The sequence below is a fragment of the Gossypium hirsutum genome, chromosome D05 (genome assembly GCF_007990345.1).
Source record: "Gossypium hirsutum isolate 1008001.06 chromosome D05, Gossypium_hirsutum_v2.1, whole genome shotgun sequence".
Classification (NCBI taxonomy): domain Eukaryota; kingdom Viridiplantae; phylum Streptophyta; class Magnoliopsida; order Malvales; family Malvaceae; genus Gossypium; species Gossypium hirsutum.
This window is the reverse complement of record NC_053441.1, coordinates 39,510,257-39,582,345: the sequence shown is the minus strand read 5'-3', so window position 1 is coordinate 39,582,345 and position 72,089 is coordinate 39,510,257. Positions and strand designations below refer to the sequence as shown.

Genomic DNA, 72,089 nt, shown 5'->3' with positions numbered 1-72,089 from the left:
GCTTTAATTGCATTTTATTCTAATAACTTAACCACTTTCGTGCCTTAATCCGATCCTCATGGGAACGATACTAATTAATCATTTTATTACTTCATTCGATGTGTATATTTGCATAAATCGTATATCATTTCACACGTGATAGCACCTAAAGATTTGATTTAGTTTTTCCTTGTTTTGAAATCTATTTTAGGTGCACACGACTTGGGACATGGGTTGTCACACAACCGTGTGTCACACACGGTCATACCATACGGTCATGTGGACTATTTAATTTCAGAGCAGGTTTATCACACAAGGTCAAAAGTTGTTACACGGTCTAAAGACACAGCCGTATGACCCTACTTCGATTTACACACGGTCTGTGACATGGCCGTGTGACCCAAATTTCAAATTGTACATGGTTTGACCACATAGTCGTGTTCCTGGGCCACACGGCCTGGGCTCTGTCTCATGACAGCGTGACCCCTGTTTCCAAATTTCCAAATTTTTCCATATTTTCTGTTTTGTTTCAAATTAGTCCCTGTTGGTTTCCAAACTATTTTTTAAAGTCCCATAAGCTCTATTTCAATGGCATTGTTCTCTTTTAATGGCATTCGCAGAGTTGTCAATATAATTGAAAATTTCTTCCAACCATTCCATCTTTATTCTACTACCAAAAAACTTGTCTGACACATTGCCTAATAATTGCTCATAAATTGTGCTTCAATCGCCTACGATCACTGGCCCTGTAACTATTGGCTCATCCACTGGTAAATTGAGTTGTAAAGCTATGTCCTCAAGTGTGATTGTACACTCACCACATGGAAGATGAAATGTATGTGTCTCAGGTCTCCATCTTTCCACCAAAGCATTGATTCAATTTAGTCCCCCGAGCATACGAGACATGTGCAAGAATCCTGCCTCTTATAAGTGTTGTTCAATAACACGCGGTGCCCTCGCACTTAAATTGTGTATTTACGTCTCTAGCATCTGAGCTTCAGTCTGATTATGTAATTAAAAAATTATAAATTTAATAATGTTAACAACTTAATAATGAACTTAATTAAAATTAAAATATTTAGTAATATTTTCTTACCATTTGCAATTGGACGCCAAAAATGTGCTTGTCATCAAAACCAAATAAGCGAAATTGTCATTCCAAAACTAAACTAAAAACAAATAAATTTCAAAATATAAAATTAAAACAATAAGATTTTGAGAGAAATTGAATGAAAAATTAAAAACTAAAAAGTTGAGAGAATAGAAAGAATGGATGGATTGAGAGAATTAAGAGAATAAGATTTTAATGCAAAAAAAGAATAAAATGACTTGAGTTTATATAGCAAATAAACTAGTCATTGGAAAAAATTTACCCATTGAACTTTTTTACTGTTGGAAAAGTTACCGTTAGCTAAAAATGCGTCTACTAGGACACGTTTTCATCTGAGTTAATAGGAAAGCGCATACAACAAAATACATATTTTATTTTTCATTTCAAAATGAACCAATTTCCTTTAATATAAAAAAGGGCATCGTACAAATAAAGGCCCATTTCAAAATTATTTACGAAAATGGGCCGTTCAAAAATAATAATAACGGGTATGGATCGAAAGCACTAAAACGCACTGACGTGGATGCTTTTTCAAGGGATAACGCAGAAAAGTGCACTGACAAAGATGCATTTTTCCTCGTGTCAAGCAAAAGTGCGCTAACATGGACGCGCTTTAGTGAAAAGCGTTGATGGGGACGCACTTTTCCCCGTGTTTGATTAGGGTTTTTGGGTTATTTGCAAATTAAGGCTTAAGTTTAGGGTTTTGGGGTTTGTTTAGGTTTAAGAAAAAATAAATTAGAGTTTAGGGTCTAGGGCTTAGGGCTTAGGGTTTAGGGTTTAATTTTTTTTAATTGCTAAGTATTGTTCTGGAAAAAAAATTTCACAAGATGGGATATGAAAAAATAAATTTGAAGTGATGTGTTCTGAAAAAATTATTTTGATGAGATAAATTTTTTTTGGAAAAACGCTCTAAGTAAGAAGCACAATCAGTAATAGAATAGAAAAAGCTTCCATCTGAAAAAATAATATTGCGAAGATGGTTCTGAAAAATATTCTGGGATTCTCGAAAAATCTGATAGTTGGGTTGAAAAACGCTCCAAGCAAGATGCGCTGCCAGTAAAAGTACTGAAAAAGCTCTCAATTGGATGCCCTTTTCAGTAGTGCTAGTGACAGTGCATCCCACTATCCTTTATGCTATAAATGACCCAAATTTCATTTCTGGTTGCATAAGTTACAGCAAGAAAAATTGAAGAAGTTTAGCAGAATAGAAATTGAAGAAGTTTAGAAGGTATAAGTTGATTTATCGTGTTAATATTTATATGAATCATTATATTTTTGCATAATGTTTTTTGTTTTGAATTTCTTTCAACAGATAATTTGGTTGAAAATGAGTGGACGAATTAGTGTTGTTATTTACTATGACGGTGAGGCCCGTGACACTAAGAACGGTGTTGTTTTTTTATTGGAGAACACAGCGCGACTAGTTTTTAACCAGAACATAAAATTGACAGAACTTCGTAAAAGAATTAGGCGCAAAATCTTCAGAACGACGCCAATGAGAGTTTCGTCTATTAAGTATTAATTTTATGCTTCAACTGATCCGGTGACATATGACTCATTTGATATCAAAGGTGCTCGTGGCTTGGAGGCGATGGTGTAGATGCACCTCACTAGTGCATCACCCTATCTTGAGTTATATGTGGAATTTTCAAGGCCAAATGAAGTACTTGCGACTTCAACATCTACTACTATTTGAGAGGAATACACGACCCTTACTCGACACTCTGTTAGTGGGTGGCAGAACACATAATCGTCCATTTTTTGTGGCAGGATGAAATACACAACCCCTGCAGAACATTCCGATAGTGGATGAGACACGCACCTCGGTAGGTCGATGTTCAACTTCTAGTGGTTGGAAATCCACATCTGATTAGGGACATTCTGAAACGTACACGAGAAGGGATGATGTACTCCTTACAACATTCACTGATGAGGGGACCTCCTACATTGCAGATATCGGTGAGTCGAGTGATAAGTCCAATATGAATCCACCCCTGGAGCCCAATGTCGATGGTGCAGAAGTTGCATTATTTTCTAAACAGGAGACTGATTCCAACCAAACTTAAAGACAGTGAAGGAGGTTCAAATTAAGGAGAAGAAAATCCCCGATTCAGAGCATACTCGCCTCCAGCCCACGTGCATAATGTCGATCTATTGGCAGATGATGCGTTGGAGTTTCCAAATCTACTACACAAGAGACGTGGCCACACAAGTTCGTCATTGGATTCAAGTGAATTGGAAGTTGGTAAGGATTTTTCCAATAAGGATGGCTTTCTCGGTGCATTGAAGCAATATAGCATCATGAACAGGGTTAACTACCTCGTGATTAAATCCAAATCCGAGAAGTTCAAGGCCAAGTGTGCAGTGCAAGACGGTACACGTTCATGGAAAATCATGGTTCGGTTAAGAAAAAGATAGGGTTGTGGGAGATAAAGAAGTTCACCAGTTCGCATATGAGTGTTGTCTCTAGTACAGTATCACTGGGTATTTAGGGTTTTTGAATATTACTGTTATTATTTAATGTTCATTATTTAACGTACTCATGGGTTGACAGGTGTTTCAGAAGATCATCCCAAGCTGGATTCAGAGATGATAGTGGGCTTAATACTACCGATGGTGAAAGCGAATTCCAAGACTACTGTGTCGGTCTTAATTTCCAATATTCGTAGCTAATTCAAGTACACGCCTTCTTACTGCAAGGCCTGGATAGATAAGTAGAAGGTGTTCGAGAAGATGTATAGTGGGTGGGACGCTTCATTCAATGAGGTGTGTCAGTGGTGTTAGGTGCTGGAGAAGTACGTCCCAAGTTGTGTAATAGACCTTGAAATGGTTCCTATGTATTACAACGGTCGCTTGCTCCGTGAATGCCAAGCGTTCAATCATCTGTTTTAGAGCTTTAAACAATGTTAGGATGCATTTCAATACTACAAGCCATTGGTACAAATTGACGGTACCTTTATGTATAGTAGATATATCCATCAGCTATTGCTAGCCATGGCATAGGATGGTGATAGGAGGATTTTTCCAATTGCGTTTGCAATAACACCAGAGGAGTCAAGTGACAATTGGAATTTCTTTCTTTCTAGGTTGAGGAGGCATGTTTGCCCCAACCTGATATCTGCATTATATTGGATCGGGGCACTAGAATACTAGCCACAATTGAACGACAAGGAAGCCTCTAGGATCACACACACCATCGGTATTGTCTAAGGCACGTTGCGTCCAACTACTACGGGCAATATCAGTCTACTGCTGAATGACGACAAGTGACCAACACGGGTATTTAATCGTCACTAATATTATTTGGTTTGTAATATTCAATTTTTTCTGAATGGAATAGTGGTATGTAATTATTGCTATCCACTTATATTGACCGGGTACGAGATCAATAAGGACTGTTTTCATGAGATGTTGCTAATTTTACAGTCAATTAACGATCAAGGCACAAACTACCTCTGTAACATACCTTTTGATCAGTGGACACAATCATACGACGGTGGCTTACGATATGGTTAGATGACCTCAAACCTGGTTGAATGCATCAATTCTGATTTAAAAGGAACGTGTCATTTGTCGCTAACCTCAATTGTGTCAGAGACATACTTTTGTTTGACGGCATTGTTCCCAAAGCGAGTAGTGAGTTATAAAGGCTACATGCAAGGAAGCCATGTATGGTGCCGAAAGGTAGTGTAAGAAATTAATAAGGCCAAGACGCGGGTCAACTCCATGCATGCAGTATGTCATGATCGCAACAAGCTATGGTTTTGTGTGACGGAGTTTGACAGACTGAACCAATGCATTCCCGGCGAACAATATCATGTACACCTCAAAAATAGGACTTGCAACTTTGGGAGGTTTGACGCACTTCGTTATCCATGCACTCATGTAATTACAAATTGTCAGAATCTCCGTCTGGATCTCATGAGCTATGTTGACGAGGTGTACAAATTAGAATACATGTATAATCTGTGGAGACATGTATTCCCACCAATCTCAGATGAATGTAAGTGACTGTATATATCACTTGTTTCGTTTAAGTTCTTATCGTATAGAAAATTGAGTCGCAAACCAAAAAGTCGACTGTGCTCAACTAGAATATGTCATAATTTGGATATCCAGGACAGAACGAACCAATAGAAGTTATGCGGGTGGTGTAGGAACCCGAGTCATATAATGCCAACATGTCGACATCGAAATAACTTCTAATTTATTAAATAAAACAATATAAAAATAATTTGTACAAAAATATTCAAAAGAACATCTAATTTATTAAATGAAACAATATAAAAATAAATCAATGCATGTGCCGGTCGGAATCAGTGCCACATTGGAGTGGTTGACGATTACACACTAGATTCCTTCTTGGTTCAGCTTTCGGCCGGGGTTGTAGTTGTTCGAGATCAGATTCTAGTTGTGGATGTTGGGAAGATGACCCACCTTGGTAGAACAAAGATTGCGAAGGTGTTTACATCAACCACAGTGAATGAGCATAACCTTCTTGAATCATATAAGGCAATAGGGATTGGAAATGAGTTGAGCTCCACGATGGTGCCTCATGCGGTACCTCCTACGATGATAGCCTATATATCATCGGTTGACTCAGAGTCATTGGGAAATGTGATGCACTAGGCCATACATTCCAACCTTGCATAGAAGTCGAAAAAGGATATACATACGGGTTAGGATATGCAACTTGCATAATCTGAAGGGGCAGTGGCGTGGGCATCGTCGATTGCTCCGTTAGGGCTAGTGATTGCGTGGGCACTGTTGACGGGCTCGCCTCGCCCTCCCTTATCCTTGGATTTAAAGGGCCCTATTTTTCCCTTTCAACATGGATTTTCCAACGCCTCTCTTTTTCCAAGATCAAATATGGCTTGCCATGGATCCTAAACTATGAAACAGCCCGTTTTGTAGTGGTGTCGGAAACAGTGGTTTCGGGGCCACCAAATCCGATGAGTAAGTTTGTAAATATTATATATAAAATTTAAGAGTAAAATATGGTTTTTAAAACATTTTTGATGTGATAATATATGTTATATAAACGATTTATAAAGTTCAAGTGGTTTGACCCTAAGGTCAAGTGGTTTTAGCAAATGAGGTATAGAGACCTTATTTCAATAAATCAAGCCGTAAATATTTAAAATATTTAAATATTTATAGACTTCTATTAAGGTGGTATTAAAGTTTTCTTGAAAAACTTTAATGTTTCAATGGTTAATTAAATAAAATGACTAAATTATAAAAAATGTAAAATTTAATCACTATTTGATTTGAGTGATTAAATGGTTACTTGAATAAAGGAAAAGGGACTTAATTAGTAAATTGACCATTCAAAGGTTCGTGGACTTTAGTGGCGTTATAAATTGTTAATGTTTGGTTTTAATTACAAGGGTAAAAGAGTAAATTATTATTTATGTATATTATAATCAAAATATGACAAAATTAATTATCATCTTCGTTAACTTTGGTTCCACCAAAATTTGTTGAAGAAGGAAGCCGTAGCTAGGGCTTAACATTCGACCAACTTTGTCTTGTTGAATTGGTAAGCAAACTTTACCCGTTTCCGAAAATTTTTATGTTTTTGAAATCGTTACAACTAGGTCCAGCTAGCCCATACCTTTGATTTTGAAACTATTAAAGATTTTAAATGTTAATGTTGATTAATCTTCTGATTTTTTATCTTAGGTGATGAATTTGGAATGTTGATTGATATTTAAATGTATTTTTGTTAAGTAATTTTGATGAATTTTTCGATTAGGGACTAATTTGTTAACTTAATAAAAGTACAAGGATTTAATGTGAAATTGTTGCATAAATGGGATTTTTTAAATACTATGAACATTTTGCTAGCTTGGGTTTGTATTAAAAATGGTTAATTTGCATGTTTTGGGTTCAGGGACTAAATTGATAAAAGTAAAACTTTAAGGGCAATTTTGGAAAAAATTCAAAAATGACCAAATTGCATAAAATGGATTTTTTTTATTGTTTAAATTAATATATTGAATGAAAATATTAATTTAGATCAAGACCAGGGTGGAAAATCGAAGAAAATAGAAAATTACCAAAATACCCCTGAATCTTGGTATTTCCGCAATTTAGCCAGGTAAGTTCATATGAACTATATTCTGTATAATTTTGATTAAAGTGAATGTTAATAGGTGGTTATATTCTGATTAAATCAATATATATATGTTAGTATGCAATTTATCGTGTTATGAAACGACGTAAATCCAACAACGTACAACGAGTACCAAGTCTCGTTTGAACCATAAGAATTCATAGGATACCAATGACATGTCATTAAGGTTACCAATTCTTAGCACGAGAGAGCTTATTGTTATTCAGCTTGTATGAGGTTACCGTTACTCAGCTCGTATGAGCTTACCGATTACAGCTCGTAAGAGTGTACCGATTCAGAGCTCGTATGAGCATACATGTATAGGAATTAACGGATTATATTTTAGCACACCATGTGTGAGCTACTCGAGTATCCAATGTTACGAGATGATATGAGGTCGATACAAACTAATACAGGTATATATATGAAATACATAGAAATGATGGTACATGATATATTGAAATATTGAAATGGATTATATATGTATATGAAGCAACGGTAAAAGAATTATATGCATCATGACATGTATATATATGAATATCTTTAATATGTTGATACATGGAAATTATGTAAGTTTAGACGAGTAATAAACTCAAGCGTGACATGTTAAGAAAATAAGGTTATTAATGTTGAATTTATATAAAGTATGTTCAAGTATGCTAACAAGTGTTGTTGTTTAATGCTTAGGCAAGTGCCAAGCTGTTGGTTGAATGGTATTATGTTTACTTATAAGTTGCATTGAAATGGTAAGTGCTCAAATGAAAATATACGTGTACTCATGAAAAAGTGGTAAGGTTTAAATTATGCAATTTCTTGTGAAATGGCTTATCATGTGATTAATTCGAAACGGGCTATGTTTAAATGCACTAGCTTGTGGCTATGGTTGAAAGATATGCTTATGACTTGTGTGTTATGCATATGGAACGAGTGTGGAAAGTAATGAAATACAAATGAAAACAAAAAAATTTGAAAGGGTTTAAAGTTTTATAAATCCTACTCTGCTAGGGATGATTTGTATATGTGATGCTGTGAAATTATTCACTTTGTGAGTTGTTGAATATGGTTTTATGAATCTTGCGGTATTGGTATAGGATTATTTTTTATATGTATAAATTTCATATTTCAATTAGATTGATATGACTAATGTTTATACGAGCTTACTAAACATTCATTACTTACTTAGCTATTTTTCGTTACTTTTTAGATTATTGGAAGCTCGATCGGGTTGAAAGCTTGTCGGAGTTATATCACGCTATCCATCAGTTCTATCGGTACTTTCGAATGTTTTGATTTTGGTTATAATGGCATGTATAGGTATTCTGGTTAATGTTGGCCCATGTGTTTGAATGTTGAAATGGCCATTTGACTTAGTTGAGTTTTGGTATCTTGATGGTGTAATGGCAAAGTTTGGTATTTATGTGAGTAGCCTTATTATGGTTAATGTTTGGCTTGTTTGTTTGAATGATAGAAGATGAAATGATAGTTGAATATGCATATGGTATATGTGCTTTATGATATGTGGTATATGTGGTGATTTGGTACCTTGTTATGTATAGGTATTTTGGTTAATTGATATTAGTTAAAGAATGGTATTTTGGTACAAAATGGTTTGTGTTTTGGTAAGTAAGATTTATGGTATGTATGGATGCAAATCAAATTGGAAGTTAGTTGTTTATTTTGACCAAATGGAGTACTTTGTTACATGTTTATAAGTTGTTATTTGAGATGCCTATGTGCATATTGGTTGAGTGTGGTTATATTATCTATATAAAGCTAGAATATGCATGATTTTGATGCCTTGCTATGGCTAGTATACATATGCATTTTTACTATAGGTACATGCCTTGTTGGTCTAGAAAAATGGCTTGTAAAATAGCCTATTTTTGTCCACACGGACATGTGTCTCAGCCGTGTGTAACACACGGCCAGGTGACACAACCATGTGTCCCTTATAGCTTGTAAAGGTTTGTAAGTCAGTATGTTCACACGACCTAGCACATAGGGGTGTGGCTTGGCTATGTGACCTAAGTCAGTATACTCACACGAGCACAGGCTAGGACACGACCGTGTGTCCCTATTTCAAATTCCCACACGGCCTAAGACATGGACGTGTCTCTTGGCCGTGTGAGTCACACAACCTAGCCATACGGTCGTGTGACCCCTACAGTTTTAAAAATTTTAAGTGTTTCTGAAAAATTCTCTGAGTTTTCGATTTAGTCCTGATTTTTTTCTAATGTGTATTTTGGGCCTCGAGGGCTCGTATAAAGGACAATATGTATGATTTGACTTGCATATAATGTGTTTATTGATATGATATGAAATATTTTAAATTTTTGTCTGTTTGATTTGTAAAAGCTGGTAATGCTCCGTAACCTTGTTCCGGCGACGGATACGGGTTAGTGGTGTTATATTTAGTGGTATCAAAGCTACGATTTAGTTGGTTCTTAGACTGAACGTTGTATGTGTGAAGTCTAGAAATACATTCCATTATATAACCTGTGATAGTGTGATATCTCCCGATGCTGATGTGATTTGTTTCATTTTTAGACAGATATGTTTTCTAACCGAGCTAATTCTGATAATGCTTAATGCGACACTCTAATATCAGATTAAAAAAATTGTTGCTTATGATGAGACAGAACTCATAAATGTATGAATAAATGTTTATAATGATTATGTTGATGATAAATGTTATGTTATACGTGTGTATATATGAGAGTTAAATTTTAAGGGTTTACGACATTCACCCCCTCACCTATAAAGTCTTATACAACGGAATTTACAAGATTTATATTTATTAAGCTTATAAGTGTGAAACTGAAGAGTTCAATAGCTGAATGAATAATAATACGGCCAGAGCCGAGGATAGGTTAGCAAGTAAAGAGGGTTCTAGAAGAGATATCATATTTTTCAAAAGATTATTCGGGATACGCAATGTTGTTGTTAAGGAAAAAGTTATTCACGACTAATTGACTTATTCAGGTATGGTATTTAAAGAACGAGCTAACCGGAATTTCTTCTGAATTGATTTCTTTAGTGATTGGGATAATGTAGGATCATTGATGACTGTAGTAGTCAGTGGGATAGTATTGAAATTACAAAGATATCTGAATGCAGCTATTATAGTCGAGTATCTTACAATGATCTCTTCTGGGTATTCTATATGTTCATTTGTTCTCAGTGGTATATGTAATAATTCATCTTCAGAGATGATTCTTATCATAAGATTACATTAGCTAATCATAATGTTAGACAGAAGTATTGTTAGGCTGGTTGATTTTTTATCAGCATTACTCTATCTTTCTTTGGCATTCTATTCCATTATGTTTCGTAGAAAATTGGATGATAAAACTCATATGATGTTATTATTCTATTTCTACCGGTTATTGCTTTACTTTATATATACGCAAATTATGTTGTTTCTATTACAATTGATTCCAGAGCATATGAATGGTGTTCTTCTTCTGAATTTTCTCTGAAGAATCATCAAGCTCTTTATCATTCAATATGTGTTGTGTTCTCAGAAATTCAGTATAGCTTCACATCTTGGATTTCATTATCTCGGTTTTCTTATCATTCTTATAGTTTAATTTATCAAACATGGCTCATCTGTAAAGGATATTAATTGGCCGAAGATAATTATATCTATTACGGTTATAATTTCTAGTTTAATCATGGAGCATGGTGATACAGATCTCAGGTTTTTAGAGATTCTATTCCTGTACTGATTGTTATTGGAACTATATTCGATTTTCCTATTTTATTTCGAAGTACATTATTGATGTTGAAATATTGTTCTATCTATACGGTTGAAACATCGTCGATCTTATTATAGTACTATGGTTTTTAATCTATTTGATGGTTGTGGTTTCGGTATAGTTCAAAGCTTCGATGTTAATAATTAAAATAGTTTTATTATATATAATCCCTTTCTAGCTTTCGTGAAAGGGTTGACACCGGCAAAAGTGTAGATGGTGGAAGATCGAGCTCAAACTTGTATATTGGTTTGCATTCCTCATGTAATCTTGATTAATGTCAGCGAGTTAAAACAGGATGTTATGTTTCTTCTGAGTTAATGCAGTTTTTAAATATCTTTAATTAGTATTCTGAGAGAATTGTGATAGATTGTATGTTTGGGTTGTCTTGACAACAAGAAGAAGGGATTATTCTGAAATGTTATTATTTGATAGATAAAATCGACTCAGTTTTTTTAATCAGAGTGGGTTATTCATTTGAAAAGTTAATTATGTTATACGCATTTGAGTCTATCCTTAGGTTCGGGAATAAATTTTGTGCATTCACGGGTAAATAGACGGACAGTCAGAATGAGAAATTCAGATTCTAGAAGACATGATACAAAAATATATCTATCAGGTCAGTTCTAATCGAGAAATGTTATTAGGGGTTAAAGTCATCCCGATTGTTGAAGTTATCGCACATGTGTAAAATGATATTGTTGGACGTTTTCCAATAAAAGGGGAACAAATATTAGTTGAAAGTTACAGATGCAAACATGTTAGAAGCACTAATTAGAGTTTGATAATCCGGGTTTCTTGGTTACATTTCAGCAGACGACACTGGGAATTTCTTGGTTGTTATATTGCTAATGATAAAGTTGTGACAGGAGAACATCATAGTTGTTCAGTTAATTTAGATATAGTATCAAGTTCTGATATGACTTCCGATACGAGTTCTGAATCAAAATGAAATTATGATTGACTTATCTATGAATTATCATTAAGAAGATGATAGAAAGACTCGACTTGATAGCTTGTGTCAAATGAGAAATTTCGAAGATGAAATTTTCGTAAGAGGGGAGAGTTATAACAGTCAGTTTTGCAGTGGTGTCGGAAACAATGGTTTCGAAGCCACCAAATTCGATGAGTAAGTTTGTAAATTTTATATTTAAAATTTACGAGTAAAATATGGGTTTTAAAAGGTTTTTGATATGATAATATATGTTATATAAACGATTTATTAAGTTCAAGTAGTTTGACCCTAAGGTCAAGTGGTTTTAGAAAATGAGGTATTGGGACCTCGTTTCTATAAACCGAGCCGTAAATATTTTTATAAATATTTACATAGTGTCATTAAGGTGGTATTAAAGTTTCGTTGAAAAATTTTAACGTTTCGATGGTTAATTAATTAAAAAAGACTAAATTGTAAATGATGTAATTAAATGGTTATTTGAATAAAGGAAAATGGAATTAAATAGTAAATTGACCATTCAAAGGTTGGTGGACGTTAGTGGCCTTATAAATTGTTAATGTTTGGTTTTAATTACAAGGGTAAAAGAGTAAATTATTAATTATGTATATTATAATCAAAACATGACAAAATTAATTATCATTTTCTTTTAACTTTGGTTCCACCGAAATTTGTTGAAGAAGGAAGCCATTGCTAGGGCTTAACATTCGGCCAACCTTGGCTTGTTGAATTGGTAAACAAACTTTACCCGTTTTCAATAATTTTTATGTTTTTAAGATCGTTGCAATTAGGTCCACCTAGTTCGTACCTTCGATTTTGAAACTGTTAAAGATTTTGAATGTTTCCATTAATGATTCTTCTGATTTTTTATGTTAGATGATGAATTTAGAATGTTGATTGATATTTAAAAGTATATTGTTAAGTAATTTTGATGAATTTTTTATTAGGGACTAATTTGTTAAATTAATAAAAGTACAAGGATTTAATGTGAAATTGTTGCATAAATGGGGTGTTTTGAATACTATGAACATTTTGCTAGCTTGGATTTGAATTAAAAATGGTTAATTTGCATGTTTTGGGTTTAAGGACTAAATTGAATAAAAGTAAAACTTTAGGGGCAATTTTGTAAAAATGTCAAAATAACCAAATTGCATGAAATGAATTGTTTTATTGTGCAAATTAATATATTAAATAAAATTATTAATTTAGACCAAGACCGGGTGGAAAATCGGTGAACTGAATCTTGGTATTTCTGCAATTTAGCAGGTAAGTTCGTATGAACTGTATTTTGTATAATTTTGATTACAGTGAACGTTAATAGGTGATTATATTCTGATTAAATCAATATATATGTTAATATGCAATTTATCGTGTTATGAAACGACTTAAATCCAACGACGTACAATGATTATCGACTCCTATTTGAACCTTAAGAATTCGTAGATACAAATGACATGTCATTAGGGTTACTGATTCTCAGCTTGAGAGAGCTTATCGTTACTCAGCTCATATGAGCTTACCGTTACTCAGCTCGTATGAGCTTACCGATTACAGCTCGTAAAAACATACCGATTCAGAGCTCGTATGAGCATACATATATATGATTAATGGATTACAATTTAGCACACCATGTGTGAGATACTCGAGTATCCAACGATATTCTAAATGATTCAATGGGAAATGTTCTATTATGAGACGATATGGGGTCGATACGAACTAATACAGATATATATATGAAATACATGGAAATAATGATACATGATATATTGATATATTGAAATGGATGATATATGTATGTGAAGAAACGGTAAGAGAATGATATGTATCATGACATGTACATATATGAATATCATTGATATATTGATACATGGAAATTATTTAAGTTGAGACGAATAATAAACTCAAGTGTGACATGTTGAGAAAATAAGGTTATCAAAGTTGAATTTATATGAAATATGTTCAAGCATACTAACATGTGTTGTTGTTTGATGCCTAGGCAAGTGCCAAGCTGTTGGTGGAATGGTATTATGTTTACTTATAAGCCAAATTGAAATGGTAAGTGCTCAAATGAAAATATTCTTGTACACATGAAAAAGTGCTAAGGTTTAAATTATGCAATTTTTTATGAAACGGCTTATCACGTGATTAATTTAAAAAGGGCTATGTTAAAATGCACTAGCTTGTGGCTATGGTTGAAAGTTATGCTTATGACTTGTGTGTTATGCATATCGAACGAGTGTGGAAAGTAATGAAATACAAATGAAAATAAGAAAATTTAAATGGGTTTAAAGTTTTATAAATCCTACTATGCTAGGGATTATCTGTATATGTGATGCTGTGAATTTATTCACTTTCCGAGTTGTTGAATATGGTTACATGAATCTTGAGGTATTGGTATAGGATTATTTTTTATATGTATAAATTTCATATTTCTAATAGATTGATATGACTAAAGTTTATACAAGCTTACTAAGTATTCATTACTTACGTAGTTGTTTTCCATTACTTTTTAGATTATCGGAAGCTCAATCGGGTTGGAAGCTTGTCGGAGTTATATCACGCTATCTATCGATTCTATTAGTACTTTCGAATGTTTTGATTTTGTTTATAATGGCATGTATAGGTATTCAGTATTCTGGTTAATGTTGGCCCATGTGTTTGAATGTTGAAATGGCTATTTGACTTGGTTGAGTTTTGGTATCTTGATGATATAATGGAAAAGTTTGGCATTTATGTGAGTAGCCTTATTATGGTTAATGTTTGGCTTGTTTGTTTGAATGATAGAAGATGAAATGATAGTTGAATATGCATATGGTATATGTGACTTATGATATGTGGTATATGTGGTGATTTGGTACCTTGTTATGTATAGGTATTTTGGTTAATTATTATTAGTTAAAGAATGGTATTTTTGTACCAAATGGTTTGTGTTTTGGTAAGTAAGATTTATGGTATGTATGGATGCAAATCAAATTGGAAGTTAGTTGTTTATTTTGACCAAATGGAGTACTTGGTTATACATGTTTATAAGTTGTTATTTGAGTGTGGTTATACTATATGTATAAAGCTAGACTATGCTATGATTTTGGTTGAGTGTGGTTATACTATATGTATAAAGGTATACTATATGTATAAAGCATGTTTTTGGTGCCTTGCTATGGCTGGTATACATGTGCATTTTTAGTGTAGGTACAGCCTATCAAACGGGTGTGTGGCTTGGCCGTATGACCCAAGTCAATATACTCACATAGGCACGAGCACGGGCTGGGACACGGCTGTGTGTCCCTATTTCGAATTCCCACACGGCCTAAGACACGGGTGTGTCTCTTGGTCGTGTAAGTCACACAGCCGTGTGACCCCTGTAGTTTTGAAAATTTTAAGTGTTTCCAAAAAATTCTCTGAGTTTTCGATTTAGTCCCGATTTGTTTCTAATGTGTATTTTGGGCCTCGAGGCCTTGTATAAGGGACAATATGCATAATTTGACTTGGATATAGTATTTTATTGATATGATATGAAATATTTTAAATTTTTATCCGTTTGATTTGTAAATGCCGGTAATGCTCTGCAACCCTGTTCTGGCGATGGATACGGGTTAGGGGTGTTACAAACCATAGCATGTAATCTGGATCGCATGCTAACTCCAGAACGATAATCGGTTCACGAGTAGGTATATTATCATATCGATTTTCTCACATTTCGATATATTCCAAGTGGAAGACCAGCCAATGTGTATTGGGTTGCCGTAAGTCAATTTTGTGCTCATCATCGAGCACCTCAAGTGCAATGGGAATCAGTTTTCAGAATCTGAATTGCCACAACACTTTATCCGTCTGGTGCATCTTGACGGTAGCATAGTTGACCAATGAGACCCTAACGTGCCAGATGTTCAGATTCTATAGGAATTCATCTGGAATTACTGTCCGAATTGTTGGATCCTCGTATGGTGTCCATTGAAACTATATAAATGTGATAAAAATATTACTTATATACATAATTCTAAAAACTAAATACAAAATCGATTATGTTATGTATATATAGTTCAAAATGAAATAAATACTTACATGCACTTTCAATCGTTGGTATTCATCCGTAACTCAGCGAATGGTTCCACCTATTTAAATAAAATTTTAGCATAATATTTTATTTTAAATTTATTTAATAATTGTAAAATCTAATATAAATTTTACCTTGTTAAGAGTGGGAATGTATACGAGTGGTCCACTTGAGGACGTAAAAATGGAAAGCGAAACCTAGCCCATGATTGTAGTAGTGAGAGGTTACCTCCGATTTTAGTTTTATTTGGTTGCGTCGCCCGACACATATTTCGGTACAATGTCGACAACATGACAAACCCCAACTGAGTTTGCCAACTACTCTAAAATCGATGAGTTTCAGCAACCACCTCAGATGTACGAGGTTTCATAACTTGTCCGACATCAGATAACCTCCGAGGATTTGAAGGATGTACATCCGAGCATATCGTACTCTTTGCACTTCAATTTAATCATACCCTAGCATCAAGAATGTCTCTCATAACCAACCCATATCGATCCTACCTCCGTAAATAATATCTGAAATCGCACCCATAAGATCGTAACATATGACTCCCCAATCAGCAGATTGAGCAGACCCGGTGAGTACGGACCCATCCATCGGTAACCCTAACTGTAACTGAACATCCTCCAAAGTGATGGTATTCCCCACATGAAAGATGGAGTGTGTGTCTCGGATCTCCACCTCTCCACAAACGCGCTGATGAGTTTCGGGTCCAACTTGCACCCCTAGCCTATATTGGCCACGTGCCAAAAACCCGCTTCCCTCAAGTAATTTTCAATCAACGGTGATGGGGGACCAGGTATATTACGAATAAAACATTGTAACACTCGATTTACCGACTGTTATAAAAAATTATAAACAAATATTAATTAAATTACAAAAATAAAATAAAAATATTAAAAAATAAAATTAACCCTTACCATTTTCATTTGGTCGACGGAGATATGTTTATCATCGAGACGAATTAATTGTCGGGTCATTGCTAACATTATCAAATTTCTTAGAAATTATAAAAATTAATACTACAGACAAAAATTAAAAATTTATAGAGCTTTGGAAGCTTTTTTGAGAAATTTAGAGAGAAATTTGGAAGAATTATAATTTGGAAGAAATTTGGTGTTAAAAAAATGGGTGGGGATATATTTTTTTTCCTTACCGTTGGGACCAATGATCAAATTTTTAAACGATCGTTAGGGGAAAACACAGGGAAAAGTGTGTCTATGTCAACACGCTTTTGCCTGACACAAGGAAAAATACGTCCTTATCAATGTACTTTTATGCGTTACCCCCTAAAAATACGTCCACGTCAACACATTTTAGTATTTCTATAAATAATTTCAAAAATAGACTTTTTTTTTTTGGTACTATGCCCTATAAAAAAACTCAAAACTCTAAATCATTTTCTAAAAATTGCATGTACTTAAAATTTAACTACGAGGCGTTACGAAAATGGAAAGCCTATATATGAGGAGTTGTAACGGAAATATCTAAACGTCGGTTACGAAGTGCCACGTCTCGAGCTGTTCCATAAGCATTTGCTCCCCATTTTTTCATTTATGATTTTACTTTTAAGTAACCAACAAATAAATAAATGCGGCGAATGACGCTTTCAGTGTGAGATCGGCACCTAGAAATCGACGGCCGCGACATGAAGCAAAAAACATGGCCGGATCGATCCGACGGCGTCCGCTTCACTGCTTTTCCCTTGTCGAAACCCAACGACAATGAAGAAAATATCATATTATCGAGGCGTTCCAAGATCGGTTCAAAACCTTCATTATCGCCGACCGACGGCCCTGATTTCTCGGCTCTCCCTTTTGACATCTTGACGAAAATCGCGGCGTCGTTTAATTTTCCGAACCTTCTAGCGGCTTCGCTGGTTTGCCGGTCATGGAGGGACGCGCTCCGGCCGTTGAGGGAAGCGATGATGCTGCTGCGTTACGGGAAGCGATTCAAGCATGGCCGTGGCGGTGTTCGGCGTAATTTGGATAAAGCTCTCGACTCTTTCTTGAAAGGCGCTGCGCGTGGATCTACGCTTGCTATGGTCGATGCGGGGCTTATCTACTGGGAAAGGGGTCTAAAAGAAGAAGCAATTGCTCTTTACCAGAAAGCCGCCGCCCTTGGCGACCCTGCCGGCCAGTGTAATCTCGGAATTTCATACTTGCACGGTATTTTTCGCCAAAATTACTAAACATTTTCCCTCAAATCTTAGCTCCTTATTCAGTTTCATATTATCTTACAAAAATTGACCTTTTCAGCTCAACCTCAAAATCATAAGGAAGCTGTAAAATGGTTGCATCAAGCTTCAATTGGGGGCTATACACGAGCTCAGTACCAGTTGGCGCTTTGCTTGCATCAAGGTCTTGGAGTTCATCGAAATCTTTACGAAGCAGTATGAACTTCTTTGCTTACCCATTTTAATTTTATTCATAAAGTGAACCTTTCTATTTAAGAAGATTTAGGTGATTACTGGCCAAGTAGTAAGGAGCTCGGTGCCCTTATAAGCTTCCCCATTTCGAGTATTATGAATGGAGAAAATAGGTGTCAGGAGAACTTTTCCTGTTCTGGTCTGACCTTGAGGCCCAATGTGGTTACCAGATGGTGAGGGTTTTAGACCCAAATTTTTGGGTGATTAAGATGTGCTCTGTTGCTTATTGATTATCAGGCAAAATGGTATCTAAAAGCTGCTGAAGGTGGATATGTTCGTGCAATGTACAATGCTTCACTTTGTTATTCATCTGTGGTAGGTTTGTCGCAAAGTCGTCGACAAGCAAGGAAATGGATGAGGAGGGCAGCTGATCGTGGTCATAGCAAAGCTTAATTTGAACATGGACTTGCTTTATTTTCTGTACGTCACATTCTTAGTTCTTTGTTTCCTAGTATATACAATAATGGAATCATGTTCTGATGCACCTAGGATTCTCTAGAAACAAATGACTTCTAAAAGGACTCATTTTTCTTGAAATACCTATATCAAACAGTATATGGTTATGACCTCCAAATGCGTGGAAACTTGGAAAAAAACTTTAATACATCCATGTTGAATACGTACTTATATCTAACACTCACACTTGAGTCCAACTAATATAGCAACAACTATGAATTTCTGCTCAAGACTCTTTGAGATAGAATGCAGAAATATGAATGCATGAAAACAGTGGCGTGTCTTTTAGTTGGTTAAGAGAAAGATAAATGTATGCAAGCTTGCCTCGTGATCTGAGTCTGTTTTTCTGTCTGGTCATTATTTCTCTTCTCTTAGGCATCAATGCTCGCTAATAATGTTGTACATTCAAGTCTAAGTAATAGCAAATAACTATGAATTTATGCTCCAAACATTTTGAAGTAAAATGGAGAAATATGCATGAATAAAAAAAATGGGATTTTGTAGTTGGTTAAGAGAAGACAAATGCATGCAAGCTTGCTTCATGGTGAATATTAATTTTTCACATCTGGCCATCTGATCATTTCTATTGAAGTATTCGTGTCTGACACATGAATGTGGGGATATGACTCATAGTCCAATGATATCTGTTGTTATGCAATCTAAGCTAATGCTGATTTTGATGATAATATTTGGACAGGAAGGGGAAATGATGAAAGCTGTAGTGTACCTTGAACTTGCCACACGTTCTGGTGAAACAGCTGCAACTCATGTAAAAAATGTCATCCTTCAGCAACTCTCAGCAACTTCTCGTGAACGGGCGCTCCTTCTTGCCGACAATTGGCGTGCTTTGCCTTCATCTCGCTAAGTATATCAAGAATACTTACTTTGTCGTATACTCCTGTAATTGCCTCATTCCCTTTTGATTGTCTTTATGCTTGATGACAGCTCTAAGTATATAGATGCCCTAACTGTTTTCCTTTTGCTTCCAGCGTCTTTAATCCTGTCTCAACATCCTATATGATTTATCTTATTTCTTTTTGCCGCGAGGAAGTGAAATTCCTCTAAACCTACTACTTTTAGGAAGGTGCAGCTACGTTAGGTCACAGCCTATGTTACTTAAAACTCAGGTGTGATTGTTAGATATCAAATACAGATGTGATCAGCTTTTTCTAAGGTTTTTATCTTAGGTATGGTTATATCCGCACACTTGTGATAGACATAATTGTAGAACACGAGTTCTTAAGAAAAAAAAGTCAAGTCGGTACAATATAGGTCACAACCATTAAGTTATTGCCTCAACCGTATCTTATAGTTCATCAGGTTATCTGTTTCAACTGTTTGTATTTCTTTATGTTTTGCTGTTCTGTTTTTCCTTAATGGGGGTAGAGACTGAAGATAAAAGAAATTGGCTTCTGACGTTTCAAGTGCTTGGTTGTATATTTGAATGAGCAATGGGAAAACGTGTTACGAGTTTTAACATTCTTTCTTCTCACGCATGGATTGACAATTCCACATAGAGAGATGGCAACGCGGCATTTTTTTGCCCGTCCAACCCCAACTCTGACCCGATGTATCATCCGAACCCGATCCAAAATTAAATATTAGTATATTTGACCCGAATCTAATCCGACTGTTTCTTATCAAAATAGCATAATAATTTTTATTCATTTTATTACTTTTGATGATATTATTAATTGTTTTCTAGGTTTAATTATGTAAGAGCAAATATTAATATAAATTTTTTATCATATGTTTTAAACTAATATTAGATACGAAGGGTATTTTGTTAAGTATATTGGAGCAGAGTGTTTTTTTGTTTGTTTGTTTGTTTGTAAATTTGGCACCGATTTGACTCAAGTCTTTGAAATTTAAGCTCATCCAGGAACTCATTTTAAAAAAAAAAAAAAAACCTATCCTATCAGATGACTCGTCGAGTTCAGGTATTTCGGCATATATCAATTCACGTATGATTATCATTTTATTTCAATAAACCTCTATACTTTTTCTAAATAAAGCTTTTATCATTTTATATGTATCTATATGAATTCTTATTTCATGAAATAAAAATGTTCTTTTATCTTAATAAATTTGTTTAGATATGAGAAAAATATAATTTTTAATTGATTTAATTGTAAATTAAAAGTTAGGAGTACAATACAAGATATTACGAATAGTAGAAAAGATATTTAAATGAAGTTTGAAGTTTTTATTGTTACTAGCACCGAAGCCCTGGTTACGCTTATTGTTGTTGATTGGATTGGATGGATCAGGATAAGGAATGGTTGTTGATTGGATTGAATGGTTGATTAGGAATTAATTGGGGTATTGATTCAAAGTCTTAATTCAGTTGATTTGAGAATCGATACAAATTGATTGAATTAAGTTAATTCAGATATTTTTATTTTTGATTTAAGGGTGTAAAAAGCTTTTAAATTTTTTCAAAACTAACAAATATGTCTTTGCTTTTGTTTTTTACATTCAATTGAATACTTGAACTTTCAAAATACATAAATAAAAAAAAGTCTTCAATTAAAAAAAAAAAGCAATTAAGTTTGTTTTTATTTTTTTGGCACTCAATTAAGTACTTGAACAATTCAAATATATCAAAAAGGCTTTTAGACCACCTAATTTTTTTCAGTTAAAGCCGTACTATGTCATAACTACGATGCGACATGTGGCAAAACATACAAAAAATAAAAATCAATAAAAATTATAAAAACTATTAAATTTTAATAAAAATGTAAAAATATATTTAAAATTATTAAAAATTATAAAAAAATTTATAAAAATTGTAATATTTATAAAAATCATAAAAAATTATAAAATGTCTCAAAAAATCCTTTTAACCATTAACTTTAATCATTGACCGTTAACAACTTCTAGTTTTTTTTTTAGTTAAGGTCATCACGTGTCGCAACACAAAGTGACATGTGGTGAAAAATGATAAAAAGAAAGTTAAAATAAAAAAAATTTATAGAAAAATTATAAAAATGTTTCTTTCGATACGATAATTTTTATAAGTTTTTACAATTTTTATAAATTTTTCTAATTTTTAATAAAATTTAAATATTTTTTATTAAAATTTAATAATTTTTAGGTTGTGACATGTGGTGGCTTTAACTGAAAAAAATTAGGGGCAATTAACTTTAATGGTCAACTATTAAAGTTAACGGTCAAATGACATTTTTAATACATTTTGGCAGCAATTGAGCGCAATAAAAAAAAACAAGGGCTTATTTACTTTTTTTTTTGAAAAAATTGAGGGTTTTTTACACCCTTAAACCTTTTTTTTTAATTATGAATCTTTAACTATTTATTAAATTGAACCAAATAAACTGGTCAAACTGTTGGCTTGACTGATTCAATTATCAATTTAGTTCTAAAAACTTTGCTTAGTCTTGAACTTTTATTTTAATTTATATTTTTTTATAAAGTAATAGTAAATTGTAATTTTAAGTTAAAAGTTTTTGGATAACAATTTATTTAATTTCTACTTCTGAATGCTAATAATATACAAAATTAAGATACTATTCATGGTCTTAGATGCACGATTTAAATAATGAAATTAAAAGAATTTCGATTGAATTGGATATAGTATTAAATTGACTTATGAGTAAACTATAAACAAACTTTAATTATTTAAATCATTTTAAAAACAAAAATATGCACAACATTTAAAATTAAATCATCATAATAAAGACACAACATAATTATATAACACAAAAAAATATTTTTAAAAATTAAATCATGATATTATATTATACAAATTAATATATCATAATACAAAGGATAATTTTAAATGTATCATATATGAAAATTTCAAAGTATATATTTATACATTCATAATAATAAATTTTTAATACCCCAATTCCCTCTCTCTTCATTTTCCAGTCAAACATTGAAAAGAAGCAAATAAATATACTAAGCCACGTGTCAATATAAAAACCATTTTTTCAATATATTGTAATAGATTAGTAGGCTGGATTATTTTTTTAATAAAATTTAATAATTATTGATTTACAAAATTTGTTTGGAAACCTAATAATATTAATACATTTTATAAAAATTAAATTAATTATACATTTTTTAAATAAGTTAACTCTTCACTATTCAAATTAATCACTTAAATATGTTACTTTAAATAAAAATAAGAAAAATAAAATAACTTATTTTTCCATGCAAGTTGGATATTAGAGCTGCCGTTAAACACACATTCTTCAAATTCATCATTTAGCAAATAAAAAATAAAATAAAAAATTTGATTTTAGATTAGGTCGATAATCTCTCTATTGTTATATGGATCAAATCAGTTTTTATATTATTGAAAAGAATCAAATCAAATCAAATCAAATTAGAATAAAGTTAATTTTTCTCGTTTAATAGAATTAATATTTTTAAAGTTTTTAAAATTATATAAAGAAATTTTTGTTAGGAATTGAACTGCAATTGAAAAAAAATAATTTCTAGTCATTTTTCTACAATAAATATTAACTCTTTTACAATTTAAACTTATTTGATTCTTTTTAATAGGGACTAATTTGATTCAATCTCTATAATGCAAGGATCTCTCAAATATTTTAACCCTAAATTAGTGTATATATCAACGTGTGATCTGTCTTTTTAAATATATCATTTAAATTCAAAATGAAATAGTTAATAAAATTATTTTTAAATTTTTATTTATTTAGGGTGTGTTTGATAAACTAAAAATTTAAGTACTGAACAATTAAGTGCTTAATTTTTATTGCTAAAACTTTTAAGTGTTGAATTTATATTAGAAATTTGTTTGGTAAATTAGTAAATATAAGTGTCGAATATAATTATGTTATTTGATAAAAATAAATATTGATTTTAAAAATATTATTTATTATTTATTTTAACCTTATTAATATAATGTTTTATATTATTTTAGATAGTTTTGGATAAAAGATAATTACGGTGATTTAAATATCTCATTTTTTAAAAAAAATAATTTATTTTTATTTTTAATAAAATAAAATCAACTTAATATTTTCTAGGATAAGTAGCTACTTATTCAACACTTCTTTTGGTTAAAAAATTTATATTATGTAAAAAATTAAAATAATTATCAAACACATTTAAAATATTAAATATTTATTTTATTAATTTTTTTAATAATTTATCAAACACACCCTTAATTAATAAATAAACGTAACCTTAAACCATAAGAACAAACAAATTCTTTAAATTTATCATTTAAAAAAATAAAAATAAAAATATTTCAAACGAATCAAGTAATGTGTGAATCAATTTTTTAATTATATTGTTTGAAATAGAATAATTAATATAAATGTTTTCTTTGATATAAATTTATTTAATTAATAATAAATATAGCATAAAACGTTGACATAAATTTATAACGATAAAATTATAATTAACCTCGATCTATTGATCAAGAGTGTTTATTATATCTTTAAAGTTATGAGATTAATTTGTTGACAGTGCATACATAAATTTAAAATTTTATTTTATAAAGAAAACAATAGAATTATATTACTTTAAATATATTAAAAAATAATATAAAATCTAACCCACAACTGATCAAAGAAAAAAACCCACAAAAGACTTAAACAATATGTTCATAGATTGTAACGCCTCAAAATTTTTGATTTACCATATGGTACTTTTCTTATAAATTTGTTCATAGTTATTTAAAGTATATTTTGTTGTTAGAGCATTTTGCATATACTTATGATAGAATATTAATGATGAGATGAAACTTTAACCATTAAAGCCAAATTTGATATTGAAAATGAATTTTGGCCACACATTTAAAAATTAGTTGACTTTTTTGACCAAATTTTTGTTATTTTAAATGTCAAAAATATTGGAAAGGGGAACAAACGCCCACTTTCCCTTCATTTGGCCGACCGTAGCTAAGGAAACAAGAGAAAGCTCTTGTTTCTTCCTCCTTTCTTGTTTTAATTTTGTATCTTCTCGAAAGTCAATGATATCAGAAACGGTAATTTTAAAATTTTATTTTTCGATGATAGAATCAGTAAAAAAAATTATTTATTAATATTTACAAGGGTATTACAGTATTAAACTGAAGCTTGGTCTAATAGTTTTGATTAATTAGAAAGTTAGACAATGTGCAAGTGTATTGGTTCTAAAGTTATCGAGAACTCGTTTCTGTAAACGGGACTTGTAAATATTTTTATAAATATTTACAGAGTTTTATTAGGAACGAATTAAATTTCAGTTAAGTAATTCCATCAAATTAGTGTTTTATTTAGGTATAAAGACTAAATTGCATAAGTAATAAAAGTATGAATTGATATTAGTTTATAAGGTGAAACATGATTAAGGGGCTTTTTAAATAAATAGACCATTATATAAATGGTTATAATGATGGCCGGTCATGGTTTAGTATTATATGTGTTTTATATTATAGAACTTAAGTTAAAAAAAGTTATATTAGAATAAAATAAAATAAAAACAAAATGAAGACAAATAACAAAGTGGCGAGAAAGAGAAAAAGAAACTTATCATCTTCATTCTTTGCATGCCGAAATTGGGAATGAAGAAGAAATACCATTTTTACTAGTTCCTTGTAATTTTTATATTTTTGGGATCCTCGTAGCTCGATTTAGTTGAACAATGTTACAATTTTTAGTACTGTTAAATATTTATGATATTACCATTGTTGAAATTAGAGTTTGAGGTGTGATTTTGATGGGTTTTAAGTTTAGAATTGATAAATGACTAAATTGTAAAGTCAATGGTTGATTTTGTACAATAGGAATTAAATTGTGAAAATTTCAAAATTTAAGGTAAAAATAAGAAATAGAGAGTTAAATTAGGCTTAGAGTGAAATCAATATAAAAGTTTAGAATTAAATAGTAGATTACAAAGCTGGATAGTTAAATATAATTAGTTTGTAAAATGGGTTTTAATGATTTTGATGTTAATGATCAAATTGTGGAAATAATAAATTTGCATGGTAATTGATATGAAATTATGTTAGATGTGGACAGTAGAATGGTCATATGAAATTCGATTGTTTAAGATTTTTGTCTAAATGTGGATAAATTATGAGCTGTGAAAATTAAGGATTAAATTGCATAAAGGGGTAAATGATTGAGGAATTTTGTAAATATGTGATGAAAGAATTTATTAGCTTAAGTTTGACCAATTTAAGTGTTTAGTCGAGTTAACTAATAGAAGTTCAATTTGATCAAGAGAAAATTCAAACGGACTCGAACCGTGGAAAGGCGAAGTTGGCAGAATAGACGTCGGCCTCATTATTATAGTCGTTTTATTTAAGTAAGTTCGTATCTCTTTGACTTGAACTATTTAATTTGCATTACTTACAAACTTTGTAATATATATATATATTTGTGATAATTCTATATGAAATAGATGAAGAGTGAATTGGAATAATTGAATGATTGAGTAAATAGTTTTAAATGGTTGGTTATGGATAAATGATTTATGTGTATAATTATGGGTTGTATATTGAATTGAATAAGTTGACGATGAGTAATGTTGGTAAACTTGAGAAGTTTAGTTATGATATGATGGAATAGATATTATCTGATCTTGTGTTGGAAGTGTAGGACTTTTATACGCAAACCATTGTCAATTCATCCGACTAGCGCTGGGCGCAACTTTCGTCAGTTTACCTGACTAGTGATGGACACACCATTATATTTGTCAGTTTATCTGACTAGCGCTAAGCGCAACTTTCGTCAATTTATTTGACTTGTGCCCATTTATCTAACTAGTGTTAGGCACACCATTATATTTTTTGGTTTATCCGACTAGCGCTAGGCGTAACTTTTGTCAGTTTATCTGATTAGTGTTGGGCACATCATTATATCTGTCGGTTTATCCAACTAGCGGGGTGCAAAACTTGGTTACGGTTTAACCGTTAGGCACCAAGTGCCATTCATTAAATGACTTATATCGACAAGGTACAATTAATCTAGTGGAAAAGACATGTGAAAGATATCATGAAAGAGGTATTAAATGAATTATTGAGTAGTATGGTAAATTCCATGGAGATAAACTTATACATTATGGAATGTAAATTTAGGTCACTAGGTGTAAGTGTGATTCTTTGAAGGAATGAGTTTGCTTAATGTTTGAACCCTTCCTTCAATGCAGGTTAGTTACTTAATTTTGTTCAACGACTCAGCATCCACGACAAATCCCAAACTCAACATTGGTGACATATTTCTTTTTGTGTCATGGCATGTACCTAGGATAATGATATTTTGAGTAATAGTCTTCTGGTTTATGGTTGAATCTAGTATAAGTTATTTATATTGAAAGTCATATAAACTTTAAAATTATGTTATGTCTTGAATCAAATGTTTGTATATAGTTATGAATTAAATAAGTATGTTAATAAGCTTGACTCTTTTGGATGTGTATAATTGTTGATGTGAATTGGTAAATGTTTTGTGAAATGGCAACTTGGTGAGATTGTTTATATTTGGTCATTTTGGTGAATGTTAATTGAGGATGAGAAAGTGATTATTGTCATATGCTCTTTAACATGATTATGAAATAATTAGTCTTTGATTGAGGTACCTTTGAATGGCATATTGTTTAGGTAAAGGATGGATGAAATGTTGGCTTGTATTTAATGATTTAAATGTGGTGTTAATGAAGGCACATTGGTTAGGCACATGAATTATAGGTAATTGGTATGTTTTGACTTGTTTGAGAGTATTTTTGGTCATGGTTTTAATATGGTTTTAGGCTTGGATTGGTGGCCAAGTTAGGTGTAAAGTTTACCTTGTTTTTTAAGCAAAATTTGGTACACATGGCCTGGGACATAAGTTGTCACACGATCGAGTGTCACACATGGTCTACCCACACGGTCGTGTGTCTTAATGTTTTCATGTATAGGGTACATACGGTCTGGCACACGGCCTGCTACACGGCCGTGTGTTCCAAAACAATTTCAAACACGGTTTGGCACACTGCGTGCAACACGGTCGTGTGACCCAACATCGAATGCATACACGGGCTGGAACACAGTCGTGTGTCTGGACTTCGAATGTCCACACGGTCTGGACTGTGACACACGGCCTGGCTACACGGTCATGTGTCCCTTAAATTCAAAATTTTCAACTTTTTCCTAACTTTTTTGTTTTGTTTCAAATTGACCCCAGAATGTTTCCAAATTTCTTTTAGAGGCCCGTAAATGCATGTTTATTATAATTCAAATGTGATTTGTTTATTTATAAATATATTTGAATGATTGTTTCCATGCAATGTTAATTGTTTAAAATTTTATTGTAATACTCGTGACCCTCATCTGACGACGGAGACAGGTTTCGGGCGTTACAAATTTCTTTAAATCTCAACCATTTTCTTTTATTATTATTTTTTAAAAATTTACTCTATAAAATTGTATTTAAGTCAATTTTTTTATCATCTTCACCACCCAATCATCTAGGGTTTGTGTGGCTAAGTGAGAAAAATTATAAAATTCTCTACTCTATTGGTAATTGGTTATAAACCTTTAATCTTCATAATCGGTCTCTGTAAACTTGGTAGAAAAGTTAAGATACAGTTGACATGCCAATTAGGGTTTGTTGCGCACTTTTGTATAGGTTTTGTGTGGAGTTGGAGCATTGTTTTTGTTTCCATAGGTGGGCACTCTTGTATGGACCATTAGACTCATTCTCTTAAGATATCTCTAGTGTGTTATGGTTGAATGCATGTCTAGTGCAATGCTCTCGATGTGTCTGGTTGGAATGCACTTATAGTGCGATATTTATCTAGTGTGATTGGTAGATTCTTGTATGTCTGAGCCTTATTTTGCTAAAGTTACAATGGGCTAAAATCTACAATTCTGAATGTTTAATGTCAATAAGAATGAAAACTTATTTTATGTATGTTGAAATTTTGAACTAGTGGAAATTGAGGTTATCACAAATTTATTATCGTTTTGAATTGATTATAAGTTATGATTATGTACTTGGTGGCATGATGTTAATATGAAAAAGCTATAACTTGGTTGAATATGATGTTAACATGACATAAATTCCCTTATGCTTAGATTTATTCACTATATCTTAACTTTGTTATGTTATCACTTTTCCTCGTTATGTTTTAAATGTTGAGTTATGTACTTGATTTTCTCACCTCAGGGTAAGGTAAATATAGTGATTTCCATCTAAGCAATTATTTTTATGCGCTATATCTTTTCATGTATATTTCATTTTGGATTTGTAAAGCTAAGCTCAACCATCGAATCGTCACACTATCAACAAGTCTTTTGAAAGTATGAAATTAGCATATATGTAATTTGTGGCATGTACTTAGGGTGTCAATCATTTCTATAGATTCTAGATTTATATATCATCAAGTATTAGATATATCAAAATTTGATTTGTTGATGTGAGCTAGGAATTGAATGAAAATTTTACATATTTTGAAGGTGTTAATTAGGTCCTAACATGTTTCAAGAGTTGCATTAATGGTATGCAGATATGAGTTAAGTTAGTGTTTGTTTTGAGGTAGAATTTGCATGTTTTCAAGTGATCTTTGAGTATGCTTTTGATTAACTTGTTACGAAGAGTTTTGGGATGGTTTTAAGGTGTTTCCAACTTGAACTTTTGGTCCACCGCTTCAAGGTTTCAGTACCTTACTTTTAGGCATATAAAAAAAAAGGCAATGGCTCAATTTTGGCTCCAAGAGTCCAAGGTTTTGATACCTAGCTTGGGTGTATCGAAACATCCAAGTCAATGAGCAAAAATGAACAATACCATGGAGAGGTGTCTGTACTTCTTCCAGCATTATGTATCGATACCTCCGCTCCAGGTTGGGCCAATTACACTATTTTGTCCCATTTTGACTTCCCGAGGCTCACTTTGGATCCCAAGCACCACCAATTCCCTCCAAACCACTTTTAAATCATTTTAAAATGTTTCTAAAGCCCCTAAATTGTTCTAAATTTGATTCAATGATTTCCTTAAATTATTTTAAAGATTTACTACTTGGAGGATTATAAGTCATATATGTGCTTATTCGTATGGCAACATTTCTATTCGCACCGATTATCAAAACATGTAAGAGATGTTACACAAACAATCGTTGAAAATAGACCACAACAGTTTAGAGAGCAACTTCATATTCTTGTCAAAGAGCACTTTCCCTGTTAGGGGTTTATTAACTTCCCCATTAATATGTAATTCTAAAATGTCTAATGCTACAATAATATCCTCACGTAGCTCTTCACGAACCTTATTTACTCCCCTTACCACCATTATTCTTCAAAACAAATCCTCTACTCTCTTTAAACCTAGATATGGCTAAAATCTTAAGACTTTCTTATAAAAACACAACAAATATTCTAAATAAAATTGTCAAAACCCTTTTTTTGGAATCGACTGTTTATTTGAAGAAACGAAAATGGAGTCGCCACCAATCCTTTTTATGAGGTGTGATCGGATCACCTCGTAATTTGATCGTTTTAATAAAAGGTTTGATTTACTAAAACAATATTTTTCGGTTAACAAAAATCCAAAAAATGGGTTCGGGAGTCGGTTACGCACGATGAAGGATTAGCACCCTTGTTACGCCCAAAATTGGTACCTAATTGATTACTTGATGTCTTTAGTGTCAAAAATTGAGAATTTGAAGAGAATTTAAAATACGATCCCTTATTAAGACATTACTTAATTAAATTAATTTTCACGACAATGAGCTTATTTCAAGTTAATGGAGAAGAAAGGATCATGTCCCGTAAGTTAGGACATAATGCCTTAAATCCTCGAAAACGAGAATAAACGCTAAAATCTTATTTTTTATTTATTTTAAAATCGATATTTGACTATCTCAGTTTTAGAAAGAAGTCATATTTTGTAAGTTAGGAACACGACTCTTTTTAATTCCAAAAATAATGAATATTGTTTTGATTAAAAAATTTTCTTTTTTATGCATCGTGCAAAAACTAACATTACACTTAAAACGATATGCATTTAACTTATTCGGACATAATATACACCTAGATGAATACTTAAACTTAATGTATGATATAGTGATAATAAAATAATTTAAAATGGTTATGTGGGTAGAATGATAAATAATAAGTAAATAAAGGAATATTATAATAATGTAATTGTAACAATAATAATATTAATTCATGGCATTAATAACAAAATAATAAAGTAACTTTGAAATAAAAAAATAAAAAATAAAATGAAAGGGAAGTATAAGTAATATCAAATTTAAATATTTAAAAAAATAAAAGAATAATAAATAAATAGGCAAAACAAATAATATTAAATTTAAGTATTTAAAAAGTAAAAGAATAAATAAATAAATAATATTAAATTTTAAGTATATGAGAAATATGCTAAAAAATAAAAAATAATGATGACAATATAAACAAATAAAAGGAATATAAACAATAATTCTTTAAATATATGAGAAAGAATAAATAAATAAGTAGATAAATATAAAAGAAAACAGTTTAATAAAGGTTAAAAATAAATGGCATAAATTTTAAAAAATAAATAGACTAATAAGAACTAAAATGTAACACGCTAAAAGGGACAGGGACCGAGCAGGAAAATGTCCCAAACTCCCCTATGCACATCATTTAAAAGGACCAAAATAAAAAAAATTAAAAATAAATGGGATAAATTTAAAAAGAAAAAAAAATAGGACTATATTGAAAAATCTTAAAAAGTAAAAGGACCAAAGGCACAAATATCCTCCCTTTTAAAAAAAACATGTAGATCCTAGGTCGAGTGGTTTAGGTTGGATCGAGTTGGCCAAAACAATGTCGTTTTGGCATCTAAAACAGGTCGGATCGGGTCAGCCAAAACGACGTCGTTTTGGCATCTAAAACTTAAGCCCAAAACGGCACCATTTCACTAGGCTATATAAGTAAAAAAAATTTAAAAAAATCACTTTTGTCTGTTTTAAAAGAAAAACTCTTTCAACCTTTTTTTTTCTCTCAGCCTTCCCCACTTCGGCCTTGGCGCCGACAAACTTCCGCCGCGACGGCCACCGGTCGTCGACGACGGCTTCGCCGTTCACGGTGGCTAGAATCACAAAAGACCCATTTTTCAACCTTTCGACTCCCATAGCCCGGATCTAAAGGCCAAAAGCCTTAAAAGGTAAAAAAAAAGCTTCAATATTTTATTTTTCTATTCGTCTTCGTTTTATATATATATTTGTTTTTTTTGCTTTCAAAAAAATAAATAAACACAAAAAAATCACCTTTGAAGTTTTTTTTTATTTTTGTATTTCGATTGCTTTTAGGTTTTTTTATTATTTAGGTCATTTGTAATTGGTCTTGGGCCTGATAGACTGTTGTTATTTTATTTTTATATGGTTTGGTTTGTTTTTAGTCGGGCAGGATAAAATTAGCCCATTACAGCTGCCTCTTTTTGCGTATTGTCGTGTAACGGGAATGGAGTAAAGACTTTAAGAAAGGTCAATTTTGTCTAGTCTTGCCGAATCTCAACTTCTTTGGGTGTTTCTCTTCTTCAAGTAGTCTCATTCCAACCCACTACAACTTCAAGGGTATAGGAATTGTAATTTCAATCTACTCCACTGCAACTTCAGGGAGATAAGATTTGTTATCTTGTAGCTTTAGTCTATTCCATTGCAACTTCAGGGAGATAAGACTTGCTATGGTAGATTTAATCTGACCTACTGCAACTTCAGAGGTATTGGATTTGTTGTTTCCATTTGCTCCACTGCAACTTCAGAGAGATAAGATTTGTAACTTCAATCTGCTCCACTGCAATTTCAGGGAGATAAGGTTTGTAGCTTTAATATGCTCTACTGCAACTTCAGAGAGATAAGATTTGCTATCTTCAATCTACTCTACTACAACTTTAGGGAGATAAGATTTGTAGCTTCAATCTGCTTCACTGCAATTTCAGGGGGGATAAGGTTTGTAGCTTTAATCTGCTCTACTGCAACTTCAGAGAGATAAGATTTGCTATATTCAATCTGCTCCACTGCAACTTCAGGGAGATAAGATTTGTAGCTTCAATCTACTTCACTGCAATTTCAGGGGGATAAGATTTGCTATCTTCAATTTGTTCCACTACAACTTTAGGGAGATAAGGTTTGTGGCTTTAATCTGCTCCACTACAACTTCAGGGAGATAAGACTCACCATGATAACTTCAATCGGCCCTACTGCAACTTCAAGGGTATAGGATTTGTGGCTTCACTAATCTTTTACACTGTTCTCTAGGGAACATGACCTGTAGAATCCATTTTATGGGCCTATATTTAGGCCAAACGATTAGGATGTTATGATCATAATGAATCAAATGCTCCTAACTAGATGTGTATGAATGATATTTGCGTGAATACAAAATGTCATTTTTCGATAATGATCCCCTTTTAATGTTTAGGTTGACATTGCTCGTTGTTTGTCAAGGTTCCATCACTGATGTATTGTCATGCCTTCTTGTTCAGATCTGGTATCTTTGACAGGAAATTCGAAGAAATAATCGCAATTCAAACTATTCGTTCCCAAAAATTTCCAACCTTTAGATTTGGTTAGTTTTGACTATTGGTCCTGTTTCAAGTCCTTGTACTATTTAAAACCTTTCAGAGTAATATGCAAAAAATCCTTTTACTTGAATATTATTTGTCCATTAATCGTTATTTCAATGATAAATGCTTGAAAGGATCATAATAATGGAAAAGATTGAAAGTTATTGATAGTAGAGATCGAAATGAATAAATTAATCAAAATAGAAAACATTTCTAAAATACAAAATGAGTAAGATGAAAATAGGTGCCCTAGATATCATAGCATGAGCTTCTCCACACTAACTTCTCGAAGACCCTTTTGAGCTTGATATGTGTTTAGGAGATCCAGAGTACTTTGTTGATGTCCCAAGATGTAACGTTCTTCCTTTTGAGAAGACTTGACCATCACATGTTCAATCTTCAATCCAAATTTAGCAATGTTTGAAGTCCTTTTGTATGGGAAAGATCTTTTTCAATACCAGGTCTCCTTCATAGAATTCTCTAGGGTGAACCTTCTTGTCATAAGCTCGCATCATTTGTTTTTGTTACATCTGACCATGACGGTTAGCTTTCAACATCTTCTCTTCAATCAAGTTTAGTTGATCAAATTGGGATTAGATCCATTTTGCTTTATCTAACTTCAATTCTGAAAAAATTCAGAGAGAAGGAATCTCCACTTCAATGGGCAAGACCGCCTCTATTCCATAAACCAATGAGAAAAGCATTACCCCGGTGGAGGTCCTAACAGACGTTCAATAAGAATAGAGGGAAAATGGTAACTTCTTATGCCAATCTTTATAAGTCTCAGTCATTTTCCCCACGATCTTCTTGATGTTCTTATTGGCTGCCTCCACCGCACCATTCATTTTTGGGCAATATGGTGACAAGTTGTGGTGTTTGATCTTGAATTGACTACAGACCGCCGCTAATGTGCTGTTGTTCAAGTTCAATTTATTGTCGGATATAATTCTTTCTGGCATCCCATACCGACATATGATCTCTTTCTTCAAGAAATTGCTAACTGCTGACTTCGGGACATTGGCGTAAGAAGTGGCCTCTACCCACTTGGTGAAGTAATCAATGACTACGAAGATGAATCGATGCCCATTGGAAGCTTTTGGTGAGATCGGCCTAATGACATCCATGCCCCACATAGAGAAAGGTCATGGAGAAGTCATAACATGAAGAGGTGAAAAGGGCACATGAATTTTATCTGTATAGATTTGGCACATACGATATCTCTTGGCATAACTGATACAATCCCCTTCTATGGTGGACCAATAATACCTAAATTTCATGATTTCTCTGGCCATTGTAAACCAATTAGCATGTGTTCTGCAGACACCCTCATGGACTTCTTCTAAGATTTTCTTAGCCTCAACAGCGTCTACACATCTTAGTAGCACCTGATCCTTTCTTCTTTTGTATAGGATCTCCCCATCTAAGACATAGTCATTGGCCAGTCTCCTTAGCATCCTTTTATCATTCTCGATTGCCTGATCAGGGTATTCATGATTCTTTACATATCACAGTATATCGTGGTACCAAGGGTGGTCATCCTTTTCTTCTTCCTCGATGTTGTAAAAATAGGCTGGAGCCTCATAAATACTCATCTGGATAGGTTTTATATCCTCTTGTTTATTCACTTTGATCATGGAAGCTAGAGTAGCCAGGGCGTCAACCATCTAATTTTCATCTTATGGAAGGTAGCAAAAGGTGATGTCATCAAACTCTTTAATTAACTCCCGGACCAGCCTTCTATACTTGATCAGCTTGGGATCTCTTGTCTCTCATTCACCTTTGAGTTGATAGATCACTAGTGCAGAATCCCCATATACCTCTAGTACTTTGATCTTGCGTTCTATGGCTGCACGGATACCCATAATGCATGCTTCGTATTCTGTCATACTATTCGTGCAATTAAAATCCAATTTACTAGTAAAGGGATAATGATCTACATTTGGAGATACCAGGATTGTACCGATTCCATTACTCATAGCATTTGAAGCCCCATCAAAATTTAGTTTCCAAGGATGTTCTTCTTGAGCACCTTCTTCAATGGTTGTAACATACATCAGATCTTCATTTGAAAAATCAAAGTTTAGAGGCTCATAATCTTTTAGAGCTCTACTGGCTAGAAAATCTTCTATTGCACTCCCTTTTATTTCCTTCTGGTTCACATAGACTATATCAAATTCGAAAAGTAGAATTTGCCACTGAGCTGTTCTTCCATTTAAAGCAGTCGACTCCATCATGTACTTTAAAGGGTCCATTTTTTAGATAAGCCAAGTTGTGTGGTACAATATGTACTGTCTCAGTCTTCGGGTTGTCTAGATTAAGGCGTAACACAATTTCTCACTTGGTAAGTATCTTGTCTCACACTTAGTGAAATTTTTACTGAGATAATATATCGCTCTTTCTTTCTTTCCTGACTCATCATGTTGACCCAGCACGCATCCCATAGAATTCCTAAATACTGCCAAGTACAGTATCAGTAGCTTATCTGGATTAGGTGGTATCAACACTGAGGCATGGTAATGTTTGACCTTGTCAAAAGTTTTCTGGCACTCCTCATCCCATACACTTGGATTGTGTTTCTTAAGGAGACGGAATATGGGGTTGCATTTCTCAGTTAATTGTGAAATGAACCAGGCGATATAATTTAGTCTTCCTAGGAAACCTCGAACTTTTTTTTAAGTGTGTGGTAGAGGCAACTCCTATATAACCTTAACTTTATTTGGTTCGATCTCAATCCCCTTTTCGCTGGCTACGAATCCTAGCAATTTTCTCGACCTAGCCCCAAAGGTACATTTTGCTGGATTGAGCTTTAGCTGGAATTTTCTCAACCTCAAGAACAATTTCTTCAAGACTTGTACATGTTCTTTTTCTGTTTAGGATTTTGCAATCATATCATCAACGTAAACCTTGATCTTTTATGCATCATGTCATGAAATAAAATTACCATGACTCTTTGATACGTCGCTCTTGCATTTTTCAGTCCGAATGGCATCACTTTATAGCAAAATATTCCCACACGATTACAAATATGGTATTTTCCATATTTTTAAGATGCATCTTAATTTGGTTGTATCCAGAGAAACCATCCATGAAGGAGAATAGTGAGTAACCTACCATGTTGTCCACTAAGGTGTCAATGTAAGGCAACGGGAACTTGTCTTTCGGGCTGGCTTTGTTTAAATCCCTGTAGCCTATGCACATTCGTACTTTCCCATCTTTCTTAGGGACGGGGACTATATTGGCTACCCATTCCGAGTATCTAACCACTTGTAGAAAACCAGCATCAAATTGCTTCTTGACCACTTTTTTATTTTCAGCAGGATGTCAGGCCTCATCCTTCGAAATTTCTATTGAACTGGTTTGCATTCTTCCTTTATGGGGAGCTGGTGTACCATGATATCAGTACTTAGACCAGACATGTCTTGATACAACCATGCGAAGACATCTTTGAATTCTTGGAGTAACTCAATGAGGTCTCGCTTTGTCTCTACGGTGATGCAAGCTCCGATCTTCACCTCTTTCTTTTTTGGTCCGTCTCCTAAGCTCATAATTTCTATTGACTCTTTGTGAGGTAGAATCTGTTTCTCCTCTTGTTTTACCATCCTTAACAAATCAGGAGATATGTTACAATCTCGATCATCTTCAAAGTCCTGAGGTTCCTCTAGACACATATCTTGCTCAAAAGGAGATTCTGAGTCAATAGCAGCGTCGCTCATAGCATTGATATCTGGAGACCTATTATAGGAACGAAGGAAGACCTAAAGAACAAATGGCTCTAGGAATAATTATCTGTGTGGTATGAGTATGAATGAAATGAAAGAATAAAAGAATATTGGCCAAAATAAGACACAAAGATGCATTTTATTGGAATAAAAATAATGGACATGTCTTTTTCAAAAAAGGATTCTTATTGCTCTCAGCCTTAGAGCAATAAGTGTATTTTGAACATTACTCTGAATTCGTTCTAAAATTTATAGGGATCTCTTTCGCAGCCCAATTGTTCAGAACACTTTCAGAGATAAAAGGACGAATGCCTGACAGGTTTTCCCTAATTCTTTCTTCGGATATAGCATTGATGCTCAAATTTCCCAACATTCCTTCCGGGCCTTTGACATCTTCAAAGAATTCCAACTCTTTGTTATCCATTAGACTTTGCACCAAAGCTTTGAATTCAACGCACTCTTGGATTTCATGACCTTCTTCAACATGGAACTCACAGTGGCTCATCACTTTTTTAGGTTTCTCCTCTAAATTTTGCATGATTAATCCCACGTCTATAATTTTTTCCAAACCCATTTTAGTGGGGTTTTTACTTTTGCCACATCAATTTTGGTATTTTTTCCTCTACTATCAATTATCATATTTACCCCTAGGTTTGAATGACTGGGTAATAGATTTCATGCCACATTAGGTCCCGATGGATCGTCGAACCTTATGATCCCCATCTTGATGAACCTCTCAATCAACTTTTTGAATGTGGTGCAGTTCTCAATTGAGTGTCTCGTTATTCCTGCGTGGTACTCGCATTGAGCATTTACATCATACCATTTTGGGAATGGAGGTTGCATAGGCTTTAAGTAAAATGGGGATACCACATATACATCGAACAAATTTTGATATAACTCCCTATATGTCATCGGGATAGGTGTGAACTAGGGTTTTTCTGTGTTTGGTCTTGAGTTAGATTTTTGCCTTGAAGGCTGGTTGTTACGGTCATTGGTTGGCCTACAGTGACCAATTTTGAATAACCTTTATACATACTCGTAGTGTTCACTTTATTTTCCTTCTTTCTTGAGGCTGATCTTTTAGCGTTTTCCCCCGTATCGATTTTCCCACTTCTTACTGCATTTTCAATCATCTCTCCGGACATTACTATATCTGAGAAGCTCTTGGTAGCACTTCCCAACATATGGTTAATGAACGGGGCTTTTAGAGCGTTTATGAAAAACATTGTTGTCTTATTCTCCAGAAGAGGCGGTTAGACTTGCTTTGTCACCTCTCTCCATCTCTAAGCGTACTGCCTAAAACTTTCACTTTGCTTATTCTCCATGTTTTGCAGCGTAATTCTATCGGGTGTTATGTCAGTCACATGGCTGTGTTGTTTCATGAAAACTTGTGCTAGGTCTTTCCATGAGTTGATTTTAGCACGGCTTAGCTGGTTGTACCACTTGGCAGTCGACCCGGTCAAACTATCCTAAAAGTAGTGAATTAACAATTGGTCATTATTAACGTATCTCGTCATTCTTCGGTAGAACATTGTGATATGGGCTTCAGGACAACTAGTCCCATTATATTTTTCGAATTCTAGAGTTTTCAATTTTGGTGGGAGCACTAGATTTGGGACTAAGCTCAGCTTCTTAGCATCAACCCTGCATAGGTAGTCGACACTCTCCATAGCTCTGAATTTCTCTTCCAACCACTTGCACCGATCTTCTAGCTATTTCGACAATTCTACTCTTGCTCTATCCATTTCTGCCATGTCATCCAAATTGGGAACAACTAGGTTGGTCGGATTATCCTCAGGATTGGAACCTGAACTTGTAGGGCAATTCACTGATGCCGAGGTGCCGACTTGGTATTGTTGTGGTCTGATGGTAATGGGTACCCTTCGTGGATATGTATCTGATTGGGCTTGGACATTCACTGGGGTAAAGCTTGGGGGGTATATAGAGTCTTCATTATCATCCCTAGAGTTGTTTACAGTACTTTTCCCTTTTTCAGTCCCTCTGGCCAGATTTATCTATACACATATAAAGAAATACAGAGACACCAATTTATTTATATAATAGATAAATAGAATTATCTATGTATGCAATATGTAAAATAATTTTATAATGATAATTTTGTCAGTGACTTATGAAACAGGAGCGAAACTAGGGGGTTGGCACGGGTCCCGGCCCCCCTAAAATGAAAAATTTTTCATTTAGGCCCTTTGAAATTTTTAAAATTTTAAATTATCAAAGGTAAAATTACACTTTGGCCCCCTAAAAATGATAAAAAATTGATATAATCCTTTAAAAATTATAAAGATATAGACTATTAAAATGATAAAATTACATTTTTACTATTGTAAAAATTATAATTTAATTTCGTCCCTCCTAAAAAAATTTTCTGGCTTCGCCCCTATTGTAAAAGTTAAATTAAATGAAAATCTTATGTATAAAATTACATAATCAGAATTTATGTGTAACATTACATATTTTATCAAAGTTCATGTATAATTTTGATATTTATCCCTATAAAAAATCAACTTTTTTGTATACCATTTGAGCAACCCTAAATCGTGTTTTAACAAATTTGTTACCTCAAAAGTTCTAATAGCACAAGCATAATCATTCCAAACTAGAAATTCTATCACACACGTATACATGTGAACAGCAAGCATTTAAAACACAAATGTGTGTTTAAAAATAACATACAATAAATAATGAAATGTATGATTTAAAACTAATTATTAATAACACATGAATATGTACAATATTAAAATAGAAAAGAATTAGATTAAATTGTAAGTAAAATGAAATTTAAACACATAAATATATCAACTTAATAATACTAAATGGACACATCTATCCTAAGTTGGTGTCGAGTTAATTTGTGACACAAACTCAATCAACAATAGGGGTGTTCATAGTTCGGTTAAAACCGAATTAACCGACCAAACTGATCTAATTCGATTAATTGGTCAGTGACCAAATTTAGTTTGGTCGAAGGTCGGTTAATGATTTTCTGAAATTTTGATTATCGATTAATTCGGTTCAACATCAGGTAATTAACCGAATTAAATAATATATATAATATATTTTTATATTAGCAATATATTTTTTGAACTATTATTTTTTATATTAATCGAAATAAATATTATATATATTATATAATATATATTTTTAACTATTAAAAAGAATGAATATTAGCAATATATGATTATACTTATTTTAACCAAAAGATAAAAATATATAAATTTTGGTTAATTCGGTTAACTAACTGAATTAACCAAAATATTTCGGTTCGGTTAATGTATTTGAAAAAAAAAAGGTTTGGTTAATAGTTAAAGGTTTTTACATTTCGGGTAATTCAATTAATAATAATTCAGTTTGGTTAATAATCGAACCGATCGTTTGAACACACCTAATCAACAATATGCATATCTTTTTATGGTTTTTAAATAAAAAGACTGAAATACTCTCGAATAATATAATTTATTTTAAAAATGGAATGATTTTTTGTAATTTCCCTAACCGAGTTATATTCAATTGACTTGTAACACTAACTCAATTAAGAGCTTAAATAATAGTATTGAAGTATATATATGTAATTAATTAAGGTAATAAAGTGTACTTAATAAAATAAAAATGTAAAAAGGAAATTTAAAATAAACTTTAGTTGAGTGAATTTGAGATTTCACCAATGTAATTGATGTGAGTTTAAATATTACAAAATGTATATTTTTTATTTTTAAATGAAAGATTAACATACCCTTAAATAATAAACTTATTTTAAATATGAAAGAATATTTTTGTAATTTTTTAAATTGAGTTAGTGTCTAATTAACTCGTGACATCAATAATAATATAAATTATAAATACAGAAATAATAAATTAGAATACTGAATAAAAAATGAAATACAAGGGGATTATTTATAAAAATTAACGTAATTGAAATTATCAATGTTTAATGATTTTTGATCCGTTTAATGCAAGAAGACGCAGTTCGAAAAAGCCGACACACGCAAAGACCTGGCCCAAAGCGAAATGTGAAAGCCACGTGTCTCTAAGCAAACATGACAAACGGTTGCCCTTTTTAAATTCTTGTCGTGCAAAAACAACCAACCAGAAATTCAAAGCAAACAAGTGAGCCTGTCCGTTTCAACGAGTGGCCGACCCGGTCCAATGACCCATTTATCAGTTCGATTGCGTTTTACTTCTGCAAAATTTTTATTTCAGGTAAAAAAAACCATTTATTTTTTGGCAAAAAAAATTCATTTATTTAATAAAATAAGTTTAATTCGATCTTAAACAAATTAAATTCAAAATTCTGTAATAAAACTCTAATAACAATTTTATGAGTATATAATATGGTTTACACCGTAAACGTTTTGACTTTGACTTAGCCATGAAGGAAAATCCCCAAGGGTGAAATAGTAAACCCAGAGAAAATCAGAGTAAAGTTATTTATTTTTCATCTAATTTTCCTTTCGGTCCCTGTACGTTTTACACGTTTAAAATTTAATTCCTCTACTTTTAATCTTAAGAATTTAGTCTTTATTCTATTCTGATTAATAATTGATGTTTAATTTATAATTTCATCAAAGAATTTTTGTTAATGCAGATTATGTAACATTTTTTTGGGTACATGAATAAGGATAAAATCATATCTAGACTAAACGAGGCTAAATCATTCCAAAATAATTACCATGTAATTATTAAAAAATTTCATCTAGGGATTGCATATAGCTATACCTACCTAAAGGCCTTGAAAATACCATTACTATCATTCCATCGATAACTTTATTGCCTTCGAATACATGTAACATTTTTAAAATAAAAGAAATGTGCTCACATGACCAGCATTACATGTGCTCAAGACCAAATAAGCCAAAAAAAAGAAAAAAGAAAAAAAAGAGAAGAAAATGTTGAATATGGGGTTGTAGGATTTTCAATTATGAATCTATGAATGTTGTAAGGTTTTTATATAATGTTTTATAAAAGTAAAATAAAACTCCATAATTTTTTTTCTCATATGAATTTTATGTAATTTTAAATTGATTATGTGAGCAATTTTTTATTTTAAAATTGTTATATGCCTTAGTGTTTTTTAGAAGTAATTTTGACATGGAAAACATTTTTGAAGCAAAAGAATGCTAAATAAGTAAATTTTGATGGAAATTTTTAGTTTTTCAAAAGCATTTTTCCAAATGAAGAAGTTTAAATTTTTAGCTTTTTCTCTCTCCAAAATATTTTTGGCAGCTTAGTTACGTTTTCATCCGTCCAACACATGATACTTTCTCTTCTCTAACTAATTGCTTAAAAAATAATTAAAATTTATTTTTCATATATTAAAATATTAACAAAAAATTATAATAAATTATTTTTTATATTCTTATTAAAATATCATGATATTAATTAATTTAAATATTATTTAAATGCTTATTTTTTTATTTTTTTAACACCATGTCTTAAATGGACATTTTATTTCTCAAAAGTAATTTTTGAAAGTAATACTAAACACTTAAATCTTAAACCAAACTTTTCAAAAATACTTCTCAAAATCACTTTTCCAAAACACTCTTTAAAAACACTTCTCAACAGCAATATTAAACTAGCCGTTTAGAATTACTTTTTAAAAGTGCTTTTGGGCCAAAAAGTAATTTTGAGCAAAAATTAAAATTATCTGCTTCTACTTTTGACTAAAAAAATACTTTTGTAAAGAATTTTTGTTTGAAAAACACATTTGAAAAGCTCAAAAGTATATTGTTTAACAATATTTTTATCTCAAAAGTGTTTCTTAGAAGCAATGCTAAACTAACACTAATTTAAGGTCAGTTAGCATTGTTCCTAATAAGCACTTTTGGGACAAAAAATATTTTTGAGATAAAAAAATTACTAAATAAGTTACTTTTTGAGCTTTTTAAAAGTGCTCTTAAGACAAAAAAAAAACTTTGCGAAAGTGATTTTTCGCCTAAAACTAGAAGCAAAAAATTTTAATTTTTATTCAAAAATATTTTTTGAACTAAAGCTACTTTTGAGAAGCAATATTAAGCTAAGCCTAATGAAAGTGTTTTGATGGTGTTATCAATTGGAGTAAAATTATCAAATAAAAAAATAAAATAAAGAGGCTAAAATTTTTAAATTAAAACTATAAAGGCTAAAAAGTTCACACATGCGTAGAGTACAGGGACTTAGAGCAGAATTAAACCATTTGTTTTTGCTCATTCATTAGGTTTAGTATTTAAAATTGCCACCGATTAACAGAGAGGCACCAGCTCTTTATTCCTTATAATTTTATTTTTAAGATTCAATTTATTTTCTCCTTCTACCTTATTTTTCCATCAGTTTCTTTTTAATGTTTTGCATTAATCGATTTTCATTAGTTGATAAGAGGAGTCTCTCACTGTCTAAATTTCGGGGCTTTTTGTGTTTTTTTTCCTTGTGAAAAGGGATATTATAGTTAATAGGTAACCGTTGTAAGTGGAACAAGGTTGCTGAAGATCGAGCGAGATTTTCTGGAAGTTGAGCTTTCTGGGTTCTTCAGCACTGAATTACAATCATATTTTTTTTAATTTTTTTTATTACTAAAAGGAGTTATAAATTTCTAGAAAAAATGTGGTGGATGATGAATGAAGGAGGAGGGCATTGTCCTAAAAAATCTGATGATATCTATGGAGATGTTTGTGGTCAGGTACTTCAATATTTTGATCTCTTTTCCTTTACCTTTTGATGTTTCTGTTAATCTTTTCGTAGGAATTTGAGGGAAATTGATGCGTTTGAGATTATTATTATTAATAATCAATTTAGCTGCTAATTGTTGGCTGTTAATTTCAACGTTTTTTGGGGGTTCGGATTATGTTTTTTGAATCTTTCCTTTTAATTTAGGGTTTGAGAGTTTGATGGTTGATTTATCGTCGATCTGAAATTGTGTTTAAGTAACCAAAAGTCTTTAAAAAGCTAAAGAATAAGTAATTTGTGAACCTAATTTACATAAAAATATTGGTTTGCTTTTAACCTATTTTATTCGGATTCGAGATGAGTGCCGTCAATATCTGTATATGTATTCGGCATGAATGTCAATACGAGTATTTTAGAAAAGATGAAGAATCTAGGTTCGTAACTTTTAATCATGGAGGAACGTCTGGAAAGCTATTACTTTTCATAGAATCTTATTGGGCATTACACTTCGAATATGAGTTGCATGTATTCCATTGCTTTTCTGAACTTCCCCTTACAAATCATGATGTTAATCGGCAGGGGCGAAGTCAGGAATTTTATGTTGGGGATCGGGATAATAGAGAATCAAATTATAAAACGTATCCCCCTTTGCTTTTTATACTCAAATAAATTTGATTAGTGGTAATATCATATCTTCTCGATGTTATAGGGTTTGAGCCGGTTGAGCATGTCGAGAATCCGCTGCATACTGCGTGGCATTGATTTGAGAACTTGTATTTTGCTGTTTGTGCTGGTTCCGACGTGCATATTTGGTATATATATTCATGGACAGAAGATTTCATACTTCCTTCGACCACTCTGGGAATCGCCACCGAAACCTTTCCATGATATCCCACATTATTATCATGAGAATGTATCGATGGAAAAGCTCTGCAAACTTCATGGTTGGGGAATTCGTGAATTTCCAAGACGGGTTTATGATGCAGTTTTGTTTAGCAACGAGGTGGATATGCTAACAATACGGTGGCAAGAGTTGTACCCTTACATTACACAGTTTGTTCTTCTTGAGTCTAATTCAACATTTTCGGGAATTCCAAAGCCTATGGTTTTTGCTAGCCATCGAGATCAATTCAAATTTGTTGAGCCCCGGTTAACTTATGGCACAATCGGAGGAAGGTTTAAGAAAGGAGAAAACCCTTTTATTGAGGAGGCTATGCAACGAGTAGCATTAGACCAGCTTCTCAAAATAGCTGGAATTACTGATGATGACTTATTGATAATGTCAGATGTTGACGAAATACCGAGCGCACATACTATCAACCTCTTGAGATGGTGTGATGACATACCTCTAGTTCTTCATCTTCGGCTGAAGAATTATCTTTACTCGTTCGAGTTTCTCGTGGATAATAAAAGTTGGAGGGCATCAATCCATAGGTATCAGACAGGTAAAACAAGGTATGCGCATTATCGGCAGGCGGATGAAATTTTGGCCGATGCAGGTTGGCATTGCAGTTTTTGCTTCCGCCACATCAATGAGTTCCTATTTAAGATGAAAGCTTACAGCCATAATGATCGAGTGAGGTTCTCTCATTATTTAAACCCGAAACGAGTTCAGAGAGTAATCTGCAAGGGTGCAGATTTATTCGACATGATTCCTGAGGAGTACACATTCAAGGAAATAATCCGTAAAATGGGACCTATACCGCATTCCTACTCGGCTGTTCATCTTCCTTCGTATCTTTTAGAGAATGCGGACAAATATAAATTTCTACTACCCGGAAATTGTTTGAGAGAAAGTGGGTGATTCTTCTAACAAACTTCAGATGTTTGCATTTATAAAGGCTAGTCCGAGGTGCTACCGAACAACCTACGGGGAAAATGCTCGAAATCCCAGGTTTGTATAGAAGTTATTGTTGACCCGAGTTTTAGTTGGAGGGTATTTGGTTCACTGATCCATTCATTGTTCCTGAATCTGCGGTTGGATTCTCTAATACATTAGTTTGAGGTTCCTAAGGTCTGCCAATCTTGGAGAAATTTTGTTTTGTTGATATAATTTATTCATACATGTTCTATTCAATTCCTTAATCCCAATTCATTACCGTTGAGAGAATCCGTCTGATGGGTCAAACTCTATTTGAGCCGTTACAGGCTGTTCATGGGCCGCAGCTGTTTTTGAAAAATTGAATAGATTAATCATAGAATATAGGCTTAAGGGATGCTAACGAATAAAGACTAAAAAAGCTATTTTAAAATTTGGCAAAAAAAAATCAAACAAAATCACTTCCAACAATGTTTTCCATTTTTTATCATTATTTTGTTAACGTGGTCATAATGAGACAAATAGTTGTCCTGTCAACAACCGTTTTATCCATTCAAGAAGTAATTATTAGAAAATTAAAAATTGATAGAATACTATCAAAATTTATAATAACAAAAGTGAAATAAAAATTAAAATGTCCAACACCAAGAAGCATGAGAATCTTTTATCCCAGAAATCCAATTCATACATTTTCGAGCAGTAGCAAACTAATGAAAATAACCAATATTAGAATCCCACCAGTTTGAACGAGCCCGTTGCTCCCAATAAATTTCCTCACGATCAAGAAGAATCCCTGTAGCTAGTTTTGCACCTAAGATCTCAGAAAGAACTTCATTTGTTGCCTCTTGTTCAAGGGCATCGAGACTAGCTTATAAATGATGTTTAGGAGCTTGATTATGTGCATTTTGAGATTCCTTCCAATTAAGAAGGCCTCACCAAGCTCATACAAATATGAGATGACGAGCCCTGCGAAAGTCGAGCAACCTCCTATTCAGAAGATCGATCCAAAACCCAAGTTGCATCAAAATGAAAAGGAGTGGAACCCGGGTTTCCATTGATACTTCCCACCAATCCAATGTTTAAAAGTAAAAGGTAGTGATAAGATCCTAAAAATGACAAATGTGTCAAACAAAATCTTAAAAATAAAGACCATTAGGCTTCATTTGCATCACCTCTGTCAAGCTTTTCCCTAATCAAAGTGTTCGAGAAGCAACCATGTTCCCAAGTAAACCAATGTCACAAAGACCACAAGTATCGAGTGTATGACAAAATGCCTCCATACACTGAGAGCCTACCCCTTCATTTCAAAATACCACATTAATTCGTTGAAATCCCTGAGAACAAGGCAAGGTAAGTTACATATATGAGCAAGATGCGACAATGACTAAATTATCACAAGACTTAATCACTTCAACATCAATATGATTTTTACTATAGCTCAAACGAGTAACTTCGATACTTGGTTTCCAACCCAAAGAGTTAACTCCAATCAAACCATCAATACCAACATCAATACCATGAAAGTAACCCATTTTATGCCCAATCCTTTCCATCCCTTTAACATGTAGCTTAGTCATCATTAGAAATATTGCATGGGGAACTTTGGTCTTTAATAAAGATCGAAGATATCAGATTGCACGTGGGTTGCCAAGCCCCCAATAGTTCCAACTAAAACACTTGATGGATCTTTGCGTCACTGATCATTAGTGCTCATTGATAGAGTTTTTAAGAAATCAGTGGAGGTAACAAAACAAAGTGTTTTAGTTGTAGGACTCTCGACATCCACAACTAAGTCAACATCATCTACAAGATGCGTTCTATGCTTACCACAATTAGGAAGAGTCTAATCATTAAAAATACCACAAACCTTACACAACGCTTCCAGAATGAATTAGACTTATCTATATGAGGTTGCACTGAATCAGAGTGAACACAAGTTGACTTAATAACCTTTGAACCATAAGAAAGTGAACAAAACAAAAATTGCTGAGGGAATCTTTATATTTCCCAGGATAGTAGACAAAACACGTTACATAAGGATTCAAAGAACTATTATCAACTAAAGAGGAAGCCGAAATTTTACTTTAAAAAGCATCAGAAGGAGAAGTTGTGATAGCCCCAATCGGTGATAACCTTTCAAAGAAAGCACCAAAGTTTTTGAATCACCTCAAAATCTAAAGACACATCAAAAGGTGCAGAAGAAGTAGTGGAATGTATTCTATCCGAAAAGAAAGATGGGCCTGGTCCAAGTAATGAGCGGGCAATAATTTGACTAAGATTAGAAACCCTGTCGCAATAATCTTCCATTGCATTTTGAATGTATCTTTTGATTGGTGAAGCTTTAATCCAACTGCCATAGGGTAAGCCTGTTGAAGGCGAAGAATCAACATTTTGGAGAAAGCAATCCCCATTAGAAGGCCCAAGTACACTACAAAAATAGAAAGTCATTCATAATTTAATTGCCCTTGAAGAGAATGCCCACCAAAATTGAGTGAAACACATCGAAGCAGAGGTTGCGTGATGTCAATCTCAACACGCAACCGGAGAAACTTACTCCAGCCAATATTGCACAAAATATCATAAAACTGAAGAAACCTCCCAATATAATTGCTTATACATTCTGATGTAGATCGACATTGTTCAGTAAGAAGAAGAAAGATTAGAGAAAAGAGAAGTAGAGACAAGAGAAATCAGGAGAGGAGAAATTCTTATGTATTTTTTTACATGCCTTTTCTGGTTCTGCATAACCAACATAAAAAGAAGAAAAACAATTGTAAAAGATGGTTCAAAGGTTTGTTACTAACAATATAGCCATTGTTGACCAAAACACATCGTTTGAGTAAACTAATACTTATACCAGTACACCCTGTTTAAGCTAACTGCTACTCTTTAATTTATATTGCTGCTAGACACCGTTTTCATTAAAATAAAACACACAATTTTCATCATTTCTGATTTTGTCCCATAACAAATATCCTTCCTTCGAAATGATCCTTCTCCTCAAGGCTGATTCTCAAATACTTGAGAGACTCCTAGATAGCATCTTCAAGGAATGAACCTGCCCACTCCACTAGCACTTTAGTCACAACACTGTTCCCATGTTTAACCATTCATCGGTCTAGGATGCAAGCAAGCTCCTTGGACCAGGTACTGTGTGCATCAACTACATGTAAGGCCTTTTGAGTTAGAGTTGTTCTTATATGCTTCTTGAGTTGAGAAACATGGAGCGTGGGATGCACTCTGAAACCAGGTGGTATTTGCAAACGGTAAGTTACCTTCTCCACTCGAGCCATGACTAAGAAAGGGCCAAATATTTTAGGGACAACTTCTGGTTCAATAGTTTTCTCACGAAGTGCTTCCTATATGGTTGTAACTTTAAATAAACCAAATTACCCTCCTTGAAGTGTCTTTCACTCCTATGCTTGCCAGCGTGTTGCTTGATTCTGTCCTAGTCCCGTTTCAAATGGAATTATAACAATTTTCTGGTAGTTTCTCTCTGCTATAGGTTTCTGTCAACTAATAACACATGAGATGTGCCTACCATAAAAGGCATATGATGTGGGGGAGGCTGACTGTAAAGAGCCCCATATGGAGTGGTGTGAATGGTAGAGTGGTAAATGGAATTGTACCACCACTTAGCCATGAGGCAGTCAGTCACTTGGTCTTTCCCCAGTGATACACCTTAGGTACCATTCAAGGTAGCGGTTGAGTACCTCAGTCTGACCATCAGACTCTGAATGGTACGAAGTGAATAAGTTGATCCTTGTTCTGACTCTTCTAAACAAATCCTACCAAAAGTTGCTAACAAATATCTTATCCTTATCAGATATGATGGAATCAGGCATCCTATGAAGCTTGAAGACATGATTCAGAAAGTTTTGTACCACTGTACCAGCTGTAAAAGGGTGTGCAAGGGATAAAAAATGTCCAAACTTGGTAAGGCAGTCCAAAACTACCAATATGATAGACTTCCCTTTGGATTTTGGAAGACCCTCTATAAAATCCATACTAATAGAGGACCAAGCCCTGTTTAATACAGGCAAGGGTTGTAGTAGGCCAGGTTTTGCTACATTCTCTGCCTTACATTTATGGCATATGGGGCATTCTTTAATCCATATTTTGATGTCTCTAGTCATACCCTTCCAGTAGAGTAAAAATGCCATCCTTTTACGACAAGCTTGGATACCAGAACGCCTACCTATGGGACTAGCATGAAAATGCTATAATAGTTATTATCTGAGGCTGTCATCCTGTCCCACAACAATTTTATCCTTCCTCCTTAAGAACCTTCCATCCCACACATACTTAGGATGTTGAGCAGGTTGATGGTGCACCTCATCACACAATTAATGAAGCTTGTCATCAGACTTATACAATGCCTGCACCTTATTCAACAACTCAAATACCACGGTACACCCAATCAGCTGCCATGTCTGTACTTCTAAAAGTAACTTGTTCCTAGAGAGGGCATCAATTGTTGCATTACAAAAGCCTTTTCTGTATATGACTTCATAGTCATACCCTAGCATTTTAGCGACCTATCTTTGCTGAAAAAGGGGTTATGGCTTGTTGGTTTGATAGGAACCTCAAACTTTGATGGTCTGTCCTTATTTTGAAATGTCTTCCCATCAGGTAGGCATGCTATTTCCTCACAACTAGCAATACAACAAGCATTTACTTCTCATAGATATGCTTGGTGTCTAACCCTTAGGCCATTGCTAAAAAAGGCCACTGGTCGTCTTGTTTGTCGTAGGACAACTCCCGCACCCAAACCAAAAGCATTTGTGTCCACATAGAATTCTTTGAGTTTTAGAAGCCAGGTAGCACTAATACAGGTGCTGATTAGAAGGCTTCTTTGAGTTTTTGAAATGATGTGCTAGCTTGTTCATCATAGAACAAGGCATTCTTTTTTAGCAGATTGGTGAAGGATAGAGCTAGTATGCTATAGTGTCTGATAAAGCACCTATAATAGCCAGAGAGGCATAGGAAGCCTCTTAAATCTCTTATGTAAGTAGGGACTGACTAGTTGGGCACATAATCAACTTTAGCTTAATCCATGAGGACAATATCCTTGGTTATCACATGACCCAAATATTCAACCTGGTCAGTACCTAAAGAGCATTTGCTATGCTTAACAAACAATTGATGCTACTGTAGAATCTGAAAGACTGCTCTCAAGTGCTCCAAATGTTCATCCCAGCTTGTTGAATACACCAAAATGTCATAAAAGAGACCAAAATTGATCTTCTTAAGAAAGGCGGCATTTATAAGTGCTTGAAAACTTAAAGGTGCATTAGTGAGTCCAAAGGGCATTACCAAAAATTCATTGTCCCCTTCATGTGTCCTGAAAGCTGTTGGATGCCAACTTTATGCATCCAGATTTGGTTGTATCCTGATCTTAGGTCTAGCTTGGAAAACACCTTAACCTGACCCAACTCATCTAACAATTCCTCAATGATAGGAATAGGAAATCAGTTCCTAATGGTTAGCTGGTTGAGATGTCTGTAATCAACATAGAGCCTCCAAATGCCATCTTTTTTCTTTACCATGACTATAAGAGAGGCAAAGCTACTGTTACTATCCCGTATAATGCCTATTTGGAGCATCTATTGAATAATTTTTTCCATTTCAGCCTTTTAGACAATAGGGTATCTATAGGGCCTTATATTGATCATCACTCCTTCATCTTTGAGGGGAACTTTGTGGTCATGAAGCCTTGCAGGTGGAAATCTAGTAGGAATGTTAAAAATATAAACAAATTCATCAATGAGGGCATGTAGATCATGAGGTAGTTGAGAGGGAGGTGCTACAAGGAAACTTGAGCAATAAAGGACATGGCCATGGTACAAGGACCTAGCCATTGGCCTATCATAGGAAAACATCTTAAAGATTGGATTGTTGACATCAAATGGACTATACGAGGGAGAATGCCCCTCAAAGTATAGAGATCTCCTCCAGCCACAAAATTCGTAGTCATAGATCCAAAATTCCAATTTATTGACCCTAAGGAGAGAAGCCATTGTATACCAAGGACTATGTCACAACCTTTCAAAGGCAATAACATGAAATTAGTCTAAAAAGTGGACCTCTGTGCCTTCCATTGGACCCTTTCGCAAGTTCCCCTAGTGAACACACTTTTTCCATCAGCCATAGTCACCTTCAATTGATCTTGCTTTGGAAGAGCCAACCTATTAGCCAACTTTATGTCCAAAAAGTTATGTGTGCTACCCAAGTCTACCAATATGATATCCTTTACAGCTCCCACAGTTACTTCAAATCACATGGTGAGAGGTCATTGTGAGTCTCGAAGGGCATGTAGTGACAGAATAGGCTCTTGAGTAGAATCACCTTCCACCATAGGGTCCTCTAATTGATTTGAGCGTTCTTGGAAGTTGTCACGTTCACCATCAGATTAAGACTTAAGAACACCTGATACAATTGAGCCTTGACACATTTATGGCCTACATGGTACTTGGTCCCACACAAAAAACACAACTCTTTTTGTTTCCTCTCAGTAATTAAGGCTAGACTTATTCCTTTAGAAGGAGCCCTAAGAACATTAAAACCATTGGAAGTAGTTGAAACAAGGTGATTGAATGTACCCTAAAGAAGTAGGACCACTGACTTGTGTGTACCTGCTAGTGGAGTAGTTGTAGACCTAAATTGAGTTAGAGAGTTGGATCCATTGAAGAAAATGTTCCTAGGAGAGTTAGATAAAATACCCTCCACTTGTTTGGAAATATAGAACCCTTCAACTAAAGTTTGTGGCCTAAATAAATTTAGATACTAACCAATCTCATGCTTTAAATTGCTAAAAAGAAAAACACTTAGAGCATATGATGCTAACAACTGTAACTGGTTTAGGAGACTTACAAATAGGTCATGGTATTGCTTGACTATCCCGAGTTGCTTCAAGTTTATCAACTCAGACATGGGGTCCTTGAACATGCCCAATCCGAACCTCTCTCTCAAGCTAGTAGCATATCTTACCCATTCCAAAATATGCAACCCACCATACTTCTGTGCATAGAAGTAATGCTAATTTAGAGCTCGTCCTTCCAAGTGCAACATTTGTGCAAACCTCATCACCTTTTAGTATGCCTTCAACAATAAAGTATTGCTCAAGCTTTGACCACTAACCCCTAAAATTTGACCCATCAAAACAAGGGTAGTCTAGCTTATAAAACCTTTCATGGAACAACCCATATTAAGATCAAGGAGAACTTGTATGACTAGTCACTAAAAAGGGCCGATGAACCTCATTGATTCTTTGGAAGGAAAACCACGAGGTGGGCCTCCCAATATTCCTTTTCTCTTGATTGGGTAGATACATTGCTGGGAGTAGTTGGGTTCCCAAGATACTACTTAAAGAGATTGTGAATATCTGTTTTCATCTCTTTCATGAAGGCTTGCAACCTGGCTTCCATCTTGACTTCCAGTCTCATATTTAGGAGAGCCAAACACTTTGAATCTTTATAATCTCCTATTGTAGGCTATTGACCTTCTTTTGCAGAAGTGTGGTAACCCCTTCCCTAGCCATGAAGATCGTGCTTGCTCTAATACCCTTGTTGTAGATTGAAATTGTTCAGTAAGAAGAAGAAAGATTGAAAAAAAGAGACGTAAAGAAAAGAGAAATCAGGAGAGGAGAAATTTCTTATTTTTTTACATGCCTTTTTTGTGCTGCATAACCAACATGAAAAGAAGAAAAACAATTGGAAAAGATGGTTCAAAAGTTTGTTACTAATAATATAACCGTTGCTGACCAAAACACATTATTTAAGTAACTAATACTTATACCAATACACTCCGTTTAAGCTAATTGCTGCTCCTTAACCTGTATTATTGCTACGCACTATTTTCATCATTTCTTATTTTGGCCCATAACACATTGTGCCATCCCATTGGTAAAGAATTTTAATGGAAGCCCATAAATACAAACCCAAAAGGTATAATTGACAAAGACATAGTGTGTAAGTTGGAGATCATCATTATAATTTGTTGGAAAAAGGAGATGGTTGTCAAAGGTCCATGAAGCACCATCTAACACCCTATTCTTATCACAAAAATATCCAAATTTGATAAGGATAAGGGAACCATCCATGGAAGAAAACTAAAGTGGAGATGATAATTTCCAATGGGATTTTAGAATGGTTATACTCACCTCAAGATTTGAACATCTTTTTCAATGCAGTTTGCTTACCATCCAATAAGAAGTATCAAGAAAATCACCTGCATCATCTTTAATTACAATTTCTGAAGTTTCTAAATCAATAAGACTAAGTTTTTGGTAATTGTTAGCCAAATCCTCCGCCATGATCGATTGAAAAAACTAGAAACAATCGAAGTGGAGAAAAAATGGTAGACAAAAACTAAAGAGAATTGACTAAAATTGGAAAAAATGTAACGCCCAAGTTTCTTAAGTTTTGAATGGCCAAATCATGTCAAGTACTTAATTTGTTTTAGTGGTTAGGTGTTTTGGATATGTGCTTGAGGTCTTATGTTCGATTCCTTTCCCTTGAATTTTGATTATTTTTAATCCTTATATCTAGCTAGTCACACCTAGCTTATCTTTAATTTTTGTATGCTTGCCAATAAGAATGAGCCTATTGGTTTAGTGATGAGTCTTTAGCTTGCCTTTAGGTCCCAAGTTTGAATCCTGTTGTGTGTAAAAGTGAAAATTACTTTTGCTTCCCCTTTGTTGTGTCGCCCATGCTGAGGGTTGATCAAACTCAAATTATGAACGTTCTACTTTTTTCTTATGCTATTATTTCTTGATTTTCCCCATTTTTGCTGCCATTTACCCTCCTCTTGTCGCACAAAATAGTTACCATTACTGCTGTTGTTGTGGTATTGTCGCCCCTTAAAACACCATTAGTGGCTATTGTTTTGTTCACCTTTGTTTCCCACTCTTGCTTTCATTTTCCCTCCCTTTTATTATATTGAAACAACCACTCATCTCACCATTTAAGTGTGCCTTCCATTTCGTTCAAATCGTAAACTCAGATCTAGGAATCAAAATGCGTAAGTGCTATTTTTTTCTAGCATCATGTTAGTTTGATTAATTATTTTAATTTAGCCGAATGCTTTTAAAGGCCATAGGTGGTTAATCCTTACTAATTTGAGTGTTACTTTTTTGTTAGGAACTGATTTAAAAGTTTCGAATCAGTATTTACTTTTGAGGCTGCTTTAATTTCTATTCAAAGTCGAAGTAAGAGTAAGTAGTGAGTTTAAAAATTGGATCTGATGCTTCAGTTTAATTCCTCTGTTTGACCGAACCTATAGGGGAAATAGGGATTGATTTTAACTCGTGTTTTGGACATCTCATGTACAGATTAAATCGATCCAGCCTAGATTTAAGATCTAGGAGTTGAGGATTAAGCGGTAGTGCATTGGTTTAGCATTAATCAGGTGTGGATTCTAAACCTTGTGTGTGATTGTATAATGATTTATAATTGTATTTGGTTGCTGAAATTTTCTGCATGGTTGAATGGTAAGTGAAATTGGTAGATTGGCCAATTGAGGTAAGTAAATTAACTGAGTGGTGTGTTTATTAAATATGTTTCATGAATTGAATTTTTGCATGACTTGAAATATGGCGATTGTGATATTGAGTATTGTTGCTTTGTAAGCATGCCATTAATTGAAATTGAATTGACTGAAGCATGAAAATATCCCCTTTTTATTGATATATGGAAAATATGTCATACTGCATTGCATGGGGTTGGTTATTGTAGATGATGGAGGAGTTTCAAGGAGTATTGGCGGTAAACTCGCAATCATTCGTTAGTCAGTATACTGCATCAGAGTATTGGAGAGATTGGCAGCTTGTTTGCAATTGATATTGGCAATTTATTCGCAACCTTAATTGACAGTTTTAACTGCAAGATTGATATTGGTGGTTCAACCACATTGAGCTTTGGCTCCAATTGTTTGGTGCTTGGATGACGAGTTCTTGGAAGACTCGTGGTGTGTAACGGAGGATATGGGTAGGACTTACATTGTTGCATAAGTGTGCCATAAACATGACATTTGAGAAATTGATTGAATTGATGCCATAAAATTTTGGGAAAATTGCTACCTGATGATTGATTGTCTTACTGGTTGAAATTGTGAATATTCTCTGGTTGCCTTATTTTACACGAAGCTCTTGAAGCTCATCCCTTTAGTTAAATTTTTTTAGGTAGCCCATGATCGTGGGAATGGATTTGGGCCTTCGGAAATCTCGTCACGAACACTGGACTTATTTAAATTTTTGAATTTAAATTTAAATTTAAATTAATTTTGGTTTGAATTGCAATTTTTTTTCTTTTGGGACTGTGGATTTTGGGATGCGTTATTTGGGTTTGCATGCATGGTTTTTATTGCAATGAATTGATTTAATAACTGATAATTGCATGATATTAGGCTTAAGTAAAAAAATATGATTTTCCTCTGCGTATTAAAAGAAATCGATTTTGAAAATATAAACTGTTTTGCGACTTGACTGTGTTTTTTCCCTAAAATGTCATTACTAAGTAAATGAACTATAATTATAAAGACAACGCTAAAACTTGGTGTTTTAAAAAAGATGACGAGTTATGTAAACCTTGACAAAAATGATGATTTCAAAGAATGATTTTAAAGAATGATTTTATTTGGCTATTTCGATGATCTATGAAGTCAATGAAACCTTTAAGATCCGATCATAACGTCTACGCCGAGTTTAGGGTGTTAACAAAAAAGAAGCTGAAATCTATGGCTCCGCAAAACTAACAACCACCACTAAAGAAGAGAGAGTGGGTGGATTCTCTTGATTAAATTTATAAACATGTTTGAATATCGCTTTTAGATGTAAACACTACATATAAAGTAATAAATAAAAGGAGGTTTTTGCTATCCAAAATACTTTTAGAAAGTGTTTTCAAAGGTAAAAGTGTTTTGGAGAAAATAAAATGTTGATTTTAGATATAATATTGTAAACAAAAATATATATTTAAATAATATTTAAATTCATTATTTTTATGATATAATCAACTTAATTTATAATAAAATTATAAAAATTACTAATCATTATTAATACTTCAATATTTGAACCATAAATTTTAAACATCTTTTAAGCAATTAATAGCAATTATTTGTACATTTTAATTTAAATATATTAATTATTTTTAGTTATTAAAATATAACATGTTTGCGCCAATTACTTAGTCCAAATGCAAATTCAGTTGCAATTTAGTTTGTATCTGGAAGACAATGTAACTTGTTATATTTGGTCAACATCTTTTGACCAAAAAATCTTGGACTCTTTAAACACATCTTTGCAAGTTTTTAATAACACATTATTGAAATCAAAACATGGAAATCAAGTCAAGCAAGGATCTTTTGAAGACTTTTAATGAGAATGGGTTTTTTTTATTTGAAGAGATTTATTTTTCAAAGAAGATTACCCAAATAATATTTTTGCTAATTCTATTCCATATTAAAGACTTTATCAAGTTAAATTCAATGAGACAAAAATTCACATTAATTGTAATTTTGCAAGCCATTATATGTTTACAAGACTTCTTGTAGTTTTATGTATGAGATTGAGAGCATTTAACTTGTTTATGTGATGAACTTATTTTAGTGCATAGTTATTGTAAACAAAATGTTCTCATTGTTCAGTTTGTAACTAAGCTTTCAAGGGAAAGTCTTAGTGAAAAGAGTGATCTAGATTATATATAGGAGTGAGGTTGCAAGTGGTAAGTGAGTTAAACTTAAATCACATCTTGTACAAGTAGATTTATAGTGAATTACTTTTTGAGCAAGGTCTCGTAGATGTAGGAAGTTTTCTAACCAGATATCCAAAATTTTGTAACAATTTCTTATTTTTTATACTATCAGTTAGAAGGCAAAGTCAATAAGCTCTCATAACCATTACAAATTCAAATGTATAATGTTATATATTTGAAATAAATTTTAAAAAGTAAATAATTATGTATCTAATATAAATATTACAAAAAATACATTGAATGATAAATGAGCGTTAAAAACACTATTCTGACTCTGAAAGTGCTTCTTCCAAATGCAAAATTTACAAATTATAGCTTTTGTGTTTAAGTTTAAAAGTTATAAATTATATAGCCTATGTGTTTGGGTTCAAAAGCACTTTTTTAAAATACTTTTGTCTTCAAAACTTATATGTTTCGCATTACTTATGACTCCAAAACTGTTTTTGAAAAGAAATGATGAACATACCCCACGTACTTTTGTTGTTTGACAACTGTTATTCTTTAAAAACTATTTTCGATAAAATGTTGTGATTATTGTAATTGAAATTTACAGTTATTCTTTAAATTGTGAATATGGGGACTAAATTGAAGAAGTTCAAAAGTGTAGTGAAATTGTGAAAATCGTAAAATATCAAATTCATTTGTAAATAATGTAAATATTCGAGTGCTAATGTAGACTAGTGTTAAAGGTTGTGGATATAGTCGGCATGCGATAAGAACCTGAGCACTCCTGTGTTAATCGTGATATTCGTTATATTGTACTCTGAAGCCTGTGTTTTCAACACTTATGTGGTCCGTTTATCGTGTTATGTTCCATGTATCCATCTTGTTTAAGCGAGTCTAGCATGAGCTAAAAAGTTTGGTAAGTGATTTATGATAATAAATCCTATTAAACCGTGAAGTGATAAAATAGTGAATCGAAGTATTAGTGAATTTGTAAATATTGAATAACCTCTTGATTAATATGATATATTCATGAAATTATAATAGTAATATTGTTAATATTAAATAAATTATATTATAGCTTAACGTGTTGTTGTTTAATGCATAGGTGAAAGATTAGATTGAAGCCTTTGACAAAAGATCATCATAAAAAAATCTCATCACATCATCAAGGCTTGGGGGGAAAGAATATGAAATTTAACTCATGGTATAGATTATGACATGTACATAGGCCTAATTTGATTATTTATGTTCAGTAATGTGAGTGAAAGTACTTAGAGAAGCTTAAATGTTTTGATGGCCTAGTGAAATTGTTTAAATTATGCAATGAGCATATGATGAATTATATGATCTTTGAGGTGTAAGATGGTTTAAAATGATTGAAATGTGTTTGGGAATGTCTGGTATTGAAATTGGCATGAAATGAAAGTGTTCTAGGATGTTTTAGGGTCCCTTGTATTGAAGTATTGATACTTGTTGAACTCGTATCGATACAAGTAATCCAAAGAGAAAAAATAAATAGTTCCAAGGAAGATGTATCAATACTTGGAATAGTGAGTATCAATACAAGTTCCCTGTTTTACTTTGTTTTTTTCTCAATTGGACTTGAAATAGGCCTGAATGACCTCCGATCACAACCAAACTGCAGGAGATGCCCACAAGTGATCCGAGATACATCAAAAGAGTTTGAAATGATAATAATAAACTGTATAAATGGAATTTGAATTAAATTAACTTAGAGCGCAAATGCAACATCATTTTCTCGAGTTATCAGATTAACCTAGGTAAAGGGTGTTACATTATATACATTTTACAATGCTTGCTCTTTCATGCATGTTTAACAAGTTTTCATTCCATTTGACTATGTTTTATGTTAAGTCTTAATTGGAAACTTGTTAATCTCAAACCATGTTTTATAAATGACTCATTTAGAGGTGTTTCAGTGTTTGTTTACAACCAATAAAATGTGATTTTTAAGATCCTCAAGCTTGGTTTTTGTTATGGTGAAGTTTAGGAATGAAAAATGGGGGTTTCAGGGCATTTTTTTGCTCTTAGGACTATGGTTTCGAAACATGGGATCAAGTGTACAAGTGAGGTGAAATGCATCAATGTGCTATTTGGAGCACTTGTATCAGTACATCTAGGCACTTTTATCACAAAAAGTGCCCTAAACTTAAGAAACTACACTGTTTTGAGTCATTTTGACTTTTCGGGGTTCATTTTGGGTATTGAGCACCTCTGGTAACCACGATCATCGTTAAAATGATTTAAAATTTTCTTCAAAGGCTTTTAAATTCCCAAACTTGGGTTAATGATTTAATTTTTTTTTTCATGTTTTAAATTAGGATCAAGCTCCCATTCCCAAACTCAAAATACTTCGTTTTAAGCTAGTGAACTTTGGAGCCTTGCTTTATGACTTGAATAGGTTCAAACAAGTTACCAAACAACTCAAATGATTTATTTAAGTTCAATCTTCTTTCAAATTTACACCAAAAACATTTAGTATCTGTTGTAATATGAGTTTTTTATAAAAGAAAAAAAATTGCACTAGCTTGAATTTACTCTGATGGCATCTCTTACTCATATCGTACACTAGGATAGGTAAAAGGTGTTACATTTTTGGTAAATGAAAAATTATGGAAAAAATGAAGAACTAGAGTCTCCTAATCTTAAATAATACACTTCTGACCTTTATTCCTAGTAGATTTCTTCTTGATTAATGTAACACCTCTCATCTGACCTCGATTTTGGGTCTCTTAATACCCGGTCGCAGGGTTTGAGTTACGGGATCCTTATTGCTGATGATTGGGATAGAGCTCTAAGATAGTATGCTGTGTCAGTGTTTCATGATCTTAGTTCAGGTATTAAGAGACCCAAAATCGAGGCACAATAGTTCAAGCTAAAGCTAGTCATGTTCCAGATGCTTCAGACAGTGGGCCAATTTAGTGGAATGCCTATCGAAGATCCTCACCTTCACTTAAGACTGTTTATGGAGGTGAGCAATTCTTTCAAGTTAGCTGGAGTACCCGAAGATGCATTACGATTAAAGTTATTCCCATATTCACTAATGGACAGGGCTTAAGCTTGGTTAAACTCATTGCCACCAAATTCCATTTCCACAAGGCAAGAGTTAGCAGAAAGATTCCTCATGAAGTATTTCTTGCCTAGCAAGAATGCTAAGTTGAGGAATGAGATCTCTGCTTTCCAACAAATGGATGATGAGTCCTTGTATAAGGCATGAGAAAGGTACAAAGAATTATTACAGAATGGATTCTCTCATTGAATCCAACTTGAGACATTCTACAATGGTCTTAATGCTCACACGAGGATGGTAGTTGACGCTTCTGCTAATGGTGCTCCCATTTCTAAGTCTTATAATGAGGCTTATGAAATCTTTGAGAGAATTGCTAGCAACAATTATCAATGGCCAACCAATCGAATAGTGTCAGGAAGATGAGCCTCTGGAATACATGAAGTGGATCCACTCACTTCACTTGCATCGTATGTATCTTCAATTTCTTCAATGCTTAAAAATTTTATCACTAATGGGTTTAATAGTTTTGTAGCTCAGTTACCTAATCACTTTGAAAATACAGCCTGTGTTTATTATGGGGAAGGACATTTGTTCGAAGAATGTCCATCAAACCTAGAATTCGTGTATTTCATGGGTAATCAGAATTGTCACAAAAGATGAATCAACTAGTTCCAGTGAAGAAGCCTCCACCACCTTACCCTCAAAGGCTTCAGAAGTAGAAATAGGAAGTCCAGTTCAAGAAGTTTCTAGACGTCCTCAAGAAACTTCATATCAATATCCTGTTGGTAGAAGCACTTGAAAAAATGTTGAACTACGTCACATTCATGAAGGATATCTTGTCCAAGAGACGAAAACTTGGAGAATTTGAGACAGTAGCCTTAACGAAGGAATGCAGTTGCATATCTTCAAGACAAACAACCCTCGAAGTTGAAGGATCCTAGATATTTTACCCTACCTTGAAACATTGGAGCAACATATTGTGGTTAGACACTATGTGATTTGGGTGCGAGTATCAACTTGATGCCTATGTTAATATTTAGGAAGTTAGGGATAGGTGAAGTTAGACCTACTACGGTTACACTTAAATTAGCAGATCGATCCTTAGCACATCTAGAAGGAAATATCGAGGATGTATTGGTACGTGTAGACAAATTTATTTTTCCTACTGACTTTGTTATTCTAGACTTTGAAGTAGATAAAGAGGTGCCAATCATCCTAGGAAGACCTTTCCTAGCAATTGGAAGGACCCTTATCGATGTGTAGAAGGGCGAGCTTACTATGCGTGTTCAGGACGATCATGTAACATTTAATGTTTTTAAGTCTATGTGATTTCCTGACACACTTGATAATTGTTCTGCAGTGTCCGATTTAGAGGAACTAATTATAGAAAAGGAACTCAACTATGTTGAGGACTCGTTAGAGCAAATTTTGACATCAAACCCTCCAAATGATGAATAGGGGGATGAATACTTAGCTTTGCTAGAAGCTAATCAAAGGGGATTTAAACCGCAATCCCGCTCTGAATATTTGGAGTTAGAGAATAAGGATTATGCCCAACTAAAAGCATCAATTGAGGAGCCACCTAAACTAGAACTGAACGCACTTCCCTCAAATTTAAAATATGTTTATTTAGGTAACGCTTCTACTTTGGCTGTGATTGTTTCAGCAAAATTGACCAAAGAGCAAGAAGAGAATGTAACAACCCGGTTTTCGTTAAATTGGAATAGTGGTTTTCAAACCACAAATTTGATGTCAGAATATTTTTTTAATATTATTTTTGGTATTTGCAGCATGTGATTATATATGTGTGGGAAAGTTTCGTAAAGAAATTTTACTGTTTGAATGCTTAATTCGGTAAAAAGGACTAAATCGCGTAAAGCGTAAAAGTTGTGTTCTATAAGCTAAAGGTGTCTAATAGCTATAGAACATTAAAGTAAAGGTCCTTAAGTGGTAAATAGGCCATTTATGAGTTAGTGGAATGTCATGTCTTGGTAACTTGTAAATTGAAATAATTTTAAAGGTTAAATAAGTAATTAAGTAAATAAAGACAGAATTTAGTAAAATAAAGCTAAGTATCATCTTTTATGTTCTTTCTTCAACCAAATAGCCAAGAAAAAGAAGCCATTTTTTCTCTTTAGGGTTCGACACACTCATGGCTTGATTAAGGTACAGTTTGAGCTCAGTTTTTGATAATTTTTACGTTTCTGAGATAGTTGCTTCGTGTCTAGCTAGCCCATGCCTTAATTTTTTGAATTGGTTGATGAATTTGTGAGTTGCCATTGATGATAGCTTGATGTTTTTGAATGTTGATGATGGAAAATGAATAATTGTTGATAGATTAATATGTTTTGTAAAGTGATTTTTGACAAAAATATCAAATAGGGATTAAATTGTGAAATATGCAAATTGAGTGGTTGAAATGTGAAATAAATGAAAGTTTTGGGCTGCTAGGGGCACTATAGTAATTTTACTAAGCTTGGGTTATATTGAATTGTGTGAATTTTGTGTATTTGTGAAATAGGGACTAAATTGAATAAATGTGAAAGTTTAGGGGCTAAAGTGCAAAAATGTCCAAATTGGTATTTTTGGATGAAATTGAATGAATAGACAATTAAATGAGTTAAATTTGAATTCATATAGATCAAGGAAGACGAGATTCAGACTTAGAACGGGGGAAAAACAAAGAATATGACGAATAAGTTCTTTTCACCAATTATGCTACCGAGGTAAGTTTGTGTGTAAATAATGCAACATCACATTATTATGTATTTCATGTTTTCATATAAAATGAATTGTATAATTGCTTTGTGAATTCGGTTGATGATGTTCCAATATCGATTTGAGATTTCGTGTGAGACCATAGTTGGGCTATTGGAGTTAATACGAGATTTCCATGTAAGACCATGTCTGGGACATGGCATTGGTACGAGACATTATGTATTAATTTTCCAGATTATCCTTAGCATTCCAAGTGGTTCAACGGATAATCCAAAGGTTATGTAAAAGAAAAGACAAGGTATGATCATGTTGAAAGGATACATGTATGTACGTAAAATTCATGAGTAATGAACTCGATGTATATTGGACATTTTGGCAAGAATGTAAATGAGTAAGTCATACTTATGAGAATGATTGTGTGATGACCTTGTGATTATAGGTCTATACTTATAAGGTATAAATATGTGTTAAATTTTATTGATGATTGTATGAGGCTTTTAGGCCAAATTAAATTGAGACATGATATGTTTAAGTCTTTGTTGTTGATGTATAGGTGAAATTGGCCAATGAATGACATGTAAATATATGATAATGGTTAGCTATTGTAATAGCTAGTTATGGATATGCTTTGGTGTTATGTGTGTCGAAATAAATGTTAATACAAAGAAATCATGAAAGAGTAAAATTTGCAATAAAATAGTTTTGGACAGCATCAGTTGTATAATTTTGAAAAATCACAAAAAATTGTGGGAATTGCATTAGAGGTTTAATAAGACATGAAATTGAAGCTTATTAAGTCTAGTTTCACATAGAAGAAACAGTGTAAGTAAAAGAATCTCATATTATGAGATATTTGAATTTTTGTGAGTTAAGGTCAGAATGATTTTAGAATCCCCTATTCTGACTTTGGAAAATCATTAAAAATTGTATAAAAAGAATTATGGGTTAGAATTTATATGATTAAAAATTTTAATGAGTCTATTTTCAAGAGAAAGAACAGGAACATCATCCGAATCCCGTACTAAGAGATAATTAATTTTTAGAGAAGAAAGGTCGGAACTATCAGACAGCAGGATATGGACATCTTTGAAGAATTAACTGTACTTATTGGCTAAACCAAAAATTCTGAAAATTTTATGGTAAGAAGATATGTGAGTCTAGTTTTGGGAAAATCAAGTAGATCTTAATTTGGAGTTTCATAACACAAGATATAAATAATTTAGTGACTATGACTCGAGTAGACAGCTTGATGTGAAATGAGTAAATAATGGAACTATGTGTAATTATGATTTTATTATCTTGAAAACGTATTGTGAGGATTGGTAAAAGCATGTTAACAGATTTATTATTATTTACATACAACTTACTAAGCTATATAGCTTACCCCCTTCATTTCTTTTTCCTATAGTGTCACAAATACTAGCTCGGGTTGAAGATCGTCGGAGATTCTATCACACTATCAAGCTAGTGATCGGTATTAACGTACTCAAGCATTTTAAGTTTATGACATGTATAGGGACTCAGTCATTTTGTGTATGAGTTATTATGTTTTAGCTAAATTTTTGGCTTGTAATGGTTTAAAGGTTTGATTTATGTGTAGCCACTTAACTTGGCTTATATTGACTAATTAGTTATAAGCCTATATATATATTAATTATATGTCAAAGTATTGTGATGTGAGTTGTGTTTGCATGATACATGATGAGTTGTGGGACCCTCATTTGTTGATGACATCATAAGCAGAGAGTTACACGGGCTGAGGACACGGGCGTGTCCTGAGCCACATGGGCGTGTGACCCTCCAAAACATGAAAATTTTCGTAGTGTTCCAAAGTTTCTAGTTTAGTTCCGAACCACTTCCAACATATGTTTAGGGCCTCGTAGGCCCTTATAAGGGACGATATGCATGTGAATAAATAGTTTTAAATTGAATGAAATTTTATGGCCCAGTTTTGTACTGTTGCTTGTGTTAAGATTGGTAATGCCTCGTATCCTGTCCCAGCGTTGGACACGGGTAAGGGGTGTTACAGAGAAACTCATCCTAGTGTTGAAACAATTCAAGAAGGCTATTAGATGGACCATAGCTAATATTCGTGGCATTAGTCCATTTGTATGCTTGTACAAGATCATCTTGGAAGATGGCGAGAAAGGGATGATTGATGGACAACAAAGACTAAACCCCATCATGAAGAATGTGGTAAAGAAAGAAATCATTAAGTGGTTAGATGCGGGTATAATTTACCCCATCTCAGATAGTTCATGGGTAAGTCCAGTCCAATGTGTGCCAAAGAAAAGAGGTATTACGGTCATAGAGAATGAAAACAATGAACTAATACCAACCAGAATGGTTACAGAATGGAGAATTTGCATATATTATCAGAAGTTGAACAAGGAAACAAGGAGAGATTATTTTCCTTTGTCGTTCTTGGACCAGATGCTGGATAGAGTCGTGGGGCGAGACTATTACTATTTTCTCGATGGATACTCGGGGTATAATCAGATTACAGTAGCGCCAGAAGATCAACATAAAACAAAGTTCACATGCCTGTACATGTTTGGAGACACTTATGATGATTGCTTAGCCAATCTAGCCAAGGTACTAAGGCGATGCAAAGAAACAAACCTAGCACTCACCTGGGAAAAGTGCCATTTCATGGTATGAGAAGGTATTGTTTTAGGGCATTGGATAATGAGACATGGAATCAAGGTCGATAAAGCAAAGGTATATGTTATTAAGAAACTCCCACCTCCAACATCTGTAAAGAGTATTAGGAGCTTTTTGGGTCACGCCGGTTTCTATCAAAGATTTATCAAGGACTTCTCCAAAATTGCTAAACCCTTATGCAAATTATTGGAGAAGGACACGATGTTCAAATTTGATGAGGAGTGCTTAAGAGCTTTCAATGGTTTGAAGAGTCAGTTAGTTTCAGCACCCATCATCATCACACTGGACTGGGATTTGCCATTTGAACTGATGTGTGACACAAGTGACTTCGCGATAGGAGCTGTCATGGGCCAGCGAAGGAACAAGGTCTTTCATCCCATCTACTATGCAAGTCAGACTCTAATTAGAGCTCAGTTGAATTTTACGGTAACTGAGAAAGAGTTACTTACTATTGTGTTTGCTTTTGACAAGTTTCGATCTTATCTTGTAGGTACCAAAGTGATTGTATTTTGACAAGTTTCAATCTTATCTTATAGGTACCAAAGTGACTGTCTATACGGGCCATTCGACAATTAAGTATTTACTTGCCAAAAAATATGCTAAGCTAAGATTGATCTGATGGGTACTTTTACTTCAAGAGTTTGATCTAGAAATTCAAGATCGAAAGGGAGTAGAAAACCAAGTAGTAGACCACTTGTCAAGATTAGAGCCGCAAGAAGGGAATTATCCACTTATACCCATTCAGGAGACATTCCCAGATAAACAAAAGAAAAAGTTTCTTCACGATGTGAAATATTATTTTTAGGAAGAGCCATATTTTTTTTAAGAAATGTGCATATCAAATGATCAGGAGATGCGTGGCAGAAGATGAAGTACATAAGATTTTATATCATTGTCACACAGCTCCAAGTGGGGACACTTCAGAGGTACACGTACTGCAACCAAAGTATTACAAGCCAGATTCTTTTGGCCAACACTATTCAAAGACGCCTATACTTACGTAAGGAGCTATGATTGATGTCAAAGGGTTGGAAACGTCACCAACAGAAATGAGATGCCCCGAACAAACATCATTGAGGTAGAATTCTTTGATGTTTGGGGTATTGACTTCCTTGGTCCTTTCCCTCCATCTTTGGGTCTGAAGTAAATATTGGTAGTAGTAGATTACATGTCTAAGTGGGTTGAGGCCAAGGCATATTCGATGAACGATGCTAAGGTTGTGATGAAGTTTTTGTAGAAGCATGTGTTCACAAGGTTCGAAACCCCGAGAGCTATCATCAGTGATGAAGGGTCTCACTTTGTGAACAAATGGTTGAAATGGTTACTTGAAAAACATGGAGTGAAGCACAAGGTTGCCACAGCTTACCATCCGCATACGAATGGGCAAGTTGAACTGGCAAACAAAGAAATAAAAGGCATACTCGAGAAGGTAGTTTACCCAAACCGATGAGATTGGTCCAAAAGGCTAGATGATGCTTTATGGGCCTACAGGATAGCATACAAGACACCTTAAAGGACGTCACCTTATAGGTTGGTTTTTGGGAAAGCCTCTCATATGCCCTTGGAGTTCAAACACAAAGCTTATTGGGATCTCCAACAACTCAACTTGATCTTAAGCTTGCTAAAGAGAAACAGATACTTCAACTCAATGAGTTAGAAGAATTTCGAATGTTCTCATACGAGAATGCCAAGTTACTTAAGGAAAGACTTAAAAGATGGCCTGGTAACCACATTCGAGTTCGAGAATTTGAAGCAGGTCAGCAAGTCTTGTTATTTAGCTCCAGATGAAGGTTCTTTCTAGGTAAGTTAAAATCACGTTGGTCCGGTCAATTTACAATTCACCAAGTTTATCCATACGGAGTTGTCGAACTTCAAAGTAAGGGAGGTAATTTTCGAGTCAATGCTCAACGCTTAAAACATTACTGGGGGGTTAAAATTGAACAGGATCAAATCTAGTTCATTTTATCAGATATTTAATTTTTCTCATTTTTTTTTTAAATAAATGATTTAGGGTATATTTTTGGCATTAGTATGCTTAAATAAATTCTGTTTAGGAGATTGGAACTTAAGCGCTTGTGACCCCTCCAATCTTTCCTGGGAATTGATTTTAACATAATCTTCCGAGAAATTATTTCCTAAATAGCAAAATAAATTTTTAATTTTTCAAATAGAAAAGGGTAAATTTTGATCCAAGTTTTAATTACAATTCAATTTCAAATTTTCTTTAAGTTTAGGTACTTAACTGAACTATTTTCAAAATTTGGTTGCTCTTTTTGTAAATATCAAAAATTAGATGCCTCTTTTTGTAAATATTTTAAAAGACATCTAGAATAAATGTTTTTAATTTAATTTAATAAATAAGGTGATAATAACTAGTATATAATTATATTTATTATAATGTATATTAATTATTATCAACTTTGCATAGAATTAGAATTTGTTTAAAATTGATCATATTTTAATTAATAGTTTTTATTTCAATAAATTAATAGCAAATAATAAAGTAATGTGCATTATATTATTTATTAATTGTTATTAACTTTGTGTAGAATTAGAACTTCGAATATTTTAATTATTAATTTGTTCTAAGAATTCTAATTGAACTCCTACCCTCTTCAATATAAATTCCAATCGCCTTCTACAGTTTTTCACATCACCTAAACCAATCTCCATCCTTCCTTCCAGCACCCACAGTCGGCAACCTTAGTAACCTTGTCGCCCAGTAGCCACCCTCGTACGCACCTCTCAACCTGCCCCATTGCGCATGTCGCTAGCCAACTCCAAAGCCGCTCATGCCCATGCTTGCTCCAGCCGACCATCGCATGTTGCTGCTTCCTTGCACGTCCTGCTCCGCACACATCATTGCCGCTCCTAGCTCTAGCCCGCATGTGCCAATAGCCCAGCAACTTTTGCTCTTGCTCGGGTGCCCATTAGCTTGCTTGGCCTTGCTCGACGCACCTTCTTGCTGCCCAGCATCTGCGCGGCACATGCGTGCCCCTCTGCCCACACAAGGCTCTGCACATTGCTGCTGCCTTCATCACACCAAGCTGCACACTACTTCTCCCTAGCGTGCCACTACTGCCTTTGCCTTTAACTGCACACCCTTGTCACTTGTGTACCATAATTCCATATTATTTCTCCACTAATCGATCACCCTTCCAACCATCCCTCAATTAAATTCTTTTGCTTCCAATTTTATTTATTGAGTTCTTAATTTTTATATACAAGGTGGTAAGAAATTTTTCTAAATAATTTTAATTCGTTTTAATTATTTAAAATCTTTAATTTATTTTGAATTATTAATATATTATTTTTACTAATTGAATTTTTGAGAAAATATTTGTTTCCATCTTATGTTTAGGTTAATCTTGCCTCGCAAAAGAACTCGTGCCTTTATTTAAATTGACGAATTAAAAAACAAATTTCACTGTGAAGAAGCCAAAGCAGGATAGGAAAGGGTTTTCAAGAATCAACAAATGCACCCTGAAAAGGGCTTTACACTGAAAGAAAGCAACTATATCAATTTCATGGCGTTCATTCGACAAATTGATGAAGCTCTCAATTGGGAATTGTTTTGTGAGAAAAGACCTAGTGCAAATGAGGAATTAGTTCGTGAGTTTTATGCTAGTTTGACCTGAAACGAATTAATGGAAGTTTTTGTCCGAGGAATCAAGGTACCAATAACCTCAAACGCTATTAATGAATTCTTTGAATTACCTGATTTCAAAGATGATGAATATTCTTCCTTGATGAGAAATATTGAGCCTAAAAATCTACAAGAAATTCTCGAGGAACTTACAATTCTAGGTTCTAAGTGGACTGTGTCAAAGCAAGGAATTTACACTTGTCGCAGAGAATATTTGACACCACTAGCGAATGTATGGTTATATTTCATTTGATTCAGCCTTATGCCTATTTCACATGGGACTACAATTTCATTAGAGCGAATGGTCTTATTATACTCGATTTTAACTGGAAGGACCATTGATGTGGGAAAAATCATTCTGAGAGAAATGAGGAGTTGTGCCGCTAGAAATTCTAGCCCAACTTACTTTCCCTTTATGATAACAATTTTGTGTTTGAAAGCTGAAATTCTTACAAACTTAAAGAAGATAGGTTATAGCCAGGGCACAATCACAGATTGGGACCTCTACCGAATAGCCGGAGATTCTGTTCTCTAGCAATGAGTTGAAGAGAACGGGGATCCTGAAGAAGAAGAAGATCCTACAGAGATCAAACCAATATAGACAGCTGAAATCCCTGATAAAGTAAAACCAATGGAACCAACAACCAAACCTGACAGTACAACCTCAATGTTCAGAACTTAATCGCCTCGCCCAGTTCTTCGAGATGAGCTATCAAAGTTGATGGACATAATGTAACACATGTAGTAGCAGCAACAAGCTTACTGGAGATATTCAAAAATACGGGATGACTCAATGAGAAACGCTCTTACAAAAACCATGGAGTCCACTATCGAAGGGGGAGTGAAGTGATTCATACAAAAACAAAGATGATGGAGCAAAAGATGAGTCGAATTCCGAGGGATCTGCAAATAAATAAAAATGGGGGATCTTAGCTTTATTTTATTTACGTTCCTAGGTTATTTAATGTTTTATGATTAGGTTCTATTAGGATTTTTTTTATCACATAATAAAACAAGAGGTGGAAATCATAAAAAAATGAACAAGTTGCAAAGTACAAAGTGTGGCAATAGATATATACATCTCTAGGATTGGATCAAGAGAGAGCTTGGTACTTAAGCAGTCAAATTGACTCATCTCCTCTTTTCCAGAATCCTACCTGGTGTATAGTATCTATTCACTTCTAACAATGAGAACATTGCTCATCTTAAGCAGGGGGACCGAAAATTGAAATTATTTTCTCTCAGAATAAAATTTTCTTTTAATTATGATTAGGATATATTTTGTTCAAAAATTTGAAATTTTTTTAAGTATGCTAAACTTCAGTATGAATAAAATTCTATTATTTTAATAATTGTTATGTTGGTTGAATTATGACATAAATGTACTTTTAATAAAGCATGCAAATCATACCATAAAATTTTTAGTTCCTTAAGAAAATTAGGCATGCAGGAAAGTTTAAGTCTCTAGAATTGACTTAGTAGTTTCTTGAGGCGAAATCCTAATAAGCATGGAATGTTGAAAATGATTTAGGCAACTTTTGTTTGGACCGTTTGAGCCTTTCAAACTAACTTTGATGAAATTTTATCCTTTGAAACCCAACTTTGAGACTATATGGCCTAATTTTATTTGAACCTTTGCAATATTTAGCCATCACTTTTCTCTTAATTATCTTTAAATTGTCCCAAACACTAGATTCGGTACTATTCAAAATATTCTTTGAAAATAAGTTTGAGGGAGTTGAAAAGAAGTATTAAATGCTCAAAAAATTGTATTACATACAACAAAATACTCGTGACAGAAAAAGAAAAGAAAAGAAAAAGAAAAAAATGAGAAGAAGATAAGTACTTGAAAGAAAATAGATGTACAAAAGAGCATATGAGAGCAAAATAAGTTGGTTTATTGAAGGTAAATATTCCAAAGGTCTGATTGAAGCTAAGTCTAGGGTTTTAAGCGTAAATTTATCTATCTTTTACCTACCCCTAGCCTAGCCACGTTACAACCTATTTAAAAGACCTATTGATTCAAGTTTCTATGCTACCTACATTAGTGGAGAGAAATTGTCATGCTCAACATATGAAGGCATAAATTAAACTTGATGATTGCAACTTAATTTTAAATAAGGGAATAAAATCATATTAGTAGGGATTTAACATGTCTTTATTGAGTAAGCATTTAGTCTATTTTTGCTATCATAATAATAATTGAGATTAATTTAAATGATATGTATACTTAAATAGCGTAAATCTCAAAACTCTTGTTCTTAAGCATAAGTATGCTAAATTCATAATTTTGGGAAGAATGTTGTTCTGAAGGAATTATTTTAAGGTGTTCTTGAGAAATTATTTTCAATTTGTGCATTACTCAAGATGAGAAATGAATTAATTTTGGGGGTGTGGAAACACAAAAATATACACACTTTTTCATGCCCTTTTAAACTCAAATTCATGCAAAATTGTAGTAATTCTTGTCGAAAAATATATAATAATTATAAATAATGAAATCGTATTTAAATTATTAACATGTTAAATTTTATTAAATTTATAATAAATTTTGATTAATTTTGATCATTTTCGACAGATTCGCACAAAGGGCGAAAATTGGCTTGGCAGACACTGCTAGAAGCGTAAAATCGAGAAATAATTTTTGAAGCATTAAGGTGAATTAATTTATCAGTTAAAAATGGTCCAAATTATGACTATTAATTCATAATATAATTAATTTTAATTCTAATCCAAATTATTTTGGGTTAAAGAAATTATTATTAAT

At 33.4% G+C, this 72,089-nt stretch overlaps 2 protein-coding genes and 1 non-coding gene across 5 annotated transcripts; 2 read left to right on the top strand and 1 right to left on the bottom strand.

Moving 5' to 3' along the window:
* The first annotated feature begins 17,373 nt into the window (after positions 1-17,373).
* On the top strand, positions 17,374-20,646 carry LOC107903736 (F-box protein At1g70590). Of its 3 annotated transcripts, XR_005913254.1 has the most exons (5): positions 17,466-18,140; positions 18,231-18,364; positions 18,720-18,820; positions 19,554-19,756; positions 19,846-20,646. XR_005913254.1 is itself a non-coding variant. In XM_016829889.2 (4 exons), exons 1-3 carry the CDS (start codon positions 17,621-17,623, stop codon positions 18,791-18,793), a joined length of 810 nt encoding a protein of 269 aa, XP_016685378.1. In that variant the 5' UTR covers positions 17,374-17,620; the 3' UTR covers positions 18,794-18,820; positions 19,554-20,335. The 3 variants fall into 3 exon arrangements, 1 of the variants encoding a protein (XP_016685378.1); XM_016829889.2 differs by having other exon boundaries at positions 17,374-18,140; positions 18,638-18,820; positions 19,554-20,335; XR_001685924.2 differs by having other exon boundaries at positions 17,375-18,140; positions 19,554-20,335.
* A 22,693-nt stretch (positions 20,647-43,339) lies between these two features.
* Positions 43,340-45,858, top strand: LOC107903735 (uncharacterized). Its single transcript, XM_016829888.1, has 2 exons — positions 43,340-43,761; positions 44,458-45,858. The coding sequence occupies exons 1-2, from the start codon at positions 43,684-43,686 to the stop codon at positions 45,550-45,552; spliced, it is 1,173 nt and encodes a 390-aa protein (XP_016685377.1). The 5' UTR covers positions 43,340-43,683; the 3' UTR covers positions 45,553-45,858.
* Positions 45,859-60,438: 14,580 nt separating this feature from the next.
* LOC121218029 (small nucleolar RNA R71) lies at positions 60,439-60,540 on the bottom strand. Its single transcript, XR_005914301.1, has one exon. It is a non-coding gene; the product is annotated as a small nucleolar RNA R71 (small nucleolar RNA).
* Between the last annotated feature and the right edge of the window lie 11,549 nt (positions 60,541-72,089).

What these genes read in the sequence shown, in the direction of transcription:
- LOC107903736 (XM_016829889.2), top strand. Translation starts at nt 17,621, where the DNA reads ATGAAGCAAAAAACATGGCCGGATCGATCCGACGGCGTCCGCTTCACT. An exon ending in CGGAATTTCATACTTGCACG is followed by an intron (nt 18,141 to 18,230) that starts GTATTTTTCGCC and finishes TGACCTTTTCAG; the next exon opens with CTCAACCTCAAAATCATAAG. An exon ending in ATCGAAATCTTTACGAAGCA is followed by an intron (nt 18,365 to 18,637) that starts GTATGAACTTCT and finishes ATTGATTATCAG; the next exon opens with GCAAAATGGTATCTAAAAGC.
- LOC107903735 (XM_016829888.1), top strand. Translation starts at nt 43,684, where the DNA reads ATGTGGTGGATGATGAATGAAGGAGGAGGGCATTGTCCTAAAAAATCT. An exon ending in ATGGAGATGTTTGTGGTCAG is followed by an intron (nt 43,762 to 44,457) that starts GTACTTCAATAT and finishes TCGATGTTATAG; the next exon opens with GGTTTGAGCCGGTTGAGCAT.